Source organism: Oncorhynchus mykiss, chromosome 3 (genome assembly GCF_057628025.1).
Source record: "Oncorhynchus mykiss isolate SJ-2025 chromosome 3, ASM5762802v1, whole genome shotgun sequence".
In the NCBI taxonomy this organism is placed as follows: Eukaryota; Metazoa; Chordata; class Actinopteri; order Salmoniformes; family Salmonidae; genus Oncorhynchus; species Oncorhynchus mykiss.
The window spans coordinates 90,054,885-90,126,794 of NC_143024.1; the positions used below are offsets into that span (position 1 = coordinate 90,054,885).

Here is a 71,910-nt window from a genome sequence, read left to right on the forward strand (position 1 = left end):
GTTGTGTCTGGGTCTTCCAGCATGACAACGACCCGAAACACACAGCCAGGGCAAGTAAGGAGTGGCTCCGTAAGAAGCATCTCAAGGTCCTGGAGTGGCCTAGCCAGTCTCCAGACCTGAACCCAATAGAAAATCTTTGGAGGGAGCTGAAAGTTCGTATTGCCCAGCGACAGCCCCGAAACCTGAAGGATCTGGAGAAGGTCTGTATGGAGGAGTGGGCCAAATTCCCTGCTGCAGTGTGTGCAACCCTGGTCAAGAACTACAGGAAATGTATGATCTCTGTAATTGCAAACAAAGGTTTCTGTACCAAATATTAAGTTCTGCTTTTCTGATGTATCAAATACTTACAGTGGGGCAAAAAAGTATTTAGTCTGACACCAATTGTGCAAGTTCTCCCACTTAAAAAGATGAGAGGCCTGTAATTTTCATCATAGGTACACTTCAACTATGACAGACAAAATGAGAAAAAAAAATCCAGAAAATCATATTGTGGGATTTTTAATGAATTTATTTGCAAATTATGGTGGAAAATAAGTATTTGGTCAATAACAAAAGTTTATCTCAATACTTTGTTATATACCCTTTGTTGGCAATGACAGAGGTCAAACGTTTTCTGTAAGTCTTCACAAGGTTTTCATACACTGTTGCTAGTATTTTGGCCCATTCCTCCATGCAGATCTCCTCTAGAGCAGTGATGTTTTGGGGCTGTTGCTGGGCAACACGGACTTGCAACTCCCTCCAATGATTTTCTATGGGGTTGAGATATGGAGACTGGCAATGCCACTCCAGGACCTTGAAATGCTTCTTACGAAGCCACTCCTTTGTTGCCCGGGCGGTGTGTTTGGGATCATTGTCATGCTGAGAGACCCAGCCACGTTTCATCTTCAATGCCCTTGCTGATGGTAGGCTTTGTTACTTTGGTCCCAGCTCTCTGCAGGTCATTCACTAGGTCCCCCCGTGTGGTTCTGGGATTTTTGCTCACCATTCTTGTGATCATTTTGACCCCACGGGTGAGATCTTGCGTGGAGCCCCAGATCGAGAGAGATTATCAGTGGTCTTGTATGTCTTCCATTTCCTAATAATTGCTCCCGCAGTTGATTTCTTCAAACCAAGCTGCTTACCTATTGCAGATTCAGTCTTCCCAGCCTGGTGCAGGTCTGCAATTTTGTTTCTGGTGTCCTTTGACAGCTCTTTGGTCTTGGCCATAGTGGAGTTTGGAGTGTGACAGTTTGAGGTTGTGGACAGGTGTCTTTTATGCTGATAAGAAGTTCAAACAGGTGCCATTAATACAGGTAACGAGTGGAGGACAGAGGAGCCTCTTAAAGAAGAAGTTACAGGTCTGTGAGAGCCAGAAATCTTGTTTGTTTGTAGGTGACCAAATACTTATTTTCCACCATAATTTGCAAATAAATTCATTAAAAATCCTACAATGTGATTTTCTGGATTTATTTTTCTGATTTTGTCTGTCATAGTTGAAGTGTACCTATGATGAAAATCATAGGCCTCTCTCATCTTTTTAAGTGGGAGAACTTGGACAATTGGTGGCTGACTAAATACTTTTTTGCCCCACTGTATGTCATGCAATAAAATGCAAATGAATGACTTAAAAATCATAGATCGCTTACCAATAATTGAACACTTAAAATATTTCCATGCAGGAATAACAAACAACCTATTCCTGTACTGTACGAAGACAAGAAGAAGAACGATACACGAGGTGAGGTCGGGACTAAGCTAAACATAACAGTTTATTTGCATCAAGGAGTGGAGCACGGGAATCAGACTATTAGGATGCGACAACAATTTTCAGCGTCACAAAAAAAGGAACAATCTCCATAGGCTACATAATTTTCATGCTCTTCAGCTCCAGGAGCTCCGTTCAACTGTCTTACAAGACAGATGTCACATATTCAAACAGACAACAGTCTAATAATGTTTTTCAACACAAGGAGGGGGTGCCCTTTAAGACATCTACTTTGTACATGGCACAAGATATTTTTCCAAAGATTGTTTACAGACAGATTATTTCACGTATAATTCACTATATCACAATTTCAGTCGGTCATAAATTTGCATACACTAAGTTGACTGTGCCTTTAAACAGCTTGGAAAATAGAGATCCTAGAGATGAATGTACTTTGGTGCAAAAAGTGCAAATCAATCCCAGAACAACAGCAAAGGACCTTGTGAAGACGCTGGAGGAAACAGGTACAAAAGTATCTACATCCACAGTGAAACGAATCCTATCTCGACATAACCTGAAAGGCCGCTCAGCAAGGAAGAAACCACTGCTCCAAAACCACCATAAAAAAGCCAGACTATGTTTTGCAACTGTACATGGGGACAAAGATCATACTTTTTGGAGAAATGTCCTCTGGTCTGATGAAATAAAAATAGAACCGTTTGACCATAATGACCATCATTATGTTTGGAGGAAAAAGGGGTGGCTTGCAAGCCGAAGAACATCATCCCAACCGTGAAACACAGGGGTGGCAGAATCATTGTTGTGGGGGTGGCAGCATCATGTTGTGGGGGTGCTTTGCTGCAGGAGGGACTGGTGCACTTCACAAAATAGATGGCTTCATGAGGTATGAAAATGATCTGTATATATTGAAGCAACATCTCAAGACATCAGTCAGGAAGTTAAAGCTTGGTCGCAAATGGGTCTTCCAAATGGACAATGACCCCAAGCATACTTCCAAAGTTGTGGCAAAATGGCTGAAGGACAACAAAGTCAAGGTATTGGAGTGTCCATCACAAAGCCCTGACCTCAATTCTATAGAAAATTTGTGTGCAGAACTGAAAAAGCGTGTGCGAGCAAGGAGGCCTTACATACCTGACTCAGTTACACCAGTTCTGTCAGGAGGAATGGGCCAAAATCCAACTTATTGTGGGAAGCTTCTGGAAGGCAACCCGAAACGTTTGACTAAGTTAAATAACAAAGGCAATGCTACCAAATACTAATTGAGTGTATGTAAACTTCTGACCCACTGGGAATGTGATGAAAGAAATAAAAGCTGAAATAAATAATTCTCTCTACTATTATTCTAACATTTCACATTCTTAAAATAAAGTGATGATCCTAACTGACCTAAGACAGGGAATTTTTTATAGGATTAAATGTCAGGAATGATTAAACATGGAGTTTAAATGTATTTGGCTAAGGTGTATGTAAACTTCAGACTTCAACAGTATATATATATATATATACACATAAACTCATCACTGCTGCACACTGACCGGACTGACACAAACTGGAATGCTTTTATACAAAAGGCCAAGCTCTTAATTAAAACTTATTTGGGATAGGGGGCAGCATTTTCACTTTTGGATGAAAAGCATGCCCAGAGTAAACTGCCTCCTCCTCAGTCCCAGATGCTAATATATACATATTATTATTAGTTTTGGATAGAAAACACTCTGAAGTTTCTAAAACTGTTTGAATGATGTCTGTGAGTATAACATAACTCATATGGCAGGCAAAACCCTGAGAAAGAAATCCTAACAGAAAGTGGGAAATCTGAGGTTTGTAGTTTTAGAACTCAGCCCTATTGAATACACCGTGGGATATGGGTCAAGTTGCACTTCCTAAGGCTTCCACTAGATGTCAACTGTCTTTAGAACGTTGTTTCAAGGTTCTACTGTGAAGTGGGACCGGATGAGAGCTCTTTGAGTCAGTGGTCTGGCAGAGAGCCACGGGCTGGTCATGCGCATTTCACATGAGCGCGACCTCCGTTCCATTGCTTTTCTACAGACAATGGAATTCTCCGGTTGGAACATTATTGAACATTTATGATAAAAACATCCTAAAGATTGATTCTATACTTAGTTTGACAAGTTTCTTCGACCTGTATATAACTTTTTGAACTTTTCGTCCGACTGGACCTGAATTTGTTTACCAAAAGCCCTAACAAAAGAAGCTATTTGGACATAAATTGACATAAATGATGGACATTATCAAACAAAACAAACATTTATTGTGGAACTGCGATTCCTGGGAGTGCATTCTGTTGAAGATCATCAAAGGTAAGTGAATATTTATAATGCTATTTATGACTAATGTTGACTGCGCAACACGGCGTATATTTATTTTGGCTGGTTTGGGCTTGGGTTTGAGAGCCGTACTCAGATTACGCTTTTTCCGTAAAGTTTAAAAAAAATCTGACACAGCGGTTGCATTAAGGAGAACTGTATCTAAAATTCCATTCATAACACTTGAATTTTCATCAGCATTTAGAATGAGTATTTCTGTGAATTCATGTGGCTCTCTGCACAATCAAGTTTTAGAACTACTGAACGTAACGCTCCAATGTAAAATGAGATTATTTTATAGAAATATAAATAAATATATTATCGAACAAAACATACATGTATTGTGTAACATGAAGTCCTATGAGTGTCATCTGATGAAGATCATCAAAGGTTAGTGATTAATTTTATCTCTATTTGTGCTTTTTGTGACTCCTCTCTTTGGTAGGAAAAATTGCTGGGTTTTTCTGTGGCTTGGTGGTGACCTAACATTATCGTTTGTGGAGCTTTCGCTGTAAAGCATTTTGGAAATCAGACACTGTGGCTGGTTTAACGAGAATTGTATCTTTAAAATGGGGCCTAATACTTGTATGTTTGAGAAATTTGATTTATGAAGTTTCTGTTGATCTGTATTTGGCGCTCTCTGCAATTTCATTGGCTGTTGCGTTCCCAGACAAGTTAACAATCACAAACACCTGGCACAGGCAGGCCAACAATGGTGGATTAAAAATACTTCAGTCAATGCCACTCTGACATTGCTCATCCTAATATTTATATATTCTTATTTTCATTTTTTAAAACGTTTAGATTTCTATGCATTGTGAATTGTTACATATAAATATATATAAATAAACATGCACTGTTTGGGGCTAGGAACACAAGCAGTAACATTGGCTAAATATGTGTGGGTGACCAATAAAATGTGATTTGATTTGAGAAGCCGGTGTTTTGGAGGATATATTGGTAATGGTTTTGATGAATTCAAGGGCAGGCAAACCGTGTCAATATATCCTCTAAACACCGTCTTCGAGGGCATTATCACTTTTATACAACGGGTTACCCGCATATTTAAATAATGATTGACATATTTTCATTAAAAAAAAATATTTTGATTAATTGATTCCTATTTCGTCCTTCCACAAGATATAGTCCCGACACAAATCTAGGGTTGCTACCTAACCCTGCTGGTCATTCATTCTATCGCTTCGGGTTGCCAGAGACGCGACCCAGTCGTTGCTCTGTCTCTCTCTGTCTCTCTTGTTTGTTCTAAATGTTCTATTGCCATACTGGCTGTCAACTTCTTATCCCTTGCTTGCTAGCTAGCCAACTACGGCTAACTTACAGTCACGTCAAAAAGTGCAGCCAGAATAACAACAAAGTAGCTTCATTTGCATTTGTTTAAGCTGTTTTCTAGTGACATTTATTTGGATACATCCATAACAATGAGCTAATGAGGTGTGATTTTACCTGGCATAGAAAATGTGCTCTCTCGTCAGGACGCTGTTGTTCAGAGGAGCTAGCCAACAACACAGTTAACACAATCACTTCAAACTGAAGCTGGAAATACTTCAAACTAACTGCACTTTGTTTCCAATTGACATTTCTTTGTACATATCCATAAAAAGGATGCCAGCTGATTCATGCTTTTGACTGTATGAGAAACGCTGTCTGTCTGTCCGTATCGTCCCGACTCCCAACATGTTCATCACTATGGGACAGCTGGAAATCGAATTTGACTATGGAAACGATGTTACAAATGTCAGAGAGACAGACAGCAAGGTTAATACAAATATCTGCTGTTGAAAACTAAATATTCGACTAAAAGTAATGTGAGATAATGTCTAGATGCTTTTTATAGTGGAAATCAAGTTTATAAATTGCCTGGCTGGGCTGATGAGACAGTGGAATAGACACCAGCTACATACTTAATTTAGTTCATGTGATGTCATGTAGGTTACAGTTTAAGCTGTAAACGTCTGTAAAACTGTAAAGGTCATATTCTGACTTGATGGTCAATTTCATTATGGGCACAATTCAAACATGTGTCCGTGTAAGTTACGTATGGTCCAAAAGGTCATGACATTTCTTGTTGTTGGTGAAAGGCATGTGTGCAGTGCGCTGGATCTACGGACTTGTTATGGGGCGGCAGGGTAACCTAGTGGTTAGAGCGTTGGACTAGTATCCGGAAGGTTGCAAGTTCAAACCCCTGAGGCTGACAAGGTACAAATCTGTCGTTCTACCCCTGAACAGGCAGTTAACCCACTGTCCCTAGGCCATCAGTGAAAATAAGAATTTGTTCTTAACTGACTTAGTTAAATAAAGGTAAAAAAAAAATGGGTAATCCACTTAGATGAATACTGCTGTGAGAGACAAGGTTAGTGTCTGTGTTGTCTATCATCATTTCTAGGAAACAAGCATTTGTTATTTTTCAACTGTAGAACAGGTTTCCTTAATTTAGTTTCTATTTTTCTAAGCAGCTTCTGCATTTACAGTTACTTTCTAAATTGTTTAGTAAATTGTTTTCAAGGACCGCAGCCCTCTGTGATCCACTTACCATGACCGGATCATTACAGGCCTACAACTCTCTGTGATCCACTTACCATGACCGGATCATTACAGGCCTGCAGCCCTCTGTGATCCACTTACCATGACCAGATCATTACAGGCCTACAACTCTCTGTGATCCACTTACCATGACCGGATCATTACAGGCCTGCAGCTCTCTGTGATCCACTTACCATGACCGGATCATTACAGGCCTGCAGCCCTCTGTGATCCACTTACCATGACCGGATCATTACAGGCCTGCAGCTCTCTGTGATCCACTTACCATGACCGGATCATTACAGGCCTGCAGCTCTCTGTGATCCACTTACCATGACCGGATCATTACAGGCCTGCAGCTCTCTGTGATCCACATACCATGACCGGATCATTACAGGCCTGCAGCTCTCTGTGATCCACTTACCATGACCGGATCATTACAGGCCTGCAGCCCTCTGTGATCCACTTACCATGACCGGATCATTACAGGCCTGCAGCTCTCTGTGATCCACTTACCATGACCGGATCATTACAGGCCTGCAGCTCTCTGTGATCCACTTACCATGACCGGATCATTACAGGCCTGCAGCTCTCTGTGATCCACTTACCATGACCGGATCATTACAGGCCTGCAGCTCTCTGTGATCCACTTACCATGACCGGATCATTACAGGCCTGCAGCTCTCTGTGATCCACTTACCATGACCGGATCATTACAGGCCTGCAGCTCTCTGTGATCCACTTACCATGACCGGATCATTACAGGCCTACAGCTCTCTGTGATCCACTTACCATGACCGGATCATTACAGGCCTGCAGCTCTCTGTGATCCACTTACCATGACCGGATCATTACAGGCCTGCAGCCCTCTGTGATCCACTTACCATGACCGGATCATTACAGGCCTGCAGCCCTCTGTGATCCACTTACAATGATCGGATCATTACAGGCCTGCAGCCCTCTGTGATCCACTTATCATGACCGGATCATTACAGGCCTGCAGCCCTCTGTGATCCACTTACCATGACCGGATCATTACAGGCCTGCAGCCCTCTGTGATCCACTTACCATGACCGGATCATTACAGGCCTGCAGCTCTCTGTGATCCACTTACCATGACCGGATCATTACAGGCCTGCAGCTCTCTGTGATCCACTTACCATGACCGGATCATTACAGGCCTGCAGCTCTCTGTGATCCACTTACCATGACCGGATCATTACAGGCCTGCAGCTCTCTGTGATCCACTTACCATGACCGGATCATTACAGGCCTGCAGCCCTCTGTGATCCACTTACCATGACCGGATCATTACAGGCCTGCAGCTCTCTGTGATCCACTTACCATGACCGGATCATTACAGGCCTGCAGCTCTCTGTGATCCACTTACCATGACCGGATCATTACAGGCCTGCAGCCCTCTGTGATCCACTTACCATGACCGGATCATTACAGGCCTGCAGCTCTCTGTGATCCACTTACCATGACCGGATCATTACAGGCCTGCAGCTCTCTGTGATCCACTTACCATGACCGGATCATTACAGGCCTGCAGCCCTCTGTGATCCACTTACCATGACCGGATCATTACAGGCCTGCAGCTCTCTGTGATCCACTTACCATGACCGGATCATTACAGGCCTGCAGCCCTCTGTGATCCACTTACCATGACCGGATCATTACAGGCCTGCAGCCCTCTGTGATCCACTTACCATGACCGGATCATTACAGGCCTGCAGCTCTCTGTGATCCACTTACCATGACCGGATCATTACAGGCCTGCATCTCTCTGTGATCCACTTACCATGACCGGATCATTACAGGCCTGCAGCCCTCTGTGATCCACTTACCATGACCGGATCATTACAGGCCTGCAGCTCTCTGTGATCCACTTACCATGACCGGATCATTACAGGCCTGCAGCTCTCTGTGATCCACTTACCATGACCGGATCATTACAGGCCTGCAGCCCTCTGTGATCCACTTACCATGACCGGATCATTACAGGCCTGCAGCTCTCTGTGATCCACTTACCATGACCGGATCATTACAGGCCTGCAGCCCTCTGTGATCCACTTACCATGACCGGATCATTACAGGCCTGCAGCCCTCTGTGATCCACTTACCATGACCGGATCATTACAGGCCTGCAGCTCTCTGTGATCCACTTACCATGACCGGATCATTACAGGCCTGCAGCTCTCTGTGATCCACTTACCATGACCGGATCATTACAGGCCTGCAGCTCTCTGTGATCCACTTACCATGACCGGATCATTACAGGCCTGCAGCTCTCTGTGATCCACTTACCATGACCGGATCATTACAGGCCTGCAGCTCTCTGTGATCCACTTACCATGACCGGATCATTACAGGCCTACAGCTCTCTGTGATCCACTTACCATGACCGGCTCATTACAGGCCTGCAGCTCTATTTAACACTGATCAACTACCTAAAAGGAGGAGCTGCTGATTCTACATTTCTAAGACTTTAATAATTCTTTATCTGAAATGTTTGGTTGCATTCTAATGTGATTGTCTCTGTCTCTATGTCTGTCTCTCTGTTTTTCTGTCTCTCTCTGTGTCTCCCTGTCTCTCTATCTGTCTCTCTGTCTTTCTGTCTTTCTCTCTCTCTCTGTGTCTCCCTGTCTCTCTCTGTGTCTCCATGTCTCTCTGTCGCTCTGTCTTTCTGTCTCTCTGTCTGACTATTTATCTCTGTCTGTCTCTAGCTCTGCTTCTGTCTCTCTCTCTGTGTCTCTCTCTGTCTCATTCTCTGTCTCTGTCTCATTCTCTGTCTCATTCTCTGTCTCTGTCTCCGTCTCATTCTCTGTCTCTGTCTCTCCGCCTCTGTCTCTCCGCCTCTGTCTCTCCGTATCTGTCTCTCCTTCTCCGTCTCTCTCTCAGGTAGGCAGTGAACCCCATCAGTAGTAGGAAATGAAGGGGTAGTTTCCAGGAACAAAATGTGTCTTACTTACTGTGGTGGTATTTGATATTCTAAGAAGTGCACACACACACACACACACAGAGAGAGAGAGAGACCCACCACTGCTAACAGAAGGGAGACGGTTCCTGGAACTAAAAAATAATTGTTCTAGAAATGAATCATCCCCAGCTGACACGCACACACACACACACACACACACACACACACACACACACACACACACACACACACACACACACACACACATTCCCTATTGACATGAACTGTGCCCAATCAAACTACTCCAAAGGGAAACAGGAAGTTATTAGAACCTGTGACTTAACGCTGACTGCTCCTGTAACTGGATCTGGACAAGTCTGTTAAATGTAATGGAGGTATTACAACATGTGACTTAACGCTGACTGCCCCAGTAACTGGATCTGGACAAGTCTGTTAAATGTAATGGAGGTATTACAACATGTCATGTAGTGTAATACAGAATGTTTGTAGTCAATTGAAACTGTCTCTTCAGGTTTCACCTATTAGCAAAGAGAAGTCTACCTTTCCTTTCTCTTCCCCTGATTCTTCTTCTTCTCCTTTCCTTTCCCTTTCCCTGATTCTTCTTCTTCTTCTCCTTTCCTTTCTCTTCCCCTGATTCTTCTTCTTCTCCTTTCCTTTCTCTTTCCCTGATTCTTCTTCTTCTTCTCATTTCCTTTCCCTTTCCCTGATTCTTCTTCTTCTTCTCCTTTCCTTTCTCTTTCCCTGATTCTTCTTCTTCTTCTCCTTTCCCTTTCCCTGATTCTTCTTCTTCTTTCCTTTCTCTTTCCCTGATTCTTCTTCTCCTTTCCTTTCTCTTTCCCTGATTCTTCTTCTTCCCCTTTCCTTTCTCTTTCCCTGATTCTTCTTCTTCTTCCCCTTTCCTTTCTCTTTCCCTGATTCTTCTTCTTCCCCTTTCCTTTCTCTTTCCCTGATTCTTCTTCTTCTTCCCCTTTCCTTTCTCTTTCCCTGATTCCTCTTTTCTTCCCCTTTCCTTTCTCTTTCCCTGATTCTTCTTCTTCTTCCCCTTTCCTTTCTCTTTCCCTGATTCTTCTTCTTCTTCCCTTTTCCTTTCTCTTTCCCTGATTCCTATTTTCTTCCCCTTTCCCTTCTCTTTCCCTGATTCCTCTTTTCTTCTCCTTTCCTTTCTCATTCCCTGATTCCTCTTTTCTTCCCCTTTCCTTTCCCTTTCCCTGATTCTTCTTCTTCTCCTTTCCTTTCCCTTTCCCTGATTCTTCTTCTTCTCCTTTCCTTTCCCTTTCCCTGATTCTTCTTCTTCTCCTTTCCTTTCTCTTTCCCTGATTCTTCTTCTTCTCCTTTCCTTTCTCTTTCCCTGATTCTTCTTCTTCTCCTTTCCTTTCCCTGATTCTTCCCCTTTCCTTTCTCTTCCCCTGATTTCTCTTCTTCTTCTTCCACTTTCTTTTGAAACATTCTTTCTCTTGTTCTCTTTTTGTCTTTCATATCCCCCTTTGCAGGAGTCCCCCACTTATCTCTCTCTCTCTCTGAGTCCTACACTTCTTCTATTTCAGGTTTTTTTATTTCACCTTTATTTAACCAGGTAGGCCAGTTGAGAACAAGTTCTCATTTACAATTGTGACCTGGCCAAGATAAAGCAAAGCAGTGCGACAGAAACAACAACCTAGAGTTACACATGGAATAAACAGTCAATAACACAATAGAGAAAAAACGTTTACATGATTGATTTATTTCTCTCTCTCTCTCTCTCTCTCTCTCTCTCTCTCTCTCTCTCTCTCTCTCTCAATAGATTACTTAAGATATGTCATACATTTTTGCAGAGGAGATTTTAGTCACAAAAAAACCTGGCCTAAGACAAAAATGAACTAAACCGTCACAAAAGGCTGCCATAATATATAGTGCAAGTCAAAAGTTTGGACTCATTCAAGGGTTTTTCTTTATTTTTACTATTTTCTACATTGTAGAATAATAGTGAATACTTAAAAACTATTAAATAACACATATGGAATCATGTAGTAACCCAAAAAGTGTTTGTTTAACACTTTTTTGGTTACTACATGATTCCATATGTGTTATTTAACTATATTTTAGATTCTTCAAAGTAGCCACCCTTTGCCTTGATGACAGCTTTGCACATTCTTGGCATTCTCTCAACCAGCTTCATGAGGTAGTCACCTGGAATGCATTTCAATAAACAGGTGTGCCTTGTTAAGAGTTAATTTTTGGAATTTCTTTCCTTCGTAATGCGTTTTTTCCAAACAGTTGTGTTGTGACAAGGTAGGGGTGGTATACAGAAGATAGCCCTATTTGGTAAAAGACCAAGTCCATATTATGGCAAGAAGAAATAAGCAAAGAGAAATGACAGACCATCATTACTTTAAGACATGAAGGTCAGTCAATAAGGAACAAAAATGTAGAAAATAGTAAAAATAACTTTTGACTGGTAGTGTATAAATTAACTGTTTTGGGAAGCATGAGGACGCCTTAAAGGGGAATTTAGTTTTGTCACGGCATCACTGCAACACCAAGCTGGAACGAGTGCATTTTAATTTCATTGGTAGAATTGGGAAGTTTTAACTTCCTGTTTTAAAAGTGAGTGGTGTCGTGCTGCCTTTGCACAGCGGAGCGATGCTCTTCCACTTCTCAGAATGGTGTCTAGGTCTCGCAAGTTGCGCAGTCAGTTGACTACATTTTTTTTTTACACCATTTCAGCAGCTCAAAAGATTTGAGGCTGATCCAAAATCAAAAAGCCAGGTCTTGGTGACATCCCTGGAGGAGAGGGGTGTGGCTCATTCATTGCAGTGCTATATCATCACCAAAGATCATTCGCTGTCTGCCAGTCTGATCAGGATTATAATCTATCTACAAAGGCTTCAGTCTGCTGGTGAGTTCTTCCTCATGGAATTGTGTTACATGAGGATATGGGAATGCATTAAAAAAAAAAAACTCTTGTATGATCTTATTAAAAAAAGTGTTTCCTTCTTCGATGAACTGAAAGCTGGCATCAAATCAACTTCCTTGTAACTTTTGTTCGTGTTTAAATTGGAACGTTTCTCTGTGAAACTCCATATCTTCTCCATAGCAGCTTGTAAATCAAACTAGAAAAGGAATAACAAACCTCAGCAGTAGCTCAACAACGATGTGTCAGTTATGTTAATGCTTAACTTTTGTAGGCCGTCATTGTAAATAAGAATTTGTTCTCAACTGACTTGCCTAGTTTAAAAAAAAAGATTTGATCAAAAATAAACAGTTGCAGTGTCAACATGCCAATGTGTCAAAGTTCTTGCCTCTGAGGGCGATAGCTGACAGGCTATTTGACATGGTATATACGACTGAATGTGATTGTCACGTCAGGATGAAATGGTATCCCCTTCTTTATGAAATCTCCTCCTCCCTTTCCTTTTGGATTTGCATAAACTTCCCATTTATAGACAATGTGGTTCATTTAACTATTTCGCTACATATTTCTTCCCTTAGAATGGTCTGCGTTCATCTCAAAATGGCTGTTGGGATTGTCTTAGCTGTTCTGCTGTATGGTAAGTTTCCACAGCTAAGTTCACTTCTGTTTTCATTCATCAACATAGACAGCCACGAGGTTATAGGCCACCACCCGCTCTGATTTCTATCTAGTGTACACTGTGAGCAGAGCACCAAAGCGGCTGCACATACTGGACCCTGTAGATGACATGGTCCAAAACGGTGTTAGTAAGGACAACCTTGTTATCAGAAAGGGAACACACACACACACACACACACACACAAAAAGGAAGTCTCATTATAAAACTGGTCTTGGATTGTGAAAGTTGTTTGACGTCAATGAAGACGTAGACTTTCGAAAATGTCGACCGGGTAAGATTTCTTCAGAACCGCTAAATCGATGTGGTGTGTCCCCCCACACCAAACAAATAACTGTGTGACAAATGCACAGAAGCAAATATGTGCCTTTTCATCTCAATGGAGCATCATATTATATATTGATTGCCCGGAGGTGGCAGGGTAGCCCAGTGGTTAGAGCATTGGACTAGGAACCGGAAGGTTGCAAGGTCAAACCCCCAAGCTGACAAGGTACAAATCTGTCATTCTGCCCCTGAACAGGCAGTTAACCCACTGTTCCTAGGCCGTCATTGAAAATAAGAATTTGTTCTTAACTGACTTGCCTAGTTAAATAAAGGTAAAATTAAAAAAAATATGTATAATCATTTCAACTTGTTCTTATTTTATTATGTTATAACTATTGGCTGTGTCTGATTCTAATCAGAGCTGGAAGTTTTACGGAGTCATGACCTATCGCTCGCTGTTATCAACCACATCTACGGTGGAGTCGTAAGCAGGTAGGCAGGTCCTCTGCTGTAGCCAGGTTTACACTGGATTAGATAGCCCTACCAACACCTTGGTAACCTGGCTATTGAATTGTGACAGAACAGTAGGCCTGTATCTTATCCAGACAAATGAAGACTATACATTTCTATTGAAGTCAAAATTAGTCTAATATTTGAACAGAAATCATCCCTCAGCTGTAGGAAACATTGAAAGCATGTTTTTAAAACTAGGCAAGTCGGTTAAGAACAAATTCCTATTTAAAATGACGGCCTACCCCGGCTAAACCCGGACGACGCTAGGCCAATTGTGTGCCGCCCAATCACGGCCGGATGTGATTCAGCCTGGATTCAAACCGACTGTAGTGTGGCCTCTAGCACTGAGATGCAGTGCCTTAGACCGCTGCGCCACTCGGGAGCCCAAATGGTGTGCCACATTCTACGTGAACTTCTATCTGTATATTCGCTAGCTACTCCTCTCCAACACAATAGTGCTGTCAGAGCGGAATCCAATGTTGAAAAAAAAATGGGTGAAAGGAACTTCCAGTAGAAAGGCCTGAGAAGTTTCCCAACAGCAGGGTGAGCAGGGAACCACCAGCCTGACCCAACCAACTCTGAGTCACAACTGGGAATAGAGAGAGGCAGGAAAGTCCCAGGCTTGTAGTTGTAGTACTTGAACAATATGCCAAGTCCATTTTCTTTTTAAGCCTGCACAAAACACGTCATCTCTTTTGAGGCCTATTTCGATACATCACAGTGAAAGTTCTCCGATGAGTCAACCAGAAAATGTCATATTAGAATGGTAAATGTGGAGTTGCGTTTTAACTAACTATTGCCTCTTTTATGTTTTGAAAGTTATTTCAGTAGTTTCATCAACACACCCAAAGGAGCAAACCGTTGTTGGAATCATCGGACAGCCCGTCCTTCTGCCCTGTGACCGCTCCACATTGGCAACTCCCAACTACCCAACAAAAACAAGAATATATTGGCAAGATTTAACCCCCAGAGTGCTGCATGTTTTCAAAGATGGAAACGAGGAGTATGTACACCAAAACCTTTGGTACAAAAACAGGACAACAATTAACACAGATCAGTTGGCTTCTGGAAATCTGTCACTCCTGCTCAACCCAGTTAATGTCCGAGACAATCTCCTGACCTGCAAAGTTTTTCTAATAATCAATGGTGTAAATTCTCAAGAGTGCCAAATCACTGTCAATGTAGCAGGTAGGCTATGGCTTAATTAGAGAGATATTGTTAAATCAGGCTCATGTTGTTGGGTGGGACTGGAACATAATGGTGCTTTAAATCAAATGTTATTTGTCACATACACATGGTTAGCAGATGTTAATGCGAGTGTAGCGAAATGCTTGTGCTTCTAGTTCCGACAATGCAGTAATAACCAACAAGTAATCTAACTAACAATTCCAAAACTACTACCTTATAGACACAAGTGTAAGGGGATAAAGAATATGTACATAAAGATATATGAATGAGTGATGGTACAGAGCGGCATAGGCAAGATACAGTAGAAGGTATTGAGTGCAGTATATACATATGAGATGAGTATGTAAACAAAGTGGCATAGTTAAAGTGGCTAGTGATACATGTTTTACATAAGGATGCAGTAGATGATATAGAGTACAGTATACATATGAGATTAATGATGTAGGGTATGTAAACATTATATTAGGTAGCATTGTTTAAAGTGGCTAGTGATATATTTTAGCTTTAGCTCATAATATAAATATCATACCCTGTTCTGGAAACATTTCCATTAACTATCAATGCATCTGTCTCATAGTTATGCTGGTTCTGGCTTTGTCCCATTGTGCTCCCTGCAGCAAGTTACCAAAAGCCCACATTAAACTTCACAGACATGACGCTTGTGTGCACCACCCACGGAGGCTTCCCTGAACACCAGGTGACATGGAGGACCCATAACCGTACTTTGGAGCGTCACGAGGCTGTCACCAAGACTACCCAGGATCCTGGAACAGGAACCTACAACATCAGCAGCCAAGTGAATGTGACAGAGGGACAGAATATAACCTGCAGTATCTACAACCCCATCCTCAATGAGACCCAGAGTAACTTTATCGTCATACCAGCCTGTGAGTTCTACCATCCAGTGAATGTACAGAGACAGTGAGGCCTACTCACTTCAGTTACACTGCTGTAATTACAAAGATTTAAATCAGATTTAGACCAGTAAAGGAGACCATTTCACCTCAACTAGAGTAGCTGCATTGCAGGATGTCTTTCAAGTGTATCAGGTCACATGACAAATGTGTAAATATCACAGTTCAGACAGTCGTGAAAGCAAGTACAGCTCAAACCCAATGGAGCTCAGACACCGCCCCCTAGTGGATAGGCTCAGTAAACCAAAATTATTTTTGAAACATTACGCAGCATGGCACATTAAGAATATCCAATTTAAATGAGGTCCATAAATGTCTATGTTTTGTCTTTGTCAAAACCAGGATAAGCAAACGGTATACAACTAAGGGAACATGTTAGATTAGAAGTTTCCAAGAGAGAACTAAATCACAGCATGTTTTCTAGTTCATGTACAACATGGTCTTCACATTGTGTCTTTACAGCCAAAGAGGAAAACCATTTACTGAAATGGATCCTGGCTGCAGTTTGTCCATTGGTCGTATTGTTGACTGCCGTCGTTCTCTGTGTAAAATGTGAGTCTCATTCTTTCTCATTGTGAATTTACTTACAGTAGTAAGCTGGTGTTGTGTAACTCGGTAAGGGTCAAGGTAGTGTTGTGTATTGTAAAAGTGGGCATACTGCTCTGTTACTGCAGACCCCAACCTCAGGAAGTCATGGAGGAAGATGATCCATTGCTGTCCTGAACCTGAACCTGAAAACACTGCACAAGAACCAGGTGAGTCGTATACTGCTCAAAAAAATAGGGAAGGGAACACTAAAATAACACATCCTAGATCTGAACGAATGAAATATTCTTATTAAATACTTTTTTCTTTACATAGTTGAATGTGCTGACAACAAAATCACACAAAAATTATCAATGGAAATCAAATGTATTAACCCATGGAGGTCTGGATTTGGAGTCACACTCAAAATTAAAGTGGAAAACCACACTACAGGCTGATCCAACTTTGATTTAATGTCCTTAAAACAAGTCAAAATGAGGCTCAGTAGTGTGTGTGGCGTCCACGTGCCTGTATGACCTCCCTACAACGCCTGGGCATGCCGCTGATGAGGTGGCGGATGGTCTCCTGAGGGATCTCCTCCCAGACCTGGACTAAAGCATCCGCCAACCCCTGGACAGTCTGTGGTGGGTTGTTGGTGGATGGAGCGAGACATGATGTCCCAGATGTGCTCAATTGGATTCAGGTCTGGGGAACGGGCAGGCCAGTCCATAGCATCAATGACTTCCTCTTGCAGGAACTGCTGACACACTCCAGCCACATGAGGTCTAGCATTGTCTTGCGTTAGGAGGAACCCAGGGGCTAACCGCACCAGCATATGGTCTCACAAGGGGTCTGAGGATCTCATCTCGGTACCTAATGGCAGTCAGGCTACCTCTGGCGAGCACATGGAGGGCTGTGCGGCCCCCCAAAGAAATGCCACCCCACACTATGACTGACCCACCGCCAAACCGGTTATGCTGGAGGGTGTTGTAGGCAGCAGAACGTTCTCCACGGCGTCTCCAGACTGTCACGTCTGTCACATGTGCTCAGTGTGAACCTGCTTTCATCTGTGAAGAGCACAGGGCGCCAGTGGCGAATTTGCCAATCTTGGTGTTCTCTGGCAAATGCCAAACGTCCTGCACGGTGTTGGGCTGTAAGCACAACCCCCACCTGTGGACGTCGGGCCCTCATACCACCCTCATGGAGTCTGTTTCTGACCATTTGAGCAGACACATGCACATTTGTGGCCTGCTGGAGGTCATTTTGCAGTGCTCCTCCTGCTCCTCCTTGCACAAAGGCGGAGGTAGCGGTCCTGCTGCTGGGTTGTTGCCCTCCTACGGCCTCCTCCACGTCTCCTGATGTACTGGCCTGTCTCCTGGTAGCGCCTCCATGCTCTGGACACTATGCTGACAGACACAGCAAACCTTCTTGCCACAGCTCGCATTGATGTGCCATCCTGGATGAGCTGCACTACCTGAGCCACTTGTGTGGGTTGTAGACTCCGTCTCATGCTACCACTAGAGTGAAAGCACTGCCAGCATTCAAAAGTGACCAAAACATCAGCCAGGAAGCATAGGAACTGAGAAGTGGTCTGTGGTCCCCACCTGCAGAACCACTCCTTTATTGGGGGTGTCTTGCTAATTGCCTATAATTTCCACCTGTTGTCTATTCCATTTGCACAACAGCATGTGAAATTGATTGTCAATTAGTGTTGCTTCCTAAGTGGACAGTTTGATTTCACAGAAGTGTGATTGACTTGGAGTTACATTGTGTTGTTTAAGTGTTCCCGTTATTTTTTTGAGCAGTGTATATTATATCTGTATAACTTATAGTATATCTGTATATCTTACTGTAGTGTATCTGGTGATGGATTATGGGTACTAACTCCTAAAATTGGGACAGGGTTAATAATCAGGTGTACTATTGAAATATTGAGTGCTTAGGGTTAGAGGGTCTACACCAGAAGTTCATGGTTCATCTATTGGAGGAAGGTGTATATAGTGGGTGCAATTAAGCTTGGAATGTGTTGAGTGCAAGGAAAGAGATCTCGTGTGTCAGACATTGATAAGAAGAGTGAGCACTTTGGGGTAGAGGTCAATTGAAAAGAGGAAGAAGAGATATCACTAAGGTTCTGTCTAGCAACAGAGATGCATTGGCTGTTCAGATGTGTGGGAGGAGACCCAGGAGGAAGGGTTAAACATCAGTGCTTTTGTGAAATGACGTTGTATTGATCCTCTGAGAAGAATAAACTTTCGTGTCCGTCACGTTTTTACTCTGAAAATTTGAACCTAACACTGTATACCTACTATAGTGTATCTGTGTGACTTACTGTAGTGTACAGTGGCTTGCGAAAGTGTTCACCCCCCCTTGGCATTTTCCTATTTTGTTGCCTTACAACCTGGAATTAAAATAGATTTTTGAGCAGGTTTTTATCATTTGATTTACACAACATTCCACTTTGAAGATGAAAAATATTTTGAGGGGGTGAAACAAACAAGAAAGGAGAAAAAAAACAAACAGAACTTGAGCATAACTATTTTTAATAATGGATTTAATGGTGCTCTGTGGGATGTTAAAAGTTTCTGATATTTTTTTATAACCCAACCCTGATCTGAACTTCTCCACAACCTTGTCTCTGACCTGTTTGGAGAGCTCCTTTGTCTTCATGGGTCCGCTTGCTTGGGGGTGCCCCTTGCTTAGTCGTGTTGCAGACTCTGGGGCCTTTCAGAACAGGTGTGTATATCTATTGAGATCATGTGACAGATCATGTGACACTTAGATTGCTCACAGGTGGACTTTATTTAACTAATTATGTAACTTCTGAAGGTAATTGGTTGTACCAGATCTTATCAAGGGGCTTCATTGCACAGGGGGTGATTACATAATACTGTCACGCTGTCACGCCCTGACCTTAGTTATCTTTGTTTTCTTTATTATTTTGGTTAGGTCAGGGTGTGACGAGGGTGGTATGTGTGTTTTTGTCTTGTCTAGGGTTTTTTGTATATCTATGGGGTTTTGGTATTGTCTAGATATATGTAGGTCTATGGTGGCCCTAAATTGGTTCCCAATCAGAGACAGCTGTTTATCGTTGTCTCTGATTGGGGATCCTACTTAGGTTGCCATTTTGGTTTTGTGGGTTATTGTCTATGTGTAGTTGCCTGTGTCAGCACTCAATTTTATCACAGCGTCACATTCGTTTTGTTAGTTTGTTTAAGTGGTCTTGGTTAATTAAAGAAGAATGCACGCTGCGCCTTGGTCTCCTCCTTATGACGAATGTGACAGAATAACCCACCAAACCAGGACCAAGCAGCGTGAAAAGGAGGAACAGCGCTTAATGGAGAGATGGACCTGGGAGGAGATATTAGATGGAGCAGGACACTGGACACAGCCGGGGGAGTATCGCCGTCCTAAGGAGGAGTTAGAGGCAGCGAAAGCGGAATGGCGATCCTACGTTGAGAAATACAGGAGAATAGAGGAACGGCGACGATATGAAGGTACACGGCTAGCACGGAAGCCCGAGAGGCAGCTCCAAGATGTTTTTGGGGGGAGGCACACCAGGAGATTGGCTGAGTCAGGTAGGAGACCTGAGCCACCTTCTCGTGCTTACCGTGGGGAGCGTGTAACTGGTCAGGCACCTTGTTATGCAGAGATGCTCAAGGTGTCTCCAGTGCGCTATTCTAGCCCGGTGTGCTCTATTCCAGCTCCTCGCATTTGCCGGGCTAGAATGGGCATCCAGCCAGGACATATTGAGCCAGCTCTATGTTCTGGATCTCCAATGCGTCTCCACGGTCCAGTGTATCCTGTTCCTCCTCCCCGCACTCGCCCTGAGGTGCGTGTCACCAGCCCGGTACCACCAGTACCGGCACCACGCATCAGGCCTCCAGTGTCCAGTACGCCCTGCTCCCCAACCTCGCATTGAGGTGTGTGTCACCAGCCCGGTCCCAACAGTGCCGGCACCAGGCCTACAGTGCACCTCGGCAGTCCAGAGCGTCTGGCGACAGTACCCAGTCCAGAGCAGCGTCTGGCGACAGTACCCAGTCCAGAGCAGCGTCTGGCGACAGTACCCAGTCCAGAGCGTCCGGCGACAGTTCACAGACCAGAACCTCCAACGACGGGCCACAAACCGGAACCTCCAGCGATGGTCCCCAGTCCAGAACATCCGGCGATGATCCACGCAGCGAGGGTCCCCCGGGACCTACGGCGAGGATCCGCAGTCCAGAGCCTCCGACGATGATCCACGGGTCTGTGTTACGAGAGAGGACTGATTGGTTCCCAATCAGAGACCGCTGTTTATCGTGGTCTCTGATTGGGGATCCTATTTAGGTTTCCATTTTCCAATTTGGTTTTGTGGGTTATTGTCTATGTGTAGTTGCCGGTATCAGCACTCGGTTTATCACAGCGTCACAGTCGTTTTGTTAGTTTGTTAAAGTATTATTTGTTAATTAAAGAAGAATGTATTCCTATCACGCTGCGCCTTGGTCTCCTCCTTATGACGAACGTAAAACACGCACAAATTTTCCGTTTCACTTTTTTTTTTTTTAAACAAGTTATTTTTTTTCATTTTCATTTTTTTTTCTTCATATTTTGTCTTTGTCCAATAACATGAAATCCAAATAAATCTATTTAAGTTACAGGTTGTAATGCAACAAAATAGGAAAAAATGGCAAGGGGTGTAAGCACTCTATATGCTGTGTAACTGTGTGTAACTTGCTATAGTCTGTGTGTATAACTTGCTATAGACTATATAGTAAGTTATACAGTTAGACTACCTGTATAACTTTCATATCTAGTCTCTGATTTGTCTTTTGCAGAAATTGCAGAATTGAATCCACAACAGTAGAAACCAAGTCCCAAGCTTCTCCAGTGACGAGTTACTGCGTTGTTGGTCCATACGGCTGGACAACACGAGGACATTGGTACTGCCAAAATACTCAGAGCCATACTGCTACCAGTAATCTTGCATGGAAGCTGATATGTGATGCTAGTGATCTATGTCCAATATCCAGTGTTTAGGTCCAGGTGTTTATACAAAATAATTGACATAACGTAAGGGGAGATCAAATTGAGACGCTGAGATAAGGGAAACACTTGAAGAAAAGAACCCGGACACAGACACAACTGTAGACACAAAAGGTGTTGTTGAACAGTGAACCTGTCACTGAACCTGCAATGTGTTGCGTTATAATGAAAGTGGTTTTGTCATCATGTGTTTTAGTATTGTCTATGTGTCCCGACATATCACAGACACACAGACAATGAAGAAAGAAAGAAACAATCAAACCTCATTCAAACTTAGACAGGTATGGATAGAGATCACAGGTGGTTGGCGGCACCTTAATTGGGGAGGACGGCCTCGTGGTAATGGTCGGAGCGAAATCAGTGGAATGGTATCAAATACATCAAACACATTGGTTTGATGCCATTCCATTCGCTCCGTTCCAGACATCATTACGAGCCGTCCTCCACTCAACAGCCTCCAATGATAGAGATTCAGGTTCTTTCTGTATCTAACTTGCAGGTCTGCCGTTCATCGCGGTAGTGAATGTCATGTCTCACTGTATTTTTATGGCTGAGTGAATGTCATGTCTCACAGTATTTTTATGGCTGAGTGAATGTCATGTCTCATTGATGGAAGATGTTACAGTGCCTATAGAAAGTTGACACTCCCCTATGAATTTTTTTTCACATTCTGTTGCTTTACAAAGCCTGCTCGCCTCTACAGGATTGGTGGGTCCCCCTCGGAGACGGTTGAGTTAACGTAGGCTAGTGTGATTAGCATGATGTTTTAAGTAACAAGAACATTTCCCAGGACATAGACATATCTGATATGGGCAGAAAGCTTAAATTCTTGTTTAATCTAACTGCACTGTCGAATTACAAAGCCTGCTAGCTGAAAACGTTACCTCACAATGACAGATAAACGATTATAGAATACAAATATAGAATATAACTGTGAACTACAGAGCGTGGGTCGCTTGGGGGTTACCCTACGGTAGCCCCAGTTAGATCAGGCTACTCAACGTGTTTTTATAGAGTTTTTATTTGTTTTGTCTTTTTTTTTTTGTGTTTTTTTTTTGAGGGGTTTACAGGAATAATATATATTTCAAAGAATATATTCTGTGTGTATAACATGTACCTGTGGGCTGTCACCCAAAAGAAAAACTGAAGAAATACATACAGAGAAATGATCATATTGATCAAGAAAATATTTTGTAGAAGTATAATTCATATGTAAATTAAAAAAAACTGCAACCCTGCATACCTATTTCTGCCCCTTCCACCCACCACTTATCTCCTAACCCCCCCCCCCCCCTCTCTCTACTAGCCACTACTTGTGCCAAAGTCTGTTATTTTTTAAGTCTTGGTTCCAGTAGTTTATGTTTTTCTAAGAGATTGTCGGTTGGATATACTCTCTGCAAGGTTTTGTATATCTTACCAATCGTATGAACATCCTTTTCTGTCTCAAATAAGATTCCCTCAAGGTTGCTCTGATGCCCAAACTATTTCAAATGTAAAAGTTGTGATACAGTATAACTTTTGAATCTACATTGGTCAGCCCAAAAGTAGTTTTTAATTCTATCATGGAAATAAATGTATTTCCTGTTACCAAGTCATTTGTGTTTTTATGACCCTAGTTTTCCATGTGGACCAATTTATCTGTGAATTCTGAAAAGCTATCCAAGGATTGTTCCATATTATAGGGAGTGATATTTATTCTTGTAGAATACATTTTATTTTCTTCCATATTGTTATCGTGTTCTTGTATAGCCTTGGCTAGTGAGTTGATACAATTCCAAGTCTGGAAGATTTAAAACCACCCTCAGACGTTGAATTCTATGACTTTTATTTGCCCATATAAAGTCTGTTATGACTGCGTATACTTAAAAAAAAAAAAAAAAATGTCTTTGGTGTGGTAATTGGTATTACTGAAAATAAATACAAACATTTTGCCAGCCGTGTCATTCTAAAGAGGTTTATTCCACCTGTAAGATCTATGGGAAGATGATTCCATTTAATTAGAGCTGCTATGATGTTGATGAGTAATGGAATAAAGTTATCTTTATATATTAGTTTGTTGTCCGTTATTAAGCAACCCCCCCCCCCAATTCAGCCCCCACCCCCCACTTCAACCCCCCCAATTCAGCCCCCCCGTCAACCCCCCCCCCCCTCCCCCCACTTCAACCCCCTCCACTTCAGCCCCAACCCCCCCAAACACTGTAATTTTTATTCAGACATTTGGAACAACACAAATAAATAATCATAACATTTAAAACTATAAAAATATAAACAACTGTAATATCAAAAAGAAGTAAGAAAGACAAAAATAAACAAATTGTAGTATATATATATACATATACAAATAAAAAAGTGAATGGAATTATTACACTATTGCCATAATGCTAACAAAAAAAACTAATAAAACTACATTGCACAATTCCTGTATCACACAAATACACAAATAGAATAACACACTTATTAAGACGAGAACCTGATTATTACACTATTGCACTTCAAACATTAAACACACAAACTAAATTTCACAACTGCCATCCTTCCTTGATGCAAAGTCATCAATTGCATCATCATATGAAATCTGCCCAGCAATTGCATGGTTAATACTGATGACAGAAAGGCCACTAAGGCGTTCCTGTGACATTGTGGACCTCAGGCAGGATTTGATGAAAAGCGTTGAAAAGCTCCTCTCTGCTTCAGCTACGTTCACTAGAAGAGTAAGGCATATTCGGAGAGCAGTCCACAAATTTGGGTACATTTCTGAGAGCTCTCTTTCGTGTATAAATATCAGCAGGTCAACCAGGGTCATGGTCTTCGATGGCAAGTCAGGCAAGTTCTTCAGTTCCTGTGCAAGCTCTCTGCCATCCAAGTCTGAGTGTTCTTTATAGTCACACTAAGGGCCTCACATTGTTCTGTCAGATCCTCATTTGCGAGACTTTTGGGTGGTTGTTACTCTTCCGTGCTAATGTTTTAACAGTATCTAATATTTCTGAGCGGGTAATCTCTGTTTATAGCGATTATTTTTTCGTCTGCTGATAGTTGCTTCAGAGTTGTTGAGTCTAAGGTTATAGGATCCGTCCAACTGTTGTTTAATTCTGAGTTACAGTGCTTATGAAATTGTCATGAATTGCGTTCTTTCTAATTACCACTTTTGTTTCCGTATCTTAAACAATGATAGCTGGTTTAGCGTGTATTAATGTTGTGGGAGCTGCAAGATATTTACCAGGTTTATTTTCCATTAAGTGGTAGGCTTTATTTGAGTTTAACATGTAAGTTGTTGGGTCTCTTCAAAAAGTAAAAGATCGTATTCCTGCTTAAATTCAGAAAATGGATTTTCTTTATCTTGTAAAGATTTTTTTTTAATGGACATTTTCAAAGATTTCTTTATTTTGAAGTTCAATTTCTGAATCAAACTTAACTTTTGCAGAGCATGAGTTTATATACACGGGCTCAACTTTGATTGTAGATGTGGAGCGGACAAAAAATAAGATTTAAAATAATTATATCCAGTTGAATAAACACTCCAAACAGCCTACCGGACCACTCGGAGGCAACGGCATGGTCCTTTAGCATCGTTTTGTATCATATTTAAATGATAGAACTGGAGGGGACAAAAATGCAATTTCAGAATGTGCTTCCCAGAGTTATCCCAAATAATTTTAGGGGGTCGGCTTTTCTCTGTCCTCTATGTCTACATTTGTAATGGTAAAGGTTTGAATTGTTTTGTTTACGTATTTAATACATTTTGGGTCCATAAGATGCGCTCGGTTCATTCTCCAAATTCTGTTGCTAAGTGTATTTTCGATTGGTGTAATTAAGCATGATACTGGAGAATGATCCGATATCACTACATCATTCATTATTTAATCCAGGAAATTATTAAGTGTATTTTTGGAAAAACACATTTTTTCAATTCTTGATTGTATTTCCTCTTTTATATTGTCTTGTCAGCGTCCATGTATCTCATTGGCTAATTCTATCGTTACTTCCTAGAGAAGAAGAGTTCATTGTGGAGTCTATATTGTATTGGGGGAGGAGGAAGGAATATTGTCTCAGTATACGATAAGCTGATCTTGGGCATCCAGTGGTGTGTATTCATGGATGCCAAGGGAAGCTGGGCCTTAAAAAAAAATAGAAGAAAAAAATAACATAAAATAATTTATCTTTCGTCTCTCTGTGTTTCATATTTTTCCTTCAATTCGCCAGTGTATGAATATATATCTCACCGGAGAAAGCATCCGAACGAACGAAACAGTGCCCCTCTGTATGTGTAGCCCATCTATCCAAGGCTTCCTGGTCAAAAATAGTATGATATTTTTGCCGCTTTTAGCATTGACTGCAAGGGAAGCCAGCGAGCATTTGGACTCCCTTGATAAAAAAAAGAGAAAAATAATAACAAATCAGAATTGATCTAAACTGAGTGAGCTCGAATGTGATTGGGCCTGGCGTACCAACAAAAAAAAAGGAATGCCAGCAAAAGCCAAATATCATTGACAGAAAAAACTTGAATAGTTGCATCTAGTTGTACTGTTGTCCTCCCCTTTCCTAAATTAGCCACAGATGGAGATAGGGAGTTGGACTTAATTTTTCATTCTGGCCAATGATTACAATGCCGATTCTAATCCAACCACGGAAACCCCAACAGATTTACCAAGTGAACCTGTTGAAGAAGTAGCACGAGAGGACAGCTTTGGCCGTGTTATGGGTGGGACGCCAGGACGCCAGGACGCCAGGACGCCAACGGCACCAGTGGTGGTCCCGAGCAATGAGGACCTCGACCCCCCCGAGAAGCCGGCCTGGGGAAACGGTACGAAAGAGGCCATATCGGATTCCGGAGGCCCGAAGGAAGGCTGTGAAACAGGAAGTGGAGGCTAAGCTGAGGATGGGGGTTATTGAAGAGTCTCACCGTGCATATTTCAGCCTCATCGAGTTAGTGCCCAAACCGGACGGTAGCCTGCACTTCTGTAATGATTTCCGGGGTGTGAACGACATAAGCATGTTCGACGCATATCCCATGCTGATGGTGGACGAGCTCATCGACCGATTGGGAAAGGCCCGGTACATCAGCACCCTTGACCTGACCAAAGGATATTGGCAGGTACCGTTGGCAGCCTCCTCCTGGGAGTAGACAGCATTTTCAACACCATCCGGTTTGTATCAGTACCGGGTGCTCCCGTTGGGTCTCCATGGAGACCCGCCCACATTCCAGCGACTGATCAACAAAGTACTTCGACCTCACCAGCAGTACGCAGCGGCCAATTTGGATGATATCATCATCCACAGCCAAGGTTGGGAAGAGCCCCTGACACGCCTCCAGGCGGTGCTGGACATGCTCAGACAAGCCGGGTTGACCGCGAACCCCAAGAAATGCAAACTAGCGTTCGAGGAGGTGGAGTACCTGGGGTATTTTTTCAGACGGGGGACTGTCAAGCCCCAGGAGAGGAAGGTTCACGCATTACGTTCCCGTTACGGCCCGTTCCACGCACCAAGACATAGGTCAAGTCCTTCCTGGGACTGGCAAGATACTTGTCACGAGAATTTTCAATCCCAATGATGTTAACAATCACTATAGCTTTGACCAATTCCCCCTAGGTTGTAAAGCTAGGGTTAAAAATAATTAGGCAAAGTCCCAGATTTCTGCAAAAGGTTGGTTCTTTATTCAGAGACTGTTCTCTCAACTCTCACATCACTACATAGAAACGCGGATGCCCTATCGATAAGGGAGACATACGTCACACTGATGAGAGTCCCCTCCCCGACAAAACAATAAATGACTCTCAAAGCACAAAGCCCCAAACATCATAAACTTTGTCAACATGAAATAAAATATTTTGGGTGAAAACAAGAGCACATAGGGCCCCATCTGTTTGGGCCCCATCATGAACTGACAGAAATACGCTGGTGGGTCTCCCACAGGGCCCTAGCCTTTTGACCACATTCTACCTCATTCAGGTTCATCTTCCAAACCTTCTTGTCTTGTTTATCCCCATGCCCACCCAGTATGATGGTAACAGTTACTTTGTTGTGGTGAGCATTGACAGCTCCTCTGTTGTACAAGACAATTCATTTTATATTGGCTTCTCATGCACACACATTCACTCTAACATACGCACACAATGTCCTGCTACCCAGCCGACAAAGATTAGTGACCGTGAGAATCACTCCCTGTCCTTTCCCAAATCTCTCAGTGGCCCCTAGCCAAGGTCGGCACCGAATTCTGGCGCTCCTCTTATGTTTTCCTGGATATCCTTCAGATGTTTGTTGCTCTCATCTCCAAGTTGATCTTTGTCTTTTCCTCCAAGTCATGGCTTGTTGGTTTTAAGTGTCAGCGTCGCTTTACTCACAGATTGGTTAGCTGTTTTGTATAACCGACCTCGCACTCTCTCCCCGGTGGCTTGGGGATATATTGACCTATCGATTTTAAAGGCTTTATTTACACTATGTTGTCTGGTTCTACATATTATCACAGTTGTATGGTACAAACAGGAGCTCTTGACTATTAAACTTCTCTTCTAACCTAAACTCAGTGAAGACCTCCTCTACTTGGGCAACAAGAGACACCATATTTCTCTCTGTACTCAACACCTCTTCCAGGGCAATAGGAGACACCATATTTCTCTCTGTACTCAACACCTCTTCCAGGGCAATAGGACACACCATATTTCTCTCTGTACTCAACACCTCTTCCAGGGCAATAGGAGACACCATATTTCTCTCTGTACTCAACACCTCTTCCAATAGGAGACACCATATTTATCTCTGTACTCAACACCTCTTCCAATAGGAGACATCATATTTATCTCTGTACTCAACACCTCTTCCAATAGGAGACACCATATTTATCTCTGTACTCAACACCTCTTCCAATAGGAGACACCATATTTATCTCTGTACTCAACACCTCTTCCAATAGGAGACATCATATTTATCTCTGTACTCAACACCTCTTCCAATAGGAGACACCATATTTATCTCTGTACTCAACACCTCTTCCAATAGGAGACACCATATTTCTCTCTGTACTCAACACCTCTTCCAATAGGAGACACCATATTGCTCTCTGTACTCAACACCTCTTCCAATAGGAGACACCATATTTCTCTCTGTATTCAACACCTCTTCCAATAGGAGACACCATATTTATCTCTGTACTCAACACCTCTTCAAATAGGAGACACCATATTTCTCTCTATGCTCAACCAGGGGGCAGGAAATACAGTTTGTTATGGATATTCCTCCTACGTAAAATATCTTTATGTGACGCATCTTCAAGTACTCCTCTATGATGGTACTGCAGTAACTAAACCGGTTCTACAACGTCAACGTACACAAACACAGGAAGTAAGTCATCTCAACCACATATCTGATTTAGGTTCAGGGTTGTTGATACTTATCCTCACTGTTTCACTTGTGGAGGGGAGAGAGAGGGATCTTATACTTGTCATTAGTCAGTTGAAATTGACCTTAGGTAATCACTTGTTATTTGAGGGGATGAGGAGTTTCCATAAGGGGGTTTCCAGCATCAGGTGACACAGAGAGGGAGCTGTGTGAGATGAGGAGGGAGGGAGGAGGGGAGGGAGATGTTTGAGATGAGGAGGGGAGGAAGGGAGGGAGGGAGCTGTTTGAGATGAGGAGGGGAGGAAGGGAGGGAGGGAGCTGTTTGAGATGAGGAGGGGAGGAGGAGAGGGAGCTGTTTGAGATGAGGAGGGGAGGAGGGGAGGGAGATGTTTGAGATGAGGAGGGGAGGAGGGGAAGGAGATGTTTGAGATGAGGAGGGGAGGAGGGAAGGAGGGGAGGAGGGTAGGGAGATGTTTGAGATGAGGAGGGGAGGAGGGGAGGGAGCTCTTTGAGATGAAGAGGAAGGGAGGGAGGGAGCTGTTTGAGATGAGGAGGGGAGGAGGGGAGGGGGATGTTTGAGATGAGGAGGGGAGGAGGGGAGGGGGATGTTTGAGATGAGGAGGGGAGGAGGGGAGGGAGATGTTTGAGATGAGGAGGGGAGGAGGGGAGGGAGATGTTTGAGATGAGGAGGGGAGGAGGGGAGGGAGATGTTTGAGATGAGGAGGAAGGGAGGGAGGGAGCTGTTTGAGATGAGGAGGGGAGGAGGGGAGGGGGATGTTTGAGATGAGGAGGGGAGGAGGGGAGGGGGATGTTTGAGATGAGGAGGGGAGGAGGGGAGGGAGATGTTTGAGATGAGGAGGGGAGGAGGGGAGGGAGATGTTTGAGATGAGGAGGGGAGGAGGGGAGGGAGATGTTTGAGATGAGGAGGGGAGGACAGGAGGAAGATGTTTGAGATGAGGAGGGGAGGAGGGGAGGGAGATGTCTGAGATGAGGAGGGGAGGAGGGGAGGAAGATGTTTGAGATGAGGAGGGGAGGGAGATGTTTGAGATGAGGAGGGGAGGAAGGGAGGGAGATGTTTGAGATGAGGAGGGAAGGAGGGGAGGGAGGGAGCTGTTTGAGATGAGGAGGGGAGGAAGGGAGGGAGGGAGCTGTTTGAGATGAGGAGGGGAGGAGGAGAGGGAGTTGTTTGAGATGAGGAGGGGAGGAGGGGAGGGAGATGTTTGAGATGAGGAGGGGAGGAAGGGAGGGAGATGTTTGAGATGAGGAGGGGAGGAGGGGAGGGAGATGTTTGAGATGGGGAGGGGAGGGAGCTGTTTGAGATGAGGAGGGGAGGAGGGGAGGAGGGGAGGGAGATGTTTGAGATGAGGAGGGGAGGAAGGGAAGGAGATGTTTGAGATGAGGAGGGGAGGAGGGGAGGGAGATGTTTGAGATGTGGAGGGGAGGAGGGGAGGGAGATGTTTGAGATGGGGAGGGGAGGGAGCTGTTTGAGATGAGGAGGGGAGGAGGGGAGGAGGGCAGGGAGATGTTTGAGATGAGGAGGGGAGGAGGGGAAGGAGATGTTTGAGATGAGGAGGGGAGGAGGGGAGGGAGATGTTTGAGATGTGGAGGGGAGGAGGGGAGGGAGATGTTTGAGATGAGGAGGGGAGGACAGGAGGAAGATGTTTGAGATGAGGAGGGGAGGAGGGGAGGGAGCTGTTTGAGATGAGGAGGGGAGGAAGGGAGGGAGGGAGCTGTTTGAGATGAGGAGGGGAGGAGGGGAGGGAGCTGTTTGAGATGAGGAGTGGAGGAGGGGAGGGAGCTGTTTGAGATGAGGAGGGGAGGAGGGGAGGGGGCTGTTTGAGATGAGGAGGGGAGGACAGGAGGAAGATGTTTGAGATGAGGAGGGGAGGAGGGGAGGAAGATGTTTGAGATGAGGAGGGGAGGGAGATGTTTGAGATGAGGAGGGGAGGAAGGGAGGGAGATGTTTGAGATGAGGAGGGAAGGAGGGGAAGGAGATGTTTGAGATGAGGAGGGGAGGAGGGGAGGGGGATGTTTGAGATGAGGAGGGGAGGAAGGGAGGGAGGGAGCTGTTTGAGATGAGGAGGGGAGGAGGGGAGGGAGATGTTTGAGATGAGGAGGTGAAGGAGGGAGGGAGATGTTTGAGGTGAGGAGGGGAGGAGGGGAGGGAGATGTTTGAGATGAGGAGGGGAGGAGGGAGGGAGATGTTTGAGGTGAGGAGGGGAGGAGGGGAGGGAGATGTTTGAGATGAGGAGGGGAGGAGGGGAGGGAGATGTTTGAGATGAGGAGGGGAGGAGGGGAGGGAGATGTTTGAGATGAGGAGGGAAGGAGGGGAGGGAGATGTTTGAGATGAGGAGGGGAGGAAGGGAGGGAGCTGTTTGAGATGAGGAGGGGAGGAGGGGAGGGAGATGTTTGAAATGAGGAGGGGAGGAAGGGAGGGAGATGTTTGAGGTGAGGAGGGGAGGAGGGGAGGGAGATGTTTGAGATGAGGAGGGGAGGAGGGGAGGGAGATGTTTGAGATGAGGAGGGGAGGAGGGGAGGGAGATGTTTGAGATGAGGAGGGAAGGAGGGGAGGGAGATGTTTGAGATGAGGAGGGGAGGAAGGGAGGGAGCTGTTTGAGATGAGGAGGGGAGGAGGGGAGGGAGATGTTTGAAATGAGGAGGGGAGGAAGGGAGGGAGATGTTTGAGATGAGGAGGGGAGGGAGCTGTTTGAGATGAGGAGGGGAGGAGGGGAGGGAGCTGTGATTTGCTTGTGAGCAGTGAACATATGGCTGACTGGCATTTCTCATAGGACATCACAGACAGGACATGCCTATTATCAAGAGGAGTGAGAGACATGTCTGGTAAGGTCAACCATTATACTCCCTGTGATCAGTGTGTTGATGAGCATGATACTGATCCTCCTGACAGGAATGGGTTTTTATGAAGCAAGTATCCTCCATGCAAGCAGATGGTAATGATGGCAAAACCTGCCATGTACTGCATCCTCGTAGCATGTTTTATGTAGTGTGACCTGACTAGCTCCTTCGTGGTGGTAATAGACTGTATTAGAAACAGAAAGCTTTGACACCGCTGACACACGACACAGTGGGTCATACATCTCAGACAGTGGCTGACGAAGACGATGACCAACACGTTATGGTGAAATACTGATACTAGCGTTGTGTTGAACGTGTTTGTTAGGAATGTGTAACTATGGATGTGGCCGAAATGCTTGACCCCTGAACAGGATATGATACTGCAATAAGGAGAACTGTTTCTCTTGTCGGAAGCCTCATTCATTTTTCTCTCTCGCTCAGCAGCATTTTACACAGTATACAGTAAACTCCAAACTTACATTTTTGTTTCATTTCCCATCTTGTTTTCCATCTTGTTTTCCATCTTGTTTCCAATCTTGTTTCCCATCTTGTTTTCCATCTTGTTTCCCATCTTGTTTCCCATCTTGTTTCCAATCTTGTTTTCCATCCTGTTTTCCATCTTGTTTCCCATCTTGTTTCCCATCTTGTTTCCCATCTTGTTTCCCATCTTGTTTTCCATCTTGTTTCCCATCTTGTTTCCCATCTTGTTTCCCATCTTGTTTCCCATCTTGTTTCCCATCTTGTTTTCCATCTTGTTTCCCATCTTGTTTCCCATCCTGATTTCCATCTTGTTTCCAATCCTGATTTCCATCTTGTTTCCCATCCTGATTTCCATCTTGTTTCCCATCTTGTTTTCCATCTTGTTTCCCATCTTGTTTCCCATCCTGATTTCCATCTTGTTTCCAATCCTGATTTCCATCTTGTTTCCCATCTTGTTTCCCATCTTGTTTCCCATCCTGTTGCCCATCTTGTTTCCCATCCTATTTTCCATCTTGTTTTCCACCAGTATCCTGCAGAGTGCAATGGCCAACCTGATATTAATAATCAGTATTTTGTTGTTGTCTGGTAAGTTTTATATTCTCTATCGGGTCACTGTGGTCGTGTCCCTCGTGTCTTCCTCATCTGTACCTGGGTCTTTACTCACAGATACAACATACAACCAAAGGCACATTTTATGATTTATTTATTTAGAACACAATGTTTAAAAAGTAGGCTGTGTGAAAAAAGGCTTTGCTGTTTGATTGCAAGTTGCTGCCGCATTAGCGTGCCAAGTATTTATATTGGTAGGCCATGCTACAGCAATACTGTTTAGATCCTGACTGGTTATGCTATGATAAAGCTATCTACTTTTGATTTTAGATGCATTGTTGGGCAAATAGAAAACATATATTTCTAGGCTTGTTGCTTCCTTTCAGAAAGAGTCTTGGCCAGAGCAGAGACTGTACGTTATTTATAGAGTACCAGAGTATGAGTCATAATACCCATAAAACCTAGTTGTCAAACAGGGAAATGGTTCCACCATTAATTTGTCCCATAGAAGATTTTAGAAACAGGTTAAATAAGGGTTGTGTTTAATGTAGGTTTACCCTGGAGTGACGTTTTGATAACTGCGTAAATCTCTCTAGGACAAGGTGACTTTTATCAATATAGTCACCTTTATTTATCCCTCCAAAATGAAATGCTAATTAGCTGCTAATATGGCTATCATAAAGAACTACAAATGGCTATCATAAAGAACTATAAATGGCTATCATAAAGAACTACAAATGGCTATCATAAAGAACTACAAATGGCTATCATAAAGAACTACAAATTGATATCATAAAGAACTATAAATGACTATCAAAAGGAACTACAAATGGCTACCATAAAGAACTACAAATGATGATCTGGATGAGACTGACAAATTGAGGCAAAGGTATTAATCTCTGGATTAACTATTTAATGTAGTAATGAATAAATAGGCACCATTTCTTTCAATACTGTGAACTGTCTTATCTAAGTTTTAAATTGACCCAATACCTGTTAGCAAAAGTGTCAGCTAGAGATGACATGCAGGAGCTTGCAGGGAATTGTAGTTTTTTCATGATGTCTACTTTAATGCTAATTAGCATTTTCAAATCTGAGATTAAATAGAGACGAATATATTGATAAAACTCCCCTTGTCCGAGAGAGATTTATATGGTCATCAAAACGCCATGCCAGGGTAAGCCTACACGAAAAACAGCCCTAATTTTAAGTGCTTCTAAAATCCACCATGGGAAAAATGAATGGTGGGAATTTTTTTGGAATGCTAGGTTTTATGGGTAATATGACACCTCCGCTGTTGGGCTCTATAATGAGGGATACCTGGAGAAAATCAGGATCTCTCTGAAATAAAAATGGAACCCCACATTTCAGTAAAATATACATTTACCCCCCCTGAACACTTGAAAAAACAACAACAAGTGACATTCCCCTATACCCAAAATAATAATAAAAACATAAAGTTGATAGTCGAGAACATGCCTAACGTTTACCCTCACTCCCTGGACAGAACAGAGCCTTAGATATGCAGTTTACCCTCACTCCCTGGACAGAACAGAGCCTTAGATCTGCAGTTTACCCTCAGTCCCTGGACAGAACAGAGCCTTAGATCTGCAGTTTACCCTCACTCCCTGGACAGAACAGAGCCTTAGATATGCAGTTTACCCTCACTCCCTGGACAGAACAGAGCCTGAGATATGCAGTTTACCCTCACTCCCTGGACAGACCAGAGCCTTAGATATGCAGTTTACCCTCACTCCCTGGACAGAACAGAGCCTTAGATATGCAGTTTACCCTCACTCCCTGGACAGAACAGGGCCTTAGATATGCAGTTTACCCTCACTTCCTGGACAGAACAGAGCCTTAGATCTGCAGTTTACCCTCACTCCCTGGACAGAACAGAGCCTTAGATATGCAGTTTACCCTCACTCCCTGGACAGAACAGGGCCTTAGATATGCAGTTTACCCTCACTCCCTGGACAGACCAGAGCCTTAGATATGCAGTTTACCCTCAGTCCCTGGACAGAACAGAGCCTTAGATTTGCAGTTTACCCTCACTCCCTGGACAGAACAGAGCCTTAGATCTGCAGTTTAACCTCACTCATAGAAACTGTTCTTCATTTTGTAAGCATTACATGGCAAAGTAGCCAGAAGGTTGTGGATTCACAGAGCACCGTGGACAAGAGTAGGGCTGAACAGATATCCATTACAATAAAAACTGCATGAATAATACGTTTATTTGCGGTTCGAGAAAAAAAGGGGCTTTTGATATATGTATGTAATACAATTCTACATAAATGGACATGACTGTAGACAAGTAGAATATTTTTTTAAATACCACAACAGAACAGCGAAGGAACGCATGCTGTAGCAATAGATATATATATATATATATATATATATATATATATATATATATATTCAGTCATATTGTCACGCCCTGACCTTAGAGATTATTTCTATGTCTCTATTTTTGGGTTTGGTCAGGGTGTGAGTTGAGGTGGGTATTCTATGTTCTATTATTTGTATTTCTATGTTTTGACCTGTTATGGTTCTCAATCAGGGACAGCTGTCTATTGTTGTCTCTGATTGGGAACCATACTTAGGTAACCGTTTTCCCCCACCTGTCTTTGTGGGAAGTTGTCGTTGTTTGTTGGCACTGTAGCCCTTTAGCTTCACGGGTGTGTTCTCCTCTGCTGTTTTGTTGGAGTCATTTTTATAATAAAATAATATGTACACTCACCAAGCTGCAACCTTGGTCCTCTTCTGTTGACGGCCGTGACACATATCTATCATGCTATATGATGTTTAACATATATGTTAAGAAAGAGGATAGTCTAAGTCTGATAGAGTGGAAACTATAACTTTCTAATGAATTACATTTGATTCCATGATATTGTTGTTCCAAAATAGATTAGAGAATTGGAATTTGCATAACATGATGAAATAAAGTAAATAAGTAAGTCATTGTTGTGAAAATTTGTTCACGTAGGTTCCCTTTATTAGGTTTTGGTTGAAAATCTGGTAACATTCAGTATTAAAAAATATGCAGAAGTAGAGAAGTTTAGAAAGAGGGCAGAGTGCTTTCTACATCTGCATTGCTTTCTGTTTGGGGTTTTAGGCTGGGTTTCTGTACAGCACTTTGTGACATCAGCTGATGTATAAAAGTGCTTTTATAAATGCATTTGATTGATTGCAAAAGTTGTCTATCAAAGGTTAAACAAAAATGTGTGCAAAATAATCAGTTTAAGACAGCAGCCACATATCATCAGGTCGGCCTCTATGCACTTGTAAACAAATATATAATTTGGGAAACTATAATTTTCTAATTAATTACATTTGATTCCATTATATTGTTGTTACAAAATAGATTAGGGAATTGGGTTTTTGCATAACTTTGTTTATGAAATAAATTAAATAAGTAAGTCATTGTGGTGTAATTTGTTCACTCATCTCTGTGAGGCCTAGTTTGATACATCACAGTGAAAGTTCTCCAATGACATTAAACTTCACAGACATGACGCTTGTGTGCACCACCCACGGAGGCTTCCCTGAACACCAGGTGACATGGAGGACCCATAACCGTACTCTGGAGCGTCACGACGCTGTCGCCAAGACTACCCAGGATCCTGGAACAGGAACCTACAACATCAGCAGCCGAGTGAATGTGACAGAGGGACAGAATATAACCTGCAGTATCTACAACCCCATCCTCAATGAGACCCAGAGTAACTTTATCGTCATACCAGCCTGTGAGTTCTACCATCCAGTGAATGTACAGAGACAGTGAGGCCTACTCACTTCAGTTACACTGCTGTAATTACAAAGATTTAAATCAGATTTAGACCAGTAGACGAGACCATTTCACCTCAACTAGAGTAGCTGCATTGCAGGATGTCTTTCAAGTGTTTCAGGTCACATGACAAATGTGTAAATATCACAGTTCAGACCGTTGTGAAAGCAAGTACAGCTCAAACCCAATGGAGCTCAGACACCGCCCCCTAGTGGATGTATTTTTTAAACACGTAGCAGCACGGCACATTAAGAATATCCAATATTTAGATCATTTTAAATGAGGTCCATAAATGCAAGCAGATGGTAATGACCTGTTGACAAAGCAAAAACCTGCTTTGTACTGCATCCTCGTAGCATGTGTTATGTAGTGTGACCTGACTAGCTCCTTCGTGGTGGTAATAGACTGTATTAGAAACAGAAAGCTTTGACACTGCAGACACACGACACAGTGAGTCATACATCTCAGACAGTGGCTGACGAAGACGATGACCAACACGTTATGGTGAAATACTGATACTAGCGTTGTGTTGAACGTGTTTGTTAGGATTTTGTAAATACGGATGTGACGGAATGACCCCTGAACCGGATATAATGGTGCAATAAGGAGAAGTACTCCATCGTGTCTGAAGCCTCATTCATTTTTTTCCCTTCGTTCAGGAGCATATTGCCCAGTATTCGGTCATCTCCAAACTACTTTGTTGTTTCATTTTCCATCTTGTTTCCCATCCTGTTTTCCATCTTGTTTCCCACCAGTATCCTGCAGAGTGCAATGGCCAACCTGATATTAATAATCAGTATTTTGTTGTTGTCTGGTAAGTTTTATATTCTCTATCGGGTCACTGTGGTCGTGTCCCTCGTGTCTTCCTCATCTGTCCCTGGGCCTTTACTTACAAATACAACATACAACCAAAGGCACATTTTATGATTTAATTATTTAGATCACGGTGTGCGAAAAATAATGGCTGTGTGGATCGGGCGCGGTTGTTTGAATGCAAGTTGCTGCCGCATTAGCGTGCCAAGTATTTATATCGGTAGGCTATGCTACCGCAATACTGCTTAGAGCCAGACTGGTTATGATATGATAAAGCTATGCTCTTTTGATACGTTTACCTTGGCGTGACATTTTGAGAACTGCGTAAATTTCTCTAGGACAAGGCGTCGTTTATTTTATATATATATTCACCTTTATTTATCCCTCCAAAAATGAAATGCTAATTAGCTGCTAATGTGGCTATCATAAAGAACTACAAATACCATTGAGGATCTGGACGAGACTGACAAATCGAGGCGAAGGTAATAATCTTTGGGTTAACAATTTCAAATCAAATCAAACCAAATGTTATTAGTCACATGCGCCGAATACAACAGGCCTTACAGTGAAATGCTTACTTACTTACGAGCCCCTAACCAACAATGCAGTTAAAATACGATTAAGAATAAGAAATAAAAATAACAAGCAATTAAAGAGCAGCAGTAAAACAACAATTAAGAGATTATATACAGGGGGGTACCGGTACAGAGTCAATGTGCGGGGGCACCGGTTAGTTGAGGGGCGCGGTTGTACATGTAGGTAGAGTTATTAAAGTGACTATGCATAGATGATTACAACTTTAGGGTATTCCTAGCCAGAGAGCCTAGCTGTCTTCATTAGGGTATACCTAGCCAGCAGAGCCTAGCTGTCTTCATTAGGGTATACCTAGCCAGAGAGCCTAGCTGTCTTCATTAGGGAATACCTAGCCAGAGAGCCTAGCTGTCTTCATTAGGGTATACCTAGCCAGAGAGCCTAGCTGTCTTCATTAGGGTATCCCTAGCCAGAGATCCTAGCTGTCTTCATTAGGGTATACCTAGCCAGAGAGCCTAGCTGTCTTCATTAGGGTATACCTAGCCAGCAGAGCCTAGCTGTCTTCATTAGGGTATACCTAGCCAGAGATCCTAGCTGTCTTCATTAGGGTATACCTAGCCAGAGAGACTAGCTGTCATCATTAGGGTATCCCTAGCCAGAGAGCCTAGCTGTCTTCATTAGGGTATACCTAGCCAGAGAGCCTAGCTGTCGTCATTAGGGTATACCTAGCCAGCAGAGTTGTCTTCATTAGGGTATACCTATTCAGCACAGCCAAGCTGTCTTCATTAGTGTATACCTAGCCAGCAGAGCCTGTCTGTCTTCATTAGGGTATACCTAGCCAGCAGAGCCTAGCTGTCTTCATTAGGGTATACCTAGCCTAGGGTATACCTAGCTGTCTTCATTAGGGTATACCTAGCCAGCAGAGCCTAGCTGTCTTCATTAGGGTATACCTAGCCAGAGAGCCTAGCTGTCTTCATTAGGGTATACCTAGCCACCAGAGTCTAGCTGTCTTCATTAGGGTATACCTAACCAGCAGAGCCTAGCTGTCTTCATTAGGGTATACCTAGCCTAGGGTATACCTAGCTGTCTTCATTAGGGTATACCTAGCCAGCAGAGCCTAGCTGTCTTCATTAGGGTATAGCTAGCCAGCAGAGCCTAGCTGTCTTCATTAGGGTATACCTAGCCAGCAGAGCCTAGCTGTCTTCATTAGGGTATACCTAGCCAGAGAGCCTAGCTGTCTTCATTAGGGCATACCTAGCCACCAGAGCCTAGCTGTCTTCATTAGGGTATACCTAGCCAGCAGAGCCTAGCTGTCTTCATTAGGGTATACCTAGCCAGCAGAGCCTAGCTGTCTTCATTAGGTTATACCTAGCCAGAGAGCCTAGCTGTCTTCATTAGGGTATACCTAGCCAGCAGAGCCTAGCTGTCTTCATTAGGGTATACCTAGCCAGCAGAGCCTAGCTGTCTTCATTAGGGTATACCTAGCCAGGAGAGCCTAGCTGTCTTCATTAGGGTATACCTAGCCAGCAGAGCCTATCTGTCTTCATTAGGGTATACCTAGCCAAGGGTATACCTAGCCAGCAGAGCCTAGCTGTCTTCAATAGGGTATACCTAGCCACCAGAGCCTAGCTGTCTTCATTAGGGTATACCTAGCCAGCAGAGCCTAGCTGTCTTCATTAGGGTATACCTAGCCAGCAGAGCCTAGCTGTCTTCATTAGGGTATACCTAGCCAGCAGAGCCTAGCTGTCTTCATTAGGGTATACCTATCCTAGGGTATACCTAGCCTAGGGTATACCTAGCCTAGGGTATACCTAGCCTAGGGTATACCTAGCCAGCAGAGCCTAGCTGTCTTCATTAGGGTATACCTAGCCAGCAGAGCCTAGCTGTCTTCATTAGGGTATACCTAGCCAGCAGAGCCTAGCTGTCTTCATTAGGGTATACCTAGCCTAGGGTATACCTAGCCAGCAGAGCCTAGCTGTCTTCATTAGGGTATACCTAGCCAGCAGAGCCTAGCTGTCTTCATTAGGGTATACCTAGCCAGCAGAGCCTAGCTGTCTTCATTAGGGTATACCTAGCCTAGGGTATACCTAGCTTTCTTCTGCCTCCAGATTGCCATAGTTTGTTATCATTTTATAATCACGGTTACATCAGCAGCATTATATCTCCTAGACTCGGAACGTCTCATGAAAAAAAGAAAAAGAAGGAGTGTCCACTCACTTCCCTGTCTGGCTTGTAACTATTCTTTTTTAAACTTGTGATGCGACAATATTCAAGGGTATTTCATTTAGTCTCAATCTCTATTCAAGGTATTTCAATTATTCTCCTGCATCGTGGAATGTCTACACTGGTGTTGGCATTTTTGTTGTTTAGTACGTCTCCTCTACCTCAATGTTTGTATTTCATTCATTGTTTTAGGAAGGAAAGAAAGTGTTTTAGTTTGTCTAAAGATTATGTTGTCTCCTCTTGGTCACCTCGTGGCCATCGAATCAATGATTCATTCTCTCGGCTTTCACACACACTTTCAAACAGAAACTCAAGGCTCTGGTTAAATGAATGAATGAATCATAGATGTCAGATAATAAATGTGGTTGTGATTTGCATGTGGCTGTAGTTTTTTTGAGCCTTATTTTGCAGACCGTGAGGACATCCAACCTGATTGGATTTTCCTCAGGTTTTAGCCTGCAATATCAGTTCTGTTTAACTCACAGACAATATTTTTACAGTTTTGGAAACTTTAGAGTGTTTTCTATTCTAATCTGACAATTATATGCATATTCTAGCATCTGGTCCTGAGAAATAGGCCGTTTACTTTGGGAACGTTATTTTTCCAAACATAAAATTAGTGCCCCTAGAGGTTAATATAATGTTTACATACCCTACATTACTCATCTCACATGTATATACTGTACTCGATACCATCTACTGCATCTTGCCTATGCCGTTCTGTACCATCACTCATTCATATATCTTTATGTACATATTCTTCATCCCTTTACACTTGTGTGTACAAGGTAGTTGTTGCGAAATTGTTAGGTTAGATTACTTGTTGGTTATTACTGCATTGTCGGAACTAGAAGCACAAGCATTTCGCTACACTCGCATTAACATCTGCTAACCATTTTTGATTTGATTTGATTTTGATTTGACTGGAAAACCATTGATAACATGAAGGATGTGGGCATGGAGGGGCAGGAAACTATCAGGCTCCATGTGGACCTGAAGGCAGAGCGACAATCCCTCACTATGTTACACCACAATCTAATTGATCCATGCATAGACTTTCTTATACGCAAACCACACACATTCACTAACACAGTGACATTGGTTTATTGTCTGTGTTGAATTCTGAGCTTAGTTTGTAACTTTGACATATTGGTACGTTTCAGCACCAGCTGCATCTGAGAATGAAGTCACTGGGATTATAGGAGAGTCTGTTCTCCTGTCCTGTGACCTGAAATCATCCACGGCCATCGACACAGCAAGACTCCGGTTCCATTGGCAAGACGAGTCCGAAAGAGTGGTGTACTCGTTCAACAAAGGAGAAGAGAATCAACATCAGGATAGCCTTTACACAAACAGAACTAAAGCCTTTCGGTCTGAGATGAGTTCTGGGAATATCTCTGTCAAACTCAGCCAAGTAACACTTGAAGACAAGCAGAACGTCTACAGTGCTTTCGCTACACTGTTGGGCGAGAATGATAAGCATAACCACCCGTGTCGCACTACCCTACTTGTGGCAGGTATGGTTGAGTTAATAACACAGAGGGGGCTTCTGAGGGGAGGCTAGCTCGTAATAATGTCTGGAATGGAATAGCATCAACCACATGGGAACCATGTATTGGATGTGTTTGATACCATTCCATGTCCACCTGTGTGAATCATTCACAGCATTAATACGGTCATTGTAGGAAATCATCAAACATTACTATGGCACCTTTCTAACATCTTGTTCTATTTATTTTGTTCACTTTCAGCACGGTTCCCGACACCCAGTGTGACTGTGAACAAGACAAATATGAATGCCACGTGTTCAACCCAGAGGGGATACCCACAACCAATGGTCACATGGACCATCCAGGACCGTGGGAACCACACTCTGGACCCGTGGGAAGTACAGACCAATATTACTCTGGATTCTGAAAGTGGACTGTACAGCGTCTGGAGCCAAGTGAATATAACAGAAAATCAGACGGTGACCTGCCATATCTTCAACCCCGTTCTGAGAGAGACTGTGAGCAACACAACCATCGTCAGCCCCAGTAAGAGCATTAACACAGACCCTGCAGGTGCATGTGACAGGACGCAACACCACCACTCACTGCCTAATATTCATGAACTGAAAACTGAATCACTCATCTTGTCTTTTCCTCACAGGTGATGTTCAGGAAGGCTTTACTCCCATCAATATTACTGCCATCATTATCACAATAGTGATCATTGCAGTATTGATTCTGTTTTCCACCGTGGGTTATTTTGTGAACAAAAAACGTAAGTTACAATTTCCAATGTTTTACTTCTTGTAATGAAATCAGATTCAGTACTGTATAAAGTTGTCTCAGTCTGTAATTACTCTGTCAGTGCCACATCTAAGGCTTTGTTCTCCATTTACATTCCAATACTATATTATTTCACATTTCAGGTGTGACCAGTATGTGCTGGCCCCATATCAGGTATGGTTGATATCAGCTGGCCCTATATACATTTTATTCAGTAGTTAGAAGTATTGTTAATTATGACTAAAAACAATGATCCATGTTGATCTGGTTAATTATGACTAAAAACACTGATCCATGTTGATCGAGGTTGTGGAGCTGGGGCCACAGGAGCCAGAGATGGTGCTACAGGGCCAACGGATTTTCCACAGGAGCCAGAGATGGTGCTACAGGAGCCAGAGGTGGTGCTACAGGAGCCAGAGGTGGTGCTACAGGAGCCAGAGGTGGTGCTACAGGTGCAGAGATGGGGCCACAGGAGCCAGAGATGGGGCTACAGGAGCCAGAGATGGGGCTACAGGAGCCAGAGATGGGGCTACAGGAGCCAGAGATGGGGCTACAGGAGCCAGAGATGGTGCCACAGGAGCCAGAGATGGGGCTACAGGAGCCAGAGGTGGTGCTACAGGAGCCAGAGGTGGTGCTACAGGAGCCAGAGATGGTGCCACAGGAGCCAGAGGTGGTGCTACAGGAGCCAGAGATGGGGCTACAGGAGCCAGAGGTGGTGCTACAGGAGCCAGAGGTGGTGCTACAGGAGCCAGAGGTGGTGCTACAGGAGCCAGAGGTGGGGCTACAGGAGCCAGAGATGGGGCTACAGGAGCCAGAGATGGGGCCACAGGAGCCAGAGATGGGGCTACAGGAGCCAGAGATGGGGCTACAGGAGCCAGAGATGGGGCTACAGGAGCCAGAGATGGGGCTACAGGAGCCAGAGATGGTGCCACAGGAGCCAGAGATGGGGCTACAGGAGCCAGAGATGGTGCCACAGGAGCCAGAGATGGGGCTACAGGAGCCAGAGATGGGGCTACAGGAGCCAGAGATGGGGCTACAGGAGCCAGAGATGGTGCCACAGGAGCCAGAGATGGGGCTACAGGAACCAGAGGTGGTGCTACAGGAGCCAGAGATGGGGCTACAGGAACCAGAGGTGGTGCTACAGGAGCCAGAGATGGTGCAACAGGAGCCAGAGGTGGTGCTACAGGAGCCAGATGTCCAGTGGAACCGTGGCCTCCCTTACCAACCCTGACCCTAACGGCCGGCTGTCTAGGGAGTGCACGGTAAAAGGAGAATCTATCGGCACCAGCGGAACACCCAGCTTGATGGCAAGTCCACGATCCATAAAGTCCCCAGCTGCACCTGAATCGACTAGCTCCTTATGCTGAGAAGAGGGGGAAAAAAATCAAGGAAAAAAATCAAGACAAACATGTGACCAACAGGGGGTTCTGGGTGAGTTTGGTGCTGACTCACCTGGGGTGACCGAGAAGCGTTCCGCCTGCCCTCTCGACTCCCAGACGGGCCCCCCCAGCACCGATTGGCCGTGTGTCCTCTCCGACCACAGCTGGTGCAGGGGGAGCCTCCTCCTCCTCGGCACGGCCCCCCCTAACTTCATAGTAATGGGAGCGGGGGCGCTGGGTGGTGGAACGAACAGGACCCTCTCCGAACGCCCGCGGGCAGCCAGCAGATTGTGCAGCCGGATAGACATGTCACGCTAGCTCCCTGCGGACGTCCTCCCGGAGACTACACCGGTAGTGGTCTATTAGGGCCCTGTCATTCCACCCAGACCCAGCGTCCAAGGTCCGGAACTCCAAAGCGTAATCCTGTGCGCTCCTCTTCTCCTGCCTAAGGTGGAACAGTCGCTCACCTGCCGCTCGGCCCTCTGGAGGGTGATCAAACACGGCACGAAAGCGGCGGGTGAATTAGTAGTGCTCCTTTGCCGAGTCTGGGCCATTCCAGACCGCGTTCGCCCACTACAGAGCACGACCCGTCAGGCAGAAGACGAGGAGACTCACCATCTCCTCTCCCGAGGGAGTGGGCCTCACGGTCGCCAGGTACAGTTCCAGTTGGAGCAGGAACACCTGACACCCCGCCGCCGCTCCATCATAGTCCCTCGGGAGCGCAAGACGGAGAGAGCGCTGGAGCCGGAGGGGGAGGGAGGAGAAGGGGGATCCAGAGCTGGAGGAACCGAAGGTGGAGAGAGGAGACCACTCCTCTCCCATCGGTCCATTCTCTCCATCATCTGGTCTATCGCGGATCCTATCCGGTGGAGGACGGTGATATGTTGGAGGACACGTTCCTCCATCGATGGGAGGGGATTGGCAGCTGCTCTTGCTGACTCCATTCTATAATGGTGTGAGATTCTGTAACGCCCGGGGTGTAGTGGAGGAAGAAGTCAGGCACAGGAAGCAGAGAGTTCAGGGTAGCGCTCCTTTATTTGCAACACAACGGTGAAACGACGCCAACCCAAACAAATGCCCCAAACAGTCCAGCAAATTACAAAATACACGGACAACCGTGACCAACAGCCGTGTACAACATGTACACTGAAAACAATCCCGCACAACCAGCAGGCTGGTCGGCTGGTAAATAAAGCCCAACTCATTATCCTAAACTAAACACAGGTGCAACTAATAAACAGAAAAGGGGGAAAAGGGATCAGTGGCCGCTAGGTGGCCGGTGACGACGACCGCTGAGCGCCACCCGAACAGGAAGGGAGCCATCTTTGATAGGAGTCGTGACACAGGTACAGGACGGCAGGCAGGATCGGTGTCAGGGCAGGAAGTGGTTCATAATTGAATAGCTGGGTGCTCTGTAGTATATGACACGGACCTCAAATGAAATCCCAAATTCCAGAAATTGGGAAACGGCAGCACTCAAAATAGTTCAAATGAAAATGTTCAAAACGACGTTTACAGAAAGTCTCATTTCACCTTTTTTAAATTTTTTAAATTTTGTTTCGGCAGTTACACCTTCATCAGAGCATCAAAAGATGTGCCAAAATTATTTTATATACATTTTTGTATGCAGTTCCCTAGGTGATAAATACAATTGCCTCACCTGTGTGAGGGCGGTACAAAGTGGTAAAAAAAAACATTTGTGAACCAATGATTGTTACAATATACATCAAATATATCTATAAATCCACAGATCGGCAGAATAAACTGGATAAATATCATGTAGGACATTTGAGAAAATTGTGGTGTATTTAGTATCTTCCTACAGTAAAGCCGACAAAAATTGGATGATTTCGAGAAATTAAAAAACAACATCTAGATAGAAAGATTGTGATTGAATGTAGGAAATGATACATATTGTATAAGCATTAAAAATACAGTGCAGCTATATAATCTATAAAAAAAGGTTCCGTACAGTGCCCCCTGCTGGTAGTTTAGTGTATCTCTTCCATCCTGCTTGTACAGCTCCCCTGGAGCAAACATCGACAGATTATATATTTTTTTATATACCAGTATTCAAACCAGCAACCTTTCGGCCCAACACTCTGACCTCGAGGCTACGATGTGATAGAATGTAAACTAGTTACCTGTAGTCGTTATAGAATGCGATGTGATAGAATGTCAACTAGTTACCTGTAGTCATTATAGAATGAGATGTGATAGAATGTAAACAAGTTACCTGTATGTTTCTGTTACACTGTGTATTGTGAAAGTACTCAGACCCCTTGACTATGTTTCTGTTGAATGATTATCTTACTGACTTAATCATTGTGAATCATTTATCAATTAACGAGTAAACTATTTGCTCTAGGATGCCCACAGGCCTCACAAGACTCGTACGTGTCAGATGTTTTGTTCTAGGACGCCCACAGGCCTCACAAGACTCGTAAGTGTCAGTTGTTTTGCTCTAGGGCGCCCACAGGCCTCACAAGTCTCGTACGTGTCAGTTGTTTTGCTCTAGGACGCCCACAGGCCTCACAAGACTCGTACGTGTCAGTTGTTTTGTTCTAGGACGCCCACAGGCCTCACAAGTCTCGTACGTGTCAGATGTTTTGCTCTAGGACGCCCACAGGCCTCACAAGACTCGTACATGTCAGTTGTTTTTCTCTACGGCGCCCACAGGCCTCACAAGTCTCGTACGTGTCAGTTGTTTTGCTCTAGGACGCCCACAGGCCTCACAAGACTCGTACGTGTCAGTTGTTTTGTTCTAGGACGCCCACAGGCCTCACAAGACTCGTACATGTCTGTAGTTTTTTTCTAGGATGCCCACAGGCCTCACAAGACTCGTACATGTCAGTAGTTTTGCTCTAGAACGCCCACAGGCCTCACAAGACTTGTACGTGTCAGTTGTTTTGCTCTAGGGCGCCCACAGGCCTCACAAGACTCGTACGTGTCAGTTGTTTTGCTCTAGAACGCCCACAGGCCTCACAAGACTCGTACGTGTCAGTTGTTTTGCTCTAGGACGCCCACAGGCCTCACAAGACTTGTACGTGTCAGTTGTTTTGCTCTAGAACGCCCAAAGGCCTCACAAGACTCGTATGTGTCAGTTGTTTTGCTCTAGGGTGCCCACTGGCCTCACAAGACTCGAACTTGTCAGTTGTTTTGCTCTAGGATGCCCACAGGCCTCACAAGACTCGTACATGTCAGTTGTTTTGCTAAAGGGCGCCCACAGGCATCACAAGACTCGTACGTGTAAGTTGTTTTGCTCTAGGACACCCACAGGCCTCACAAGACTCGTACGTGTCAGTTGTTTTACTCTAGGACGCCCACAGGCTTCACAAGACTCGTACGTGTCAGTTGTTTCGCTCTAGGACGCCCACAGGCCTCACAAGACTTGTACCTGTCAGTTGTTTTGCTCTAGGATGCCCACAGGCCTCACAAGACTCGTACGTGTCAGATGTTTTGCTCTAGGACGCCCACAGGCCTCACAAGACTCGTACGTGTCAGTTGTTTTTCTCTAGGGCGCCCACAGGCCTCACAAGTCTCGTACGTGTCAGTTGTTTTGCTCTAGGACGCCCACAGGCCTCACAAGACTCGTACGTGTCAGTTGTTTTGTTCTAGGACGCCCACAGGCCTCACAAGACTCGTACATGTCTGTCGTTTTTTTCTAGGACGCCCACAGGCCTCACAAGACTCGTACGTGTCAGTTGTTTTGCTCTAGAACGCCCACAGGCCTCACAAGACTCGTACGTGTCAGTTGTTTTGCTCTAGGGCTCCCACAGGCCTCACAAGACTCGTACGTGTCAGTTGTTTTACTCTAGGACGCTCACAGGCCTCACAAGACTCGTATATGTCAGTTGTTTTGCTCTAGAACGCCCACAGGCCTCACAAGACTCGTACGTGTCAGTTGTTTTGCTCTAGGAGGCCCACAGGCCTCACAAGACTCGTACGTTTCAGTTGTTATGCTCTAGAACGCCCACAGGCGTCACAAGACTCGTATGTGTCAGTTGTTTTGCTCTCGGGTTGCCTCTGGGCTCACAAGACTCGTACATGTCAGTTGTTTTGCTCTAGGACGCCCGCAGGCCTCACAAGACTCGTACTTGTCAGTTGTTTTGCTCTAGGACGCCCACAGGCCTCACAAGACTCGTACTTGTCAGTTGTTTTGCTCTAGGACGCCCACAGGACTCACAAGACTCGTAGGTGTCAGTTGTTTTGCTCTAGGGCGCCCACAGGCCTCACAAGACTCGTACGTGTCAGTTGTTATGCTCTAGGACGCCCACAGGCCTCACAAGACTCGTACGTGTCAGTTGTTTTGCTCTAGAACGCCCACAGGTCTCACAAGACTCGTACGTGTCAGTTGTTTTGCTCTAGGACGCCCACAGGCCTCACAAGACTCATACGTGTCAGTTGTTTTGCTCTAGGGCCCCCAGAGGCCTCACAAGACTCGTACGTGTCAGTTGTTTTGCTCTAGAACGCCCACAGGCCTCACAAGACTCGTACGTGTCAGTTGTTTTGCTCTAGGGCGCCCACAGGCCTCACAAGCCTCGTACGTGTCAGTTGTTTTGCTCTAGGGCGCCCACAGGCCTCACAAGACTCGTACGTGTCAGTTGTTTTGCTCTAGAACGTCCACAGGCCTCACAAGACTCGTACGTGTCAGTTGTTTTGCTCTAGGATGCCCACAGGCCTCACAAGACTCGTAAGTGTCAGTTGTTTTGCTCTAGGACGCCCACAGGCCTCACAAGACTCGTACGTTTCAGTTGTTATGCTCTAGAACGCCCACAGGCCTCACAAGACTCGTATGTGTCAGTTGTTTTGCTCTCGGGTTGCCTCTGGGCTCACAAGACTCGTACGTGTCAGTTGTTTTGCTCTAGGACGCCCGCAGGCCTCACAAGACTCGTACTTGTCAGTTGTTTTGCTCTAGGACGCCCACAGGCCTCACAAGACTCGTACGTGTCAGTTGTTTTGCTCTAGGACGCCCACAGGCCTCACAAGACTCGTAGGTGTCAGTTGTTTTGCTCTAGGGCGCCCACAGGCCTCACAAGCCTCGTACGTGTCAGTTGTTTTGCTCTAGGGCGCCCACAGGCCTCACAAGACTCGTACGTGTCAATTGTTTTGCTCTAGAACGTCCACAGGCCTCACAAGACTCGTACGTGTCAGTTGTTTTGCTCTAGGATGCCCACAGGCCTCACAAGACTCGTACGTGTCAGTTGTTTTGCTCTAGGGCGCCCACAGGCCTCACAAGACTCGTACGTGTCAGTTGTTTTGCTCTAGAACGCCCACAGGTCTCACAAGACTCGTACGTGTCAGTTGTTTTGCTCTAGGACGCCCACAGGCCTCACAAGACTCGTACGTGTCAGTTGTTTTGCTCTAGAACGCCCACAGGTCTCACAAGACTCGTACGTGTCAGTTGTTTTGCTCTAGGATGCCCACAGGCCTCACAAGACTTGTACGTGTCAGTTGTTTTGTTCTAGGGCGCCCACAGGCCTCACAAGACTCGTACGTGTCAGTTGTTTTGCTCTAGAACGCCCACAGGTCTCACAAGACTCGTACGTGTCAGTTGTTTTGCTCTAGGACGCCCACAGGCCTCACAAGACTCATATGTGTCAGTTGTTTTGCTCTAGGATGCCCACAGGCCTCACAAACACGTACGTGTCAGTTGTTTTGTACTAGGGCGCCCACAGGCCTCACAAGACTCGTACATGTCAGTTGTTTTGCTCTAGGACGCTCACAGGCCTCACAAGACTCGTACGTGTCAGTTGTTTTGCTCTAGGACGCTCACAGGCCTCACAAGACTCGTACATGTCAGTTGTTTTGCTCTAGGACGCTCACATGCCTCACAAGACTTGTACATGTCAGTTGTTTTGCTCTAGAACGCCCACAGGCCTCACAAGACTCGTACGTGTCAGTTGTTTTGCTCTAGGATGCCCACAGGCCTCACAAGACTCATACGTGTCAGTTGTTTTGCTCTAGGGCGCCCACAGGCCTCACAAGACTCGTACGTGTCAGTTGTTTTGCTCTAGGGCGCCCACAGGCCTCACAAGACTCGTACGTGTCAGTTGTTATGCTCTAGGACGCCCACAGGCCTCACAAGCCTCGTACGTGTCAGTTGTTTTGCTCTAGAACGCCCACAGGCCTCACAAGACTCGTACGTGTCAGTTGTTTTGCTCTAGAACGCCCACAGGCCTCACAAGACTCGTACGTGTCAGTTGTTTTGCTCTAGGATGCCCACAGGCCTCACAAGACTCGTACGTGTCAGTTGTTTTGCTCTAGGGCGCCCACAGGCCTCACAAGACTCGTACGTGTCAGTTGTTATGCTCTAGGACGCCCACAGGCCTCACAAGCCTCGTACGTGTCAGTTGTTTTGCTCTAGAACGCCCACAGGCCTCACAAGACTCGTACGTGTCAGTTGTTTTGCTCTAGGACGCCCACAGGCCTCACAAGACTCGTACGTGTCAGTTGTTTTGCTCTAGGGCGCCCAGAGTCCTCACAAGACCCGTACGTGTCAGTTGTTTTGCTCTAGAACGCCCACAGGCCTCACAAGACTCGTACGTGTCAGTTGTTTTGCTCTAGGGCGCCCACAGGCCTCACAAGCCTCGTACGTGTCAGTTGTTTTGCTCTAGGACGCCCACAGGCCTCACAAGACTCATACGTGTCAGTTGTTTTGCTCTAGGGCGCCCACAGGCCTCACAAGACTCGTACGTGTCAGTTGTTATGCTCTAGGACGCCCACAGGCCTCACAAGACTCGTACGTGTCAGTTGTTTTGCTCTAGAACGCCCACAGGCCTCACAAGACTCGTACGTGTCAGTTGTTTTGCTCTAGGACGCCCACAGGCCTCACAAGACTCGTACGTGTCAGTTGTTTTGCTCTAGGGCGCCCAGAGTCCTCACAAGACTCGTACGTGTCAGTTGTTTTGCTCTAGAACGCCCACAGGCCTCACAAGACTCGTACGTGTCAGTTGTTTTGCTCTAGGGCGCCCACAGGCCTCACAAGCCTCGTACGTGTCAGTTGTTTTGCTCTAGGGCGCCCACAGGCCTCACAAGACTCGTACGTGTCAGTTGTTTTGCTCTAGGACGCCCACAGGCCTCACAAGCCTCGTACGTGTCAGTTGTTTTGCTCTAGGGCGCCCACAGGCCTCACAAGACTCGTACGTGTCAGTTGTTTTGCTCTAGGGCGCCCACAGGCCTCACAAGACTCGTACGTGTCAGTTGTTTTGCTCTAGGACGCCCACAGGCCTCATAAGACTCGTACGTGTCAGTTGTTTTGCTCCAGGGCGCCCACAGGCCTCACAAGACTCGTACGTGTCAGTTGTTATGCTCTAGGACGCTCACAGGCCTCACAAGACTCGTACGTGTCAGTTGTTTTGCTCTAGGACGCCCACAGGCCACACAAGACTCGTACGTGTCAGTTGTTTAGCTCTAGGACGCCCACAGGCCTCATAAGACTTGTACGTGTCAGTTGTTTTGCTCCAGGGCGCCCACAGGCCTCACAAGACTCGTACGTGTCAGTTGTTATGCTCTAGGACGCCCACAGGCCTCTCAAACACGTACGTGTCAGTTGTTTTGTTCTAGGATGCCCACAGGCCTCACAAGACTCGTCTGAAGGTTCCCTGGAACCAGTTAAAATGATTTATGGAATTATATATGGAGACTGTTTATTGCCAAAAAAATGTAAATAAAAATCTTGATGGAGGCACTTCAGAACAAACTTTATTTAGATTTTTTTTTAGGTTGGGGAGACCATCTGTTGTTCAATGTAGTGAATGTGTTATTCGATACGTTTGCATGAGCTAATAGCAGTAAAGCCACATTTTCATCACATCATTGTTTTACTGTATATAGTTTTGAATACTTCAAGTGGTCTTAAAAACCAAAATCATGTACCTAAATGATCCTTGGTATGACCTTCTTAAAACAATTCCATATAGCTTAGTAGAACCCTACCAGCTTAGACAGGTCTCAGACTCTTCCGGGTTGAAGAAGGCCTTTTAAGCCTTGAGACAATTGAAACATGGATTGTGAATGTGTGCCATTCAGAGTGTAAATGGGCAAGAAATAATATTTATATGCCGTTGAATGGGGTACGGTAGTAGGTGCCGGGCACCTGAGTGTGTCAAGAACTACAACGCTGCTGGGTTTGTCACGGTCAACAGATTCCTGTGTGTATCAAGAATGGTATTCCATCCACAGGATGTCCAGCCAACTTGACACAACTTGGTGGGAAGCATTGGAGTCAACATGCTCCACCATCCCCGTGAAACGTTATCGACGCCTTGTAGAGTTCATTCCCCAAAGAATTAAGGCTGTTCTGAGGGCAAAAAAGTGGGTGCAACTCAATATGAGGAAGGTGTTCCTAATGTTTTGTACACTCAGTGTAGATTAGAACAGTGGCCAAAGATTCCCTGTGGGTACATCTTTGGCCAACGCTGTAAAAGGGGCATATTGGAGGCAAAGAGAAGTGCATCTGCCCTGTGTATCTGTCACGACCTCCGCCGAAGTCGGCTCCTCTCCTTGTTCGGGCGGCGTTCGGCGGTCGACGTCACCGGCCTTCTAGCCGCCGTCGCTCCACTTTTCATTGTTCCATTTGTTTTGTCTTGTTTCCCCGCACACCTGGTTTACATTCCTAATCAATCTACATACATATTCCCTCTGTTCTCCCCATGTCTTTGTGTGGAATTGTTTTTGTTACATGTTTTGTGTGCGGCTGGTTTTTTCTCTGGGTACCATTGTTCAAACCGTAGTGTGTTTAATTGTTAAACATTTTGCATCTTTGTGACTTTGTCGCGCTTTTCACTTTTGTCTTTGGCTGGAGGTTTGTTGGACACTGTTGCGTCCGTCTGTTGTTTGCTTCTGCCGAATAAAGTGTGCGTCTGATCACAACTCTCTGCTCTCCTGCAACGGACTCCTACACCAGTAGATCACAACTCTCTGCTCTCCTGCAACGGACTCCTACACCAGTAGATCACAACTCTCTGCTCTCCTGCACCTGACTCCTACACCAGTAGATCACAACTCTCTGCTCTCCTGCACCGGACTCCTACACCAGCAGATCACAACTCTCTGCTCTCCTGCACCTGACTCCTACACCAGTAGATCACAACTCTCTGCTCTCCTGCACCTGACTCCTACACCAGTAGATCACAACTCTCTGCTCTCCTGCACCTGACTCCTACACCAGTGGATCACAACTCTCTGCTCTCCTGCAATGGACTCCTACACCAGTAGATCACAACTCTCTGCTCTCCTGCACCTGACTCCTACACCAGTGGATCACAACTCTCTGCTCTCCTGCAATGGACTCCTACACCAGTAGATCACAACTCTCTGCTCTCCTGCAACGGACTCCTACACCAGTGGATCACAACTCTCTGCTCTCCTGCAATGGACTCCTACACCAGTAGATCACAACTCTCTGCTCTCCTGCAACGGACTCCTACACCAGTGGATCACAACTCTCTGCTCTCCTGCAATGGACTCCTACACCAGTAGATCACAACTCTCTGCTCTCCTGCACCTGACTCCTACACCAGCAGATCACAACTCTCTGCTCTCCTGCACCGGACTCCTACACCAGTAGATCACAACTCTCTGCTCTCCTGCAACGGACTCCTACACCGGTAGCGCACAACCTGACAGTATCAGAGAGTGTTTATTAAGGATTCATATTAGCCATGGGGGATTTGGTAGAGAATGTTAAAATAGATAATTCACACCATGACCCAGAGGAAGAAGCTATCTTTAAAATCATGGAAAGGGTTTGTTAAGAGTTACATGATATATTGTTCACGGCTCCATCAGACATGAAGTGACTAGAAATTAAACACAATACTACTTAAGTTCCAGTCACTACTTCTGAATGTACATTATTCTTCCGAGTACCGCAGCAGTCTAAGTCACTGCATCTCAGTGGAAGAGGCATCACTACAGACACCCTGGTTCGATTCCCGGCTGTATCACAACTGGCTGTGATGAGGAGTCCCATAGGTGCGGTGCACTATTGGCACCGCGTTGACCAGGTTTGGACGGTGTAGGCTGTCATTGTAAATAAGAATCTGACTTGCCCAGTTAATTAACGGTAAAATAATACATAATTTAAACACTTTTATTTGAGGTTTAGGTGTGCAAGTGACTTTAACTGTTATGTCATTAAACCTCATAATCATTTCTAATACGCCGTATCACATTCAGTAACGTACTTTGACATATGAGATGTCGTATTATGACACTGCTATGAGGCTGTTGGTGTCCATTTAATCAAAAGTCCATTCCTCTCAATACATCCTCATGGATAAATTCAATTTCCTATTTAACAGACACAAATTGAAATGGACTTGACGCTATCTCTGCTTAAATGGTCTCTGAGTCACAGACGGGCGGAGAACAGACTTCGGGGGCAATTTGTTTTACTACGCTATTTAATTATTGACTTCGCTCATCATTGACCGCCTGTCAAATTACACCAACAGCTGTCAGCAAAGAGCCACACAAATAACATTATGATTGAGCTGTTCAGGGCAACAAAAAAAAAACCTCCATGGACTAATTCAAGGTAGATCATGGATATTAGAAAACAGAACTGTTTAAAGGCCCAGTGCAGTCCAAAAAAAGATTTTTCCTGTGTTTTATATATATATATATTTCCACACTGAGGTTGGAATAATATTGTGAAATTGTGAAAATGATGATAATGCCCTTTTAGTGTAAGAGCTGTTTGAAGAGACCAGCTGTTTTGGTGCGACGGAGTTTTGGCATGCCTGGTGACATCACCAGAAGGTAAATTAGTTAATAAACCAATCAGAAAGAGAGTTCCAAACCACTCTGCCAATGACAGCTAGTTTTCTGTCTTCCCCGCAACGCTCAGACTTCTGCTATACATATTAAATCATATTGAATTAAAATAGAAAATTAAATCCCTTAAACATTGTCATAAGTATCTGCTTGCTTCACTCTTAATAGTAATATCTAACATGTCAGTAAAGATTGTACAAACATTTTAATTGTATTTGAAAATAAAACGTTTGCACCTGCATATTGACTAGATTGTTGAATTTGATCTGGATGTGTTGATGTAACATGATAGACTCTACATCACGATATGTAACCATCTAGCCTAATTCTATCTCTTATGTATCTCAACGACATGTATACTACTTGGAGTAATAAACAAATGATGAGAAGAGGCTTTGCACATGTCCTTGTGTATTACATACAACATAATACACTTTGCACTTGTGACAGGGCATGTAGAGCCAAGATAGTGGAAGTGGTTATTTTTCAGATTCCAGAGAAACTGAGAAAGAGGAGAGGAAGTAGAAAGAGAGAAGAGAGAGAGAGAGAGGAGAGGAAGAAGAGAGAGAGAGAGATGAGAGGAAGAAGGGAGAGGGAGGAGAGGAAGAAGAGAGAGAGAGAGGAGAGGAAGAAGAGAGAGGGAGGAGAGGAATAAGAGAGAGAGAGAGAGGAAGAAGAGAGAGAGAGAGGAGAGGAAGAAGAGAGAGAGAGAGGAGAGGAAGAAGAGAGAGAGAGGAGAGGAAGAAGAGAGAGAGAGGAGAGGAAGAAGCGAGAGAGAGAGATGAGAGGAAGAAGGGAGAGGGAGGAGAGGAATAAGAGAGAGAGAGAGAGGAAGAAGAGAGAGAGAGAGGAGAGGAAGAAGAGAGCGAGAGAGGAGAGGAAGAAGAGAGAGAGAGAGATGAGAGGAAGAAGGGAGCGGGAGGAGAGGAAGAAGAGAGAGGGAGGAGAGGAAGAAGAGAGAGAGAGGAGAGGAAGAAGAGAGAGAGAGAGGAGAGGAAGAAGAGAGAGAGCGAGGAGAGGAAGAAGAGAGAGGGAGGAGAGGAAGAAGAGAGAGAGAGAGGAAGAAGAGAGAGAGAGAGGAGAGGAAGAAGAGAGAGGGAGGAGAGGAATAAGAGAGAGAGAGAGAGAGGAAGAAGAGAGAGAGAGAGGAGAGGAAGAAGAGAGAGAGAGAGGAGAGGAAGAAGAGAGAGAGAGGAGAGGAAGAAGCGAGAGAGAGAGAGAGAGAGAGAGAGAGAGGAAGACGAGAGAGAGGAGAGGTAGAAGAGAGAGAGAGGAGAGGAAGAAGAGAGAGAGAGGAGAGGAAGAAGAGAGAGAGAGGAGAGGAAGAAGAGAGAGAGAGAGAGAGAGAGGAGAGGAAGAAGAGAGAGAGAGAAGAGAGAGAGAGAGGAAGAAAGGAGAGAGGAGAGGAAAAAGGGAGAGAGGAGAGGAAGAAGAGAGAGAGAGAGAGAGAGAGTGCCGGAGTGTGTGTGTGTATGTGTGTGTGTGTGTGTGCGTGCGTGCGTGTGCGTGTGTGTGTGTGTGTGTGTGTGTGTGTGAGAGAGACAGGAATGTAAAGGCTCCGTTGGGGATGTGCCGTGTGCGTGACGGGGAGTGTATCTTTCAGGGGAGCGTGGGGTTAAGTCCGTGTTTATGAAACACAGTGGGAGAATGGGCGCCCATGCAGCGCTGGTGCTCCTGCGGTATTTCATGTGTTTGGGGGGGCGTCATGGCCGGCTAAGACTGACGGATGGGAACTTAAACCCTCAGCGAGGATTTGGCCTCTCATCCAACAGAAAAGTGCTCGATGCAGCAGGTTGGAAGGGATTTTTCTCTTCTTCTACTTTCTTTGTTTAGGGAGAAAAGAGGGAAGTGACATTAAGCTGTAAGACAAACTGTCCAGAGCAAATGGGATGGAAACACGAGAGGTCAATCTAACACTAACAACCACAACCGGGGATCTGCATCATGATCCTCGGGATCAGAGGAGACTAGGATCCACCCAGAAATATGACATACAAGCTGTTACTGATACTAACACAATAGAGCTGTTTCTCTCCCTTTCTCACCACAGGGGTTCAGTTAAAGTACCATGCAACAGCTCAATGTTACAGTAGATTATGTAGTTACAATATTACAGAAAGAAACTGAAGATTGCGATTTCATCTCATTCTTGAGCTCCTGAGTGGTGTAGCGGTGTAAGGCACTGCATCTCAGTGTTAGATGCGTCATTACAGACACCCTGGTTCGAATCCAGGCTGTATCACAACCGGCTGTGATTGGGAGTCCCGTAGGACGGTGCACAATTGGCCCAGTGCGTCACCGGGATAGGCTGCCATTGTAAATAAGAACTTCTTCTTAAACTGACTTGCCTGGTTAAATCAAGGTTGCACATGTGCTTCAGGGTAACGGAATTACGCTTTGACTCATATCCTTCACTTTAAAATGTATACCAAAACAAAAAACATAGTTATAAATGCTTAAATTAATACAAATATATAATACATCCAACATGTTGAATTTACTTGCCCATGTTGACTTTTAATCACAAAAGTGTGTGGACACCGCATAAATTGGTGTATTCGGCTATTTCAGCCACACCTGTTGCTGACTGGTATAAAATCAATCACACAGCCATGCAATCTCCATAAACAAACGTTGGCAGTAGAATGGCCTCACTGAAGAGCTCAGTGACTTTCAACGTGTGACCGTCATAGGATGCCACCTTTCCACACAAGTCCATTTGTAAAAATTCCTGCCCTGCTAGAGCTGTCCCAGTCAACTGAAAGTGCTGTTGTTGTGAAGTGGAAACGTCTAGGAGCAACACTGGCTTAGACGCCAAGTGGTAGGTCACACAAGCTCACAGAACGGGACCACGAGTGACCACGGGTTGCAACACTCACTACCGAGTTCCAAACTGCCTCTGGAAGCAACGTTCGTCGGGATCTTCATGAAATGGGTTTCCATGGCCTAGCAGTCGCACACAAGCCTAAGATCACCATGCGCAATTCCAAGTGTCTGCTGGAGTGGTGTAAAGCTTCCCTGGAGTAATGAATCACGCTTCTCCATCTGGCAGTCTGACGGACAAATATAGGTTTGGCAGATGCCAGGAGAAAGCTACCTCCCCGAAATAATGCCCATGATTTTGGAATAAGATAATCAATGAGCAGGTGTCCATATACTTTTGGTCATGTATTGTATCTAAATTGTATTTAAAATATCTTCCTTTTTGACTCATATTTTTTTTCCAAATACTCACATTGTGATGAATCAATTCTCTTTGTGTGTGTATTTTGAGGTTTCCCCTACTTGTACAACCTTCGCCCCCAACATGTTAAAATGCACCCAGGGCACGAGGGCAAGGCCTAAAGGTGTGGTCCGCCCCACCATCCCTTACCCCCAGACCGCTGGGCCCCCTGTCCCTGGTTCCCATGTCTCTGGTGGGATTAATCCCTGAACCACAGGTGTGGTAATCCCAAACAGAACGGCCCCGCTGACATAGGGACTGACAGCGACGGGGCCCCAATCCTCTTTGATCACGGGGCCAACAGCTGCGCTGTGCTTTAATCCACAAACCAAGCCTGGACCAGCACAAAGAGACAGTATGGGGAATGTACATACACTCATCATGTAGGCTGGTGGCCCGGGGTGTTAGTAGAAGGTTGGGGGTAGTATCTGTCATGATCCACTTGAAAAACAGGTTTTATATAACCTTTATTCAACAGGGAGACATGCTGAGATCAAGGACTCTTTTACAGATGAGCCCTGAATTTACAAAAAATATATACACATTAATACACTGCAAAAAGCAAAACAGAGATTCAAAAAAAATAAGTAAGTAAACAAACACATTTTTCAGTAAAAAAAAAGGTTCTCAAATCAGCTGTCTAAATTGCCCGTGAGGCACCAAATTATAAAATGTGAGAGTTTGAGATTATTCCACAAGTGAAAGTGCAAAAAAATAACTAATAGCAGGTTAACCTAACTCAGGTTGAAAGGGATCTCCAGAGTTAGCCATCCCTGAGACAGGGTATGATAGCTCGTACATCTGCAGGTTAACATAACTCAGGTTGAAAGGGATCTCCAGAGTTAACCATCCCTGAGACAGGGTATGATAGCTCGTACATCTGCAGGTTAACATAACTCAGGTTGAAAGGGATCTCCAGAGTTAGCCATCCCTGAGACAGGGTATGATAGCTCGTACATCTGCAGGTTAACCTAACTCAGGTTGAAAGGGATCTCCAGAGTTAACCATCCCTGAGACAGGGTATTATAGCTCGTACATCTGCAGGTTAACATAACTCAGGTTGAAAGGGATCTCCAGAGTTAGCCATCCCTGAGACAGGGTATGATAGCTCGTACATCTGCAGGTTAACCTAACTCAGGTTGAAAGGGATCTCCAGAGTTAGCCATCCCTGAGACAGGGTATGATAGCTCGTACATCTGCCGGTTAACCTAACTCAGGTTGAAAGGGATCTCCAGAGTTAGCCATCCCTGAGACAGGGTATGATAGCTCGTACATCTGCCGGTTAACCTAACTCAGGTTGAAAGGGATCTCCAGAGTTAGCCATCCCTGAGACAGGGTATGATAGCTCGTACATCTGCCGGTTAACCTAACTCAGGTTGAAAGGGATCTCCAGAGTTAGCCATCCCTGAGACAGGGTATGATAGCTCGTACATCTGCCGGTTAACCTAACTCAGGTTGAAAGGGATCTCCAGAGTTAGCAATCCCTGAGACAGGGTATGATAGCTCGTACATCTGCAGGTTAACTGTAATAAATAAGATACGGCGAACGTTTGTGCGAGGGGCTTTATAAACACAGTGCAATGCATTGATCTTCAGATGGACAGCCTACACAGAGTTATCTAGAACCTTAGCGGGTTCTTCCCCATATGAGAACCCTTTCAATAAACCTTTTTGATTGCAGAACCCTTTCTACATGGAACCCAACATGGTTTTACCTGGAACCCAAAAAGGGTTCTCCTATGGGGGAAAGCATAAGAACCATTTTGGAACTTTTTTTTTCTCAGAGTGTACTTTCTGATACCGAATGCGGTGAGGTGTAGCGAACCTGTTGCTGTCATAAAGAATAGTATGATGATAATAAACTGCATCCAACCGCTGCATTCATATAGAAAATATCACCATAGTATATAACCAGTATGGATGTTGACTGAAAGATTTGTTTTCTGCTACTTAAACGAAAGACATTCCTATTCCTCTAAAGGTAGCCCACTGTAATAATTAATAAATGTCTATAGTAGGGTAGCCTAGTGGTTAGAGTGTTGGACTAGTAACCGGAAGGTTGCAAGTTCAAACCCCTCAGCTGACAAGGTACAAATCTGTCGTTCTGCACCTGAACAGGCAGTTTACCCACTAGGCCGTCATTGGAAATAAGAATTTGTTCTTAACTGACTTGTTAAATAAAGGTTCAAAACAATAGTGAATCACCTAAATTATATGCTGCAAGTCTCTGACCTGCAGCCCACTACCTTGTCTCTGTCCTACAGCCCACTACATCGTCACTGTCCTACTGCCCACTACCTCGTCACTGTCCTGTAGCCCACTACCTTGTCACTGTCCTCTAGCCCACTACCTTGTCACTGTCCTACAGCCCACTACCTCATCACTGTCATACAGCCCACTACATCGTCACTGTCCTACTGCCCACTACCTCGTCACTGTCCTGTAGCCCACTACCTTGTCACTGTCCTCTAGCCCACTACCTTGTCACTGTCCTACAGCCCACTACCTCATCACTGTCATACAGCCCACTACATCGTCACTGTCCTACTGCCCACTACCTCGTCACTGTCCTCTAGCCCACTACCTTGTCACTGTCCTACAGCCCACTACCTCGTCACTGTCCTACAGCCCACTACCTCGTCACTGTCCTACAGCCCACTACCTCGTCACTGTCCTACAGCCCACTACCTCGTCTCTATCCTCTAGCCCACTACATTGTCTCTGTCCTACAGCCCACTACCTCGTCACTGTCCTACAGCCCACTACCTCGTCACTGTCCTACAGCCCACTACCTCGTCTCTGTCCTACAGCCCACTAACTTGTCTCTGTCCTACAGCCCACTAACTTGTCTCTGTCCTACAGCACACTAACTTGTCTCTGTCCCACAGCACACTAACGTGTCTCTGTCCTACAGCACACTAACGTGTCTCTGTCCTACAGAAAACTACCTTGTCTCTGTCCCACAGCACACTAACGTGTCTCTGTCCCACAGCACACTAACGTGTCTCTGTCCCACAGCACACTAACGTGTCTCTGTCATACAGCCCACTACCTTGTCACTGTCCTACAGCCCACTACCTCAGTGCACTTTAAATTCCATTCAACAGACCTTGATAAATGTACACCACCACCCAAAATACACAGTAGCGTGGATAAAATGTATAACCCCAGTAACAGAACGTGGATAACCCCGGTAACAGAATGTAGATAACCCCAGTAACAGAATGTAGATAACCCCAGTAACAGAATGTGGATAACCCCAGTAACATAATGTAGATAACCCCAGTAACAGAATGTAGATAACCCCAGTAACAGAACGTGGATAACCCCTATAACAGAATGTAGATATGTGGATAACCCCAGTAACAGAATGTGGATAACCCCAGTAACAGAACGTGGATAACCCCAGTAACTGAACGTGGATAACCCCGGTAACAGAATGTGGATAACCCCAGTAACAGAATGTAGATAAGCCCAGTAACAGAATGTAGATAACCCCAGTAACAGAACGTGGATAACCCCTATAACAGAATGTAGATTTGTGGATAACCCCAGTAACAGAATGTAGATAACCCCGGTAACAGAATGTGGATAACCCCAGTAACAGAATGTGGATAACCCCGGTAACAGAATGTGGATAACCCCGGTAACAGAATGTAGATAAGCCCAGTAACAGAATGTAGATAACCCCAGTAACAGAACGTGGATAACCCCTATAACAGAATGTAGATATGTGGATAACCCCAGTAACAGAATGTAGATAACCCCAGTAACAGAATGTGTATAACCCCAGTAACAGAATGTAGATAACCCCAGTAACAGAACGTGGATAACCCCAGTAACAGAACGTGGATAACCCCAGTAACAGAATGTAGATAACCCCAGTAACAGAACGTGGATAACCCCAGTAACAGACCGTGGATAACCCCAGTAACAGAATGTGGATAACCCCAGTAACAGAACGTGGATAACCCCAGTAACAGAACGTGGATAACCCCAGTAACAGAACGTGGATAACCCCAGTAACAGACCGTGGATAACCCCAGTAACAGAATGTGGATAACCCCAGTAACAGAATGTGGATAACCCCAGTAACAGACCGTGGATAACCCCAACATCTGCAAATCAACAACGTTCAAATGTTACGCAATATTACGCTTTATTTGTTGAGTGACAACCAGTGTAATTTTTCTAGGTTATTTTTTAAAATCAAATGCGCTGTTGAAGACAGTGTTTTACCGGAATAAAAGGTAAGGTACCCCCCCGGAGACAACGCTGTAGCCTACCTGCTGATCAGGATTTTACGTCATTTCCATTGTTCAGGTTCAACATCAGCAATAGTTTGGGTAGCTTTGCTTGAAACAATCAATATATATGGTCATTTTTAGATATAACGGGTGAAGTTCTTAATTTCATGTTGACGACATCAGTCGCTTTTTCTATGGGCATTGCATGTTGGAAGAGGTAGTGGAAGAGAAGCTCAATCTTGAGTGAGTCAAAACTTCCAAACGGTCTTAATAATTTGATTATAGTGTGTTGTTAAAGAAGGTAGAGCATCACTTTATTATGGACAGACTTCTCCTTATCTTAGCTACTGTTGTATCAATATGTTTTGACGATGACAGTTTACAATCCAGCTGCTCTGGGGAGAGGTTTCTGTTATAATACTCCCTCTGTGTTCTGCTGGACAGGTAGCTGATTATGATGTAAGCCAGTAACAGTATTGACAGTGAAAAGGACAGAGGGCTATTATGGATGTGTGTGTGTGTGTGTGTGTGTGTGTGTGTGTGTGTGTGTGTGTGTGTGTGTTTGACAGAGGAGTCAAATAAACAACACTTCATGATAACAATGAGTGTGTAAGGGTGTGTATGAGAGCCTTCAATTAAAGAAGTTGCCTCAATGTCCAGTAGGTGGAAGCACAGCCCATACAATACTTGTGTCCTCCCCCAGACAGCTACAGCCCATACAGTCCCCTTGTCCTCCCCCAGACAGCCACAGCCCATACAGTCCCCTTGTCCTCCCCCAGACAGCCACAGCCCATACAATCCCCTTGTCCTCCCACCGACAGCCACAGCCCATACAGTCCCCTTGTCCTCCCCAGACAGCCACAGCCCATACAGTCCCCTTGTCCTCCCCCAGACAGCCACAGCCCATACAATCCCCTTGTCCTCCCACCGACAGCCACAGCCCATACAGTCCCCTTGTCCTCCCCCAGACAGCCACAGCCCATACAGTCCCCTTGTCCTCCCCAGACAGCCACAGCCCATACAGTCCCCTTGTCCTCCCACCGACAGCCACAGCCCATACAGTCCCCTTGTCCTCCCCCAGACAGCCACAGCCCATACAATCCCCTTGTCCTCCCACCGACAGCCACAGCCCATACAGTCCCCTTGTCCTTCCCCAGACAGCCACAGCCCATACAGTCCCCTTGTCCTTCCCCAGACAGCCACAGCCCATACAATACTTGTGTCCTCCCCCAGACAGCAACAGCCCATACAGTCCCCTTGTCCTCCCCCAGACAGCCACAGCCCATACAGTCCCCTTGTCCTCCCCCAGACTGCCACAGCCCATACAATCCCCTTGTCCTCCCACCGACAGCCACAGCACATACAATCCCCTTGTCCTCCCCAGACAGCCACAGCACATACAATCATACAATCAGCTGCAGGCCTTCACACACACACACACACACACACACACACACACACACACACACACACACACACACACACACACACACACACACACACACACACACACCCATAATAGCCCTCTGTCCCTTATCAATAGTAGAACTAAGCAACAAGTCAATCCCCATAGAGCCAGTGGACAGGGACCTGAGGATCCAGCCAGGGACCTCTCTGTGAATGGGGGGGGGGGGAGATATTGACTGACAGAGTTAGTTGAATGGGACAAAGCTGCCTGGGTTGACTGGGCTAAGCTGATACTTCTCTTCTCAGCCCATCACTAAACACTATTAGACTACATCCCAAAATGGCACTCTATCTCTTAAGTAGTGCACTCCTTTTTAACCAGTAGTAGTGCACTCCTTTTTAACCAGTAGTAGTGCTCTCCTTTTGAACAGTAGTAGTGCTCTCCTTTTGACCAGTAGTAGTGCACTCCTTTTGACCAGTAGTAGTGCTCTCCTTTTTAACCAGTAGTAGTGCACTCCTTTTAACCAGTAGTAGTGCACTCCTTTTAACCAGTAGTAGTGCTCTCCTTTTTAACCAGTAGTAGTGCTCTCCTTTTGAACAGTAGTAGTGCTCTCCTTTTGACCAGTAGTAGTGCTCTCCTTTTGACCAGTAGTAGTGCACTCCTTTTGACCAGTAGTAGTGCACTCCTTTTTAACCAGTAGTAGTGCTCTCCTTTTGACCAGTAGTAGTGCACTCCTTTTGACCAGTAGTAGTGCACTCCTTTTAACCAGTAGTAGTGCACTCCTTTTAACCAGTAGTAGTGCACTCCTTTTGAACAGTAGTAGTGCACTCCTTTTAACCAATAGTAGTGCACTCCTTTTGAACAGTAGTAGTGCACTCCTTTTGACCAGTAGTAGTGCACTCCTTTTTAACCAGTAGTAGTGCACTCCTTTTAACCAGTAGTAGTGCACTCCTTTTAACCAGTAGTAGTGCACTCCTTTTAACCAGTAGTAGTGCACTCCTTTTAACCAGTAGTAGTGCACTCCTTTTGACCAGTAGTAGTGCACTCCTTTTGACCAGTAGTAGTGCACTCCTTTTAACCAGTAGTAGTGCACTCCTTTTAACCAGTAGTAGTGCACTCCTTTTGAACAGTAGTAGTGCACTCCTTTTAACCAATAGTAGTGCACTCCTTTTGAACAGTAGCGGTGCACTCCTTTTGACCAGTAGTAGTGCACTCCTTTTAACCAGTAGTAGTGCACTCCTTTTAACCAGTAGTAGTGCACTCCTTTTGAACAGTAGTAGTGCACTCCTTTTAACCAATAGTAGTGCACTCCTTTTGAACAGTAGTAGTGCACTCCTTTTAACCAGTAGTAGTGCACTCCTTTTAACCAGTAGTAGTGCACTCCTTTTAACCAGTAGTAGTGCACTCCTTTTGAACAGTAGTAGTGCACTCCTTTTGACCAGTAGTAGTGCACTCCTTTTAACCAGTAGTAGTGCACTCCTTTTAACCAGTAGTAGTGCACTCCTTTTAACCAGTAGTAGTGCACTCCTTTTAACCAGTAGTAGTGCACTCCTTTTGACCAGTAGTAGTGCACTCCTTTTGACCAGTAGTAGTGCACTGTGTAGGGAATAGGATGCCTTCTTAGACTCTATAACCAGTGGCCCTGTGGCAGGAGTCCACAGTGATAGAGATGTCACTCTGCTTCTCTGGGGTTCCTGTGTCACAAGGTCAATATGATGTCGCTGACCGCAACCCCCCCTCATTGTTTCACTTTCACCCCTCCTTTACAAAGAAATCAAAATGGAGGGAGATGTTTTATGTATGGCCGCTGTTCAAACAAGGGGTTTAAGATTAGGAATGGACGGTAGGAGAAGGACGTCACATTGTGAAGCGTTAAGTGGCCGTTAGAGTGCTGGAGAAGGGAAGTGTGTGTGAGTGTGAGAGTGTGTGTGTGTGTGTTTGTGAGTGTGTGTGAGGGTGAAAGTGTTTGTTTGTGTGTGTGTGTGTGTGTATTAGGCCTTTCTCAAGGATGGGTCATGGTGGAGAGGAGATGAGAGCAGAGAGGCACCATTCCCACCTGATCCATGACAATAAAATACACATGGGTAACTAACAGGAAACAAACAGGAAACTAATAGGTAATAACAGCAAACAAACAGGAAACTAATAGGTAACTAACAGGAAACAAACAGGAAACGAATAGGTAACTAACAGGAAACAAACAGGAAACTAATAGGTAACTAACAGGAAACAAACAGGAAACGAATAGGTAACTAACAGGAAACAAACAGGAAACTAATAGGTTACTAACAGGAAACTAATAGGAAACTAAAAGGAAATGAATAGATAACTAACAGGAAACAAACAGGAAACTAATAGGTAACTAACAGGAAACTAATAGGAAACTAAAAGGAAAGGAATAGATAACTAACAGGAAACAAACAGGAAACTAATAGGAAACTAAAAGGAAATGAATAGGAAACTAATAGGAAAATACAAATAATGTGTGTGTGTGTGTGTGTGTGTGTGTGTGTGTGTACACACACACACACACACACACACACACACACACACACACACACACACACCCACACACACACACACACACAATGTCCAACTAATTGTACTATACTGTGGGTATTAGTGTTGTCACGATACCAGAATTTTGACGTCGATACCGTTACCACGTTTAGCTTCACGGTACTCGATACCATAACTATACTCGAAACGATACCGAAACGAGTCACAGAATGGCACTTGATCCGGACAGATAAACTCAGCTCCTGCTCTGTTCAACTGTTGTGCATCTTTTGAGTTCAATATCATTACATCTGAACATTTTCATTTCAATTGTTTAGACATAGCCATGTATGGATGAATTAATCAATTATACAGTCATACAATCAATTAGATATTTTTTTGTTTACAATCTGACTACAATACAGGTGAATTACTACTACAACACAGGTGAATGCACATTATTCAATTAGGAGTGTGTGAATGCGCATTATTCAATAGGAGTGTGTGAATGCACATTATTCAATAGGAGTGTGTGAATGCATAGAGTTTATTCAGCTTATTTTAGCTGATAGCATGGGGCTACAGATGACAAATAATCCCTTACATTTAGGACTTATTTTATTGGCAACTGCTAGGAGAACTTATTATTTTATTGTAGTGATCAACAACATTTGCATAGAAGAAGCAATTATATATTTTATTTAAAAAAATGTGCACTATCCCTTTAAGAAAGTAATGATGTCATGTAGTAATGATGTCATTTGCTAGGCAGGAAGTGGCTGTGGAATCTGACTTTGTGGCTATGGAATCTAGTGGAAACCAGACGGGAGTTGAGGGTGATGAAGAAGTATATACATTTTTTGGTGGCGAGGGAGACAAGGTGAATTAACAACGTTTTTTTGGTGACAATCAGCTTTGAAATCAGCAGATTTTGTGTTATGGTTAGCATATTATCAAAAAGAAATTACAGTGAATTCAGCTGTAAGAAAGCAATGAAAGTTAGCCAACAATTAAAGCTTGAAGCTACCGATATCTTCTTGCATTGTAAAGAGTTCTAGTCTGTATGGACATTGTTTTGAGAACAGTAACGAACAGTTTGGCCGTGTTGCATCATTCAACTTTGTTAAAACCTCTTAAGGATTGGACAAAATGCCTAAAAGGACATACCCAAATCTACCTGCCTGTAGCTCAGGCCCTGAAGCAAGGACATTCATATTCTAGATGTTAAATGTTAAATCAATGTAGGAGAATATAACACATTAAATCTGATAAAAGATAACACAAGTACATTATTTTCTTGTCGTTCTGCCCCTGAACAGGCAGTTAACCCACTGTTCCTAGGCCGTCATTGAAAATAAGAATTTGTTCTTAACTGACTTGCCCAGTTAAATAAAGTTACAATTTTTTTTTTTAAACGTCATGCTAATCGCATTAGTGCACTTTAGCTCGACCGTCCCGTGGGGACGGGGGACGGGGGACGGGGGACGACACCGATCCCGTAGAGTTTATTAACTTCTGTGCAGAGTGGTGAGGAGCTAACAACAATGCAGCCAGACAGCTAAATAAGTCTGTGGAATTGACACTTTGCTCTCTAAAGGGGCTGAATGTTCATTAACATAAAGGGGTTTCCCTAGGTGATACCAGAATACCTCCGTGATATCATCACATATCTGTGATATCTGTATGGGGCCTGTGTCAAGTGACATCAGACTGTGGTTGACCCTGGGTTCAGGGTTCAGGGTTCACGGACGCAGGCTTGGTGCCCACCGCTGGCCTCTGTTGGGGACACATCTGTCTAAACAACAGCTCAGTTACGGTTACTGTTTGTGGCTTTGGCTGAAACGATGAATAACAAAGACAGAACAACCACAGTTTACAGGCCCTTTTACAGATGTCTGGGGCGCCATGTGTGTCTGTATGTGAGAGAGAGAGAGAGAGAGAGAGAGAGAGAGAGAGAGGGAGAGAGAGAGAGCGAAAGCGAGAGAGAGAGAGAGAGAGACAGAAAGACAGAGAGAGAGAGAGAGAGAGAGAGAGAGAGAGAGACAGAGCGAGAGCGAGAGAAAGAGAGAGAGAGAGAGAGAGAGAGAGAGACAGACAGAGCAAAAGCGAGAGCGAGAGAGAGCGAGATTTATGTTTATTTATTTTCCCTTTTGTACCTTAACCATTTGCACATTGTTACAACACTGTACAACACTGTATATATACATAATGTGACATTTGTAATGTCTTTATTCTTTTGGAACTTCTGTGAGTGTAATGTTTACTGTTCATTTGTATTGTTTATTTCACTTTTGTATGTTATCTACTTTATCGGCATGTTTCCCATGCCAATAAAGCCCCTTGAATTGAATTGAGAGAGAGTGCAAGATGCCTATGAATTTATGCATTTCTAAAGAATGTAAATTATTGTGTATGTATGCGTTCGTGTGGCAGACTAAAGTGTGAGAAGGGGCCAAGCGGTTCAATAAAGTATTTTCTCAGTCACTTTGTAGATTAGATGCAGGAGGTGCAAGCTGAGGTAAGAGGGAAGGAAGGTGTGCTTCTACCTCACCAGGTGTGGCTTAGCCAGGTGTGAGGTAACCAGGTGTGAGATAACCAGGTGTGGGGTAACCAGATGTGAGGTAACCAGGTTTGGGGTAACCAGGTGTGGGGTAACCAGGTGTGGGGTAAGCAGGTGTGGGGTAAGCAGGTGTGGGGTAACCAGGTGTGGGGTAAGCAAATGTGTGGGGTAACCAGGTGTGGGGTAACCAGGTGTGAGGTAACCAGGTGTGGGGTAACCAGGTGTGCGGTAACCAGGTGTGGGGTAACCAGGTGTGGGGTAACCAGGTGTGCGGTAACCAGGTGTGGGGTAACCAGGTGTGGGGTAACCAGGTGTGGGGTAACCAGGTGTGCGGTAACCAGGTGTGGGGTAACCAGGTGTGGGGTAACCAGGTGTGGTGTGTGTGTGTGTGTGTGTGTGTGTGTGTGTGTGTGTGTGTGTGTGTGTGTGTGTGTGTGTGTGTGTGTGTGTGTGTGTGTGTGTGTGTGTGTGTGTGTGTGTGTGTGTGTGTGTGTGCATTTGCGTATTACAGCCTGCTGATGTTAATCCCAGGCTCAGCTGTTAAAAGACTTTAGAGAAATGCCACCTTTCAGACGACTCAGTGAGCGGCGCAATGACACCCTGAGTGTGTGTTCTGTTTCACGGTGAGGGGAACTACCACCTCTGTTGAAATAGATACGTACACAAGACCTGACAAAGCTTCCACATCTGTTGATTTAGCCATCAGAGTGCTGTTATTAGTAGATAGCTCAGAGGAGTCCTAAGGATTTGTCAGACTTAAAGGCTCAAGATAGAAGAAAGAGCTTCTGATCGTTAGAGCAGGAGGCCTATTGGTTAGAACAGGAAGCCTATTGGTTAGAGAAGGTAGCCTATTGGTTAGAGCAGGTAGACTATTGGTTAGAGCAGGACGCCTATTGGTTAGAACAGGAAGCCTATTGGTTAGAACAGGAAGCCTATTGGTTAGAGAAGGTAGCCTATTGGTTAGAGCAGGAAGCCTATTGGTTAAAGCAGGAAGCCTATTGGATAGAACAGGAAGCCTATTGGTTAGAGAGAAGGTAGCCTATTGGTTAGAGCAGGTAGACTATTGGTTAGAGCAGGACGCCTATTGGTTAGAACAGGAAGCCTATTGGTTAGAACAGGAAGCCTATTGGTTAGAGAAGGTAGCCTATTGGTTAGAGCAGGAAGCCTATTGGTTAGAGCAGGAAGCCTATTGGTTAGAACAGGAAGCCTATTGGTTAGAGAAGGTAGCCTATTGGTTAGAGCAGGAAGCCTATTGGTTAGAGAAGGTAGCCTATTGGTTAGAGCAGGAAGCCTATTGTTTAGAGCAGGAAGCCTATTGGTTAGATTAGGTAGCCTATTGGTTAGAGAAGGTAGCCTATTGGTTAGAGCAGGAAGCCTATTGGTTAGAGCAGGAAGCCTATTGGTTAGATTAGGTAGCCTATTGGTTAGAGCAGGAAGCCTATTGGTTAGAGCAGGAAGCCTATTGATTAGAACAGTAAGCCTATTGGTTAGAGAAGGTAGCCTATTGGTTAGAGCAGGAAGCCTATTGGTTAGAACTGGAAGCCTATTGGTTAGAACAGGAAGCCTATTGGTTAGAGCAGGAAGCCTATTGGTTAGAACAGGAAGCCTATTGGTTAGAACAGGAAGCCTATTGGTTAGAGAAGGTAGCCTACTGGTTAGAGCAGGAAGCCTATTGGTTAGAACAGGAAGCCTATTGGTAAGAGAAGGTAGTCTATTGGTTAGAGCAGGAAGCCTATTGGTTAAATTAGGTAGCCTGTTGGTTAGAGCAGGTAGCCTATTGGCCTAAATTCTATGTTTAAAAAAAAACAACAAAATGGTGGATATATGCTTCTCTACATCTCTGTTCAAATCTGGGTAATGGATTTAAAGGAATGTGAGTCCTAATCAGTACATTTACCAACCTTGCCTGCAGGCATGCCATCTACGATACGTAGACAAGCTAGCTACTCTTGGCATCTAGTTATGAGGTTGGGAGATTGCTAGGGCTAGCTAAAGCCAACGTCAGGAAATTGCCGGCCAGCAGTAAATCAAACTTTATTTGCCACATGCGCCGAATACAACAAGTGTAGACTTTACCGTGAAATGTTTACTTACAAGTAATTAACCAACAGTGCAGTTCAAGAAGAATAAAATATTTACCAAGTCTCTATCCAACTCCCTCTCTGTCTCTGTCTCTGTCTCTGTCTCTCTCTCTGTCTCTCTCTCTGTCTCTCTCTCTCTCTCTCTCTCTCTCTCTCTCTCGCTCTCACTCTCTCACGCTCTCTCTCTCTCTCTCTCTCTCTGTCTCTCTCATTCTCTCTGTCTCTCTGTCTCTCTCTCTCTCTCACTCTCTCTGTGTCTGTCTCTCTCTCACTCTCTCTCTCGCTCGCTCTCTCTGTCTCTCTCTCTCTGTCTCTATCTGTCTCTCTCTCTCCCTGTCTCTCTCTGTCTCTCTGTCTCTCTCTCTCTCTCTCTCTCTGTCTCTCTGTCTCTCTCTCTCTCTGTCTCTCTCTCTCTCTCTGTCTCTCTGTCTCTCTCGCTCTCTGTCTCTCTCGCTCTCTGTCTCTCTCTCTGTCTCACTCTGTCTCTCTCTCTCTCTCTCTCTCTCTCTCTCTCCCTGTCTCTCTCTCTGTCTCTCTCTCTCTCTGTCTCTCTGTCTCTCTCTCTCTCTCTCTCTCTCACGACTTTACCGTGAAATGTTTACTTACAAGTAATTAACCAACAGTGCAGTTCAAGAAGAATAAAATATTTACCAAGTCTCTATCCAACTCCCTCTCTGTCTCTGTCTCTGTCTCTGTCTCTCTCTCTGTCTCTCTCTCTGTCTCTCTCTCTCTCTCTCTCTCTCTCTCGCTCTCACTCTCTCACGCTCTCTCTCTCTCTCTCTCTCTCTGTCTCTCTCATTCTCTCTGTCTCTGTCTCTCTCTCTCTCTCACTCTCTCTGTGTCTGTCTCTCTCTCACTCTCTCTCTCGCTCGCTCTCTCTGTCTCTCTCTCTCTGTCTCTATCTGTCTCTCTCTCTCCCTGTCTCTCTCTGTCTCTCTGTCTCTCTCTCTCTCTCTCTCTCTGTCTCTCTGTCTCTCTCTCTCTCTGTCTCTCTCTCTCTCTCTGTCTCTCTGTCTCTCTCGCTCTCTGTCTCTCTCGCTCTCTGTCTCTCTCTCTGTCTCACTCTGTCTCTCTCTCTCTCTCTCTCTCTCTCTCTCCCTGTCTCTCTCTCTGTCTCTCTCTCTCTCTGTCTCTCTGTCTCTCTCTCTCTCTCTCTCTCTCTCTCTGTCTGTCTCCTGCTTTCTCTCTCCCTCTCCGTCAAACTCTGTCTCGTGTGATGTTAATAGAGAGCCACAGTAGGGATATGACAGAAACACTCTAGTAAAAAGTAATCTGTCTAATTCTAATTACCGAGGTCAAAGTTCAGTAACAGTAAAACAGTGGTACCATTTCTAACAGTGAGAGTAAAAGCAATGGTAATATCTGTAACAGTTCCTCC

The 71,910-nt window shown here is 44.7% G+C and overlaps 2 protein-coding genes across 5 annotated transcripts; both read left to right on the forward strand.

Moving 5' to 3' along the window:
* Nucleotides 1–11,953: 11,953 nt before the first annotated feature.
* Nucleotides 11,954–23,554, forward strand: LOC110520640 (CD276 antigen homolog). Of its 3 annotated transcripts, none has more exons than XM_021598059.3 (7): nucleotides 11,954–12,392; nucleotides 12,986–13,044; nucleotides 14,680–15,048; nucleotides 15,666–15,935; nucleotides 16,425–16,514; nucleotides 16,637–16,717; nucleotides 21,299–23,554. In XM_021598059.3, the coding sequence occupies exons 2-7, from the start codon at nucleotides 12,987–12,989 to the stop codon at nucleotides 21,325–21,327; spliced, it is 897 nt and encodes a 298-aa protein (XP_021453734.2). In that variant the 5' UTR covers nucleotides 11,954–12,392; nucleotide 12,986; the 3' UTR covers nucleotides 21,328–23,554. The 3 variants fall into 3 exon arrangements, with proteins under 3 accessions (XP_021453734.2, XP_021453735.2, XP_090086587.1); XM_021598060.3 differs by having other exon boundaries at nucleotides 12,007–12,392; nucleotides 14,680–14,863; XM_090230461.1 differs by lacking the exon at nucleotides 14,680–15,048 and having other exon boundaries at nucleotides 12,097–12,392.
* A 7,956-nt stretch (nucleotides 23,555–31,510) lies between these two features.
* LOC149984721 (CD276 antigen homolog) lies at nucleotides 31,511–42,315 on the forward strand. 2 transcript variants are annotated; one of them, XM_090230462.1, is made up of 3 exons: nucleotides 31,511–31,679; nucleotides 41,244–41,597; nucleotides 41,832–42,315. In XM_090230462.1, the coding sequence occupies exons 1-3, from the start codon at nucleotides 31,673–31,675 to the stop codon at nucleotides 42,233–42,235; spliced, it is 765 nt and encodes a 254-aa protein (XP_090086588.1). In that variant the 5' UTR covers nucleotides 31,511–31,672; the 3' UTR covers nucleotides 42,236–42,315. The 2 variants fall into 2 exon arrangements, with proteins under 2 accessions (XP_090086588.1, XP_090086589.1); XM_090230463.1 differs by lacking the exon at nucleotides 31,511–31,679 and adding an exon at nucleotides 37,110–37,327.
* The last annotated feature ends 29,595 nt before the right edge of the window (nucleotides 42,316–71,910 follow it).

Bases quoted from the DNA above. Each gene is read 5' to 3' on its own strand.
- LOC110520640 (XM_021598059.3), top strand. From the start codon at position 12,987: ATGGTCTGCGTTCATCTCAAAATGGCTGTTGGGATTGTCTTAGCTGTT. The intron at 15,936-16,424 runs GTGAGTTCTACC...GTGTCTTTACAG, and splicing joins CTTTATCGTCATACCAGCCT to CCAAAGAGGAAAACCATTTA. The intron at 16,515-16,636 runs GTGAGTCTCATT...CTGTTACTGCAG, and splicing joins CGTCGTTCTCTGTGTAAAAT to ACCCCAACCTCAGGAAGTCA.
- LOC149984721 (XM_090230463.1), top strand. From the start codon at position 37,285: ATGGCCAACCTGATATTAATAATCAGTATTTTGTTGTTGTCTG. The intron at 37,328-41,243 runs GTAAGTTTTATA...GGTACGTTTCAG, and splicing joins CAGTATTTTGTTGTTGTCTG to CACCAGCTGCATCTGAGAAT. The intron at 41,598-41,831 runs GTATGGTTGAGT...GTTCACTTTCAG, and splicing joins CACTACCCTACTTGTGGCAG to CACGGTTCCCGACACCCAGT.